The sequence below is a fragment of the Coenobita brevimanus genome, chromosome 72 (assembly GCF_032717465.1).
Source record: "Coenobita brevimanus isolate Jiangsu-jjx chromosome 72, ASM3271746v2, whole genome shotgun sequence".
NCBI classification, from domain to species: Eukaryota; Metazoa; Arthropoda; class Malacostraca; order Decapoda; family Coenobitidae; genus Coenobita; species Coenobita brevimanus.
Window position 1 is genome coordinate 3276146 of NC_137025.1, and position 72089 is coordinate 3348234.

The 72089-nt window shown below is 40.2% G+C and overlaps 2 protein-coding genes across 2 annotated transcripts; one reads left to right on the forward strand and one right to left on the reverse strand.

Annotated features, from left to right (window-relative positions):
- Positions 1–9150: 9150 nt before the first annotated feature.
- Polr1E (RNA polymerase I subunit E) lies at positions 9151–29423 on the forward strand. Its single transcript, XM_080278038.1, has 8 exons — positions 9151–9547; positions 10873–11073; positions 13281–13468; positions 16884–17021; positions 18802–18914; positions 23211–23429; positions 24547–24669; positions 28484–29423. Exons 1-8 carry the CDS (start codon positions 9433–9435, stop codon positions 28620–28622), a joined length of 1236 nt encoding a protein of 411 aa, XP_080134164.1. The 5' UTR covers positions 9151–9432; the 3' UTR covers positions 28623–29423.
- Positions 29424–31955: 2532 nt separating this feature from the next.
- Positions 31956–47070, reverse strand: LOC145407185 (induced myeloid leukemia cell differentiation protein Mcl-1-like). Its single transcript, XM_080278219.1, has 3 exons — positions 46489–47070; positions 38355–38527; positions 31956–36901 (listed from the first exon to the last, which is right to left on the reverse strand). The coding sequence occupies exons 1-3, from the start codon at positions 47027–47029 to the stop codon at positions 36779–36781; spliced, it is 837 nt and encodes a 278-aa protein (XP_080134345.1). The 5' UTR covers positions 47030–47070; the 3' UTR covers positions 31956–36778.
- Between the last annotated feature and the right edge of the window lie 25019 nt (positions 47071–72089).

The window sequence follows — 72089 nt, forward strand, 5'->3', positions numbered from 1 at the left end:
AAAGTTAGGTTTATATATCCCATTGGAGCCCGGTGTCCGGAATATTGGACAGAACTGGGATTTTTCAAGTCTTTATAAAGTAGGGAACCCCCAGGTAGGGACCTATGAGCTTCGCGACTATGAACCAATAGGCGGAGGGCGTAACGTTTAGTACCCACCCAGCGCCATGCCTCGCCCGGCACCCCTGGGATCCAATGGGATATACTGGTGTATCATTTCATTTTTGACACAGTAGGCTACACCAGTATAATTATAAAAAACCTAACTTTCTGAAATGTATATATATCCTCCCCCCTCCCACACAGAGCCTGATGCTTGCAAGAAAAAAGAAAGGTAAGGTCACTATAATGGATGAATTAAGCATGGCACTTGCTGAATACCGTTACATAATATGTTGCATAGTTGTCATCCTAGTATAGGTATTAGCTAAAACTGGGCTGGGTACAGGGAAAGAGGACTGAGATTTATTGGGCAGTTCTATGATCTTGACATTTTACTGGCATTGATTTTTATCATATGGGTATTAGCATTCTATTGGCATTTTTTTTTTATCTGGGTATTAATTAAACAATGGGTATTATTTTGACAGTAACTTTGGTAGGCATTGACGAGTACTTATATTTTACGGATAGGCTGAAGTTACAGAGCCTATGAGCTTTTATGTATTATTTAGGTAATTTGCACAATGTCATTTGCATGAAATGTTATGTAACTTAAGTATTATTTGTGTAAGGTATTCATAATTTAGTTTTAGGTCAAGGTTACAGAGGCTGCAACTTTTACATCATGAACATTATTTCTTGTCAATATGTAACATGTTGGAAAGAGTTTGTGTAATGCAAATGATAGCTTGCATTACAATATGTTCTGTGTCTGGGTATTGATGCTCACATGGTGCCCTAAGGCTGAGTCCTCTGGGTGGCATACACACATTGACACCCTCATGCAATATGTCAACCAGTTTTATACTTTCATGCAAGAGAGAATATCAAAGCACCCTGTTTTGTTGTATGGTAGCTATACCACAAAGAACAGAAAATATGAACAATACATTGCTCTTGGATCAGTAGATTTAAATTCAGTGATGATAGTTGTTCATTAGTAAACATCATATGGAAGAGTATCATGTGCTATTAAAATATTACTAAATGATTCACCTTGCAGTGAGACATAACCATCTCAGGATGGTAGTGACTATAGCATACATTTTGAAATCCATCATGCCCAGATATTTTGATACTGTTCACTGACTGTACATTATGAAGCAACTCAGTTTCTTCAATATTTTAATGCAAAAATTTGCAAGATATCAATATTCCATCCTTTTTTTACCAGCTGAATCTTTGCCTCGTAATGGAAAAATACACATGACTTCAGAACATTGACGGTCTTGCCTCATGAACGGGTTTGCTGGGTTTAGAGGAGCTGTGGATTTTTTTAATTATTTTATGGGCAGTTACTTAATATGATGTCAAATAAATAGTTCCACACTCATAGGCATTGATGTATTAGATTATACTGTATAAGTTAATAAATTTTGTACTTAGGGTATTAATTATTAATTATACTGAATAATGCATTCTTTAGGTTAGGAAAGGGAGAAAGTGCATGTGTCTGACTGTGTTAACGTGCATGTGTGTGCCTATTTAAAGCATCATTGCTTGTTATTTGTTCTTGAATCTGTGGTGTGGGAAATGCTGAACATGGACATGAGTGACAGCACTGATAGCACAAACACTTTTCATAGTGTTTGTATCCATTTTGTTGAATATATATATATATATATATATTTGGACAATGAATTATAAGTTCATAAAATGTGTGTATGTGTATGTACAGTATGTATGCAGCAGCAACACACACCAGCCTCAGTAACAACAGTGGTGGTGTGTCAGGCTCAGAGGCCACGCTGCCTTACAACACGGCCTCATTGACAAAACACCTGTTTTTATATCCTAGGTTAGAGGCTCTTTAGTTTAATTTTTTTGTTGACTTATTATCATTGTACACCCTAAATTACTAACATTGTAGCCAGGTTTCCAGAACCCAGTCTTTTTTTTTTTTTTTTTTTTTTTTTTTTTTTTTTTTTTTTTAAAGAAACTTCCTTGGTGGTAGGTGGGGACACTCACCATCCATTCACTTGATGTAGTGCTGCTCTTGGGTGTCTGCCCTTTCCCCTCTTCCTTCCATCCTCTTCTGTCTTTCTTTCCTTCAATTTTTCCTCTTCCTTCTGCATATGGATGACTTTACAGTCCCTCTTCTGTCTTCTCTCTTTCATTCTTTCCTCTTCCATCTTCCTATGGGCGACTCTACACTGAGCGACAAGCCAAATGGTTTCCTGTACACCAGGAAACCATTTACTAGCTGGGTGGTAACCATATAACCAAATTATGGTGCCTGGTGGTTTAGTTTGTAATTAAGCTCTCCAGTCGGATTGAACCTGTGTAGGTTTATATCCAAGGGGTGGTTGGGGTTTATTTCTCATGTAATGCCACTCAGGGATGAGTGAGGCTGGTCACTCTCATCTTAAATGTCAGGACCAAATTGCCTAGCCCTGGGCTCTTATGCTCCTCTTGGAACAACATAGGATTGGATGATGGATGGATACAAGAAACCTTATTAGTCCAGAACTGTTTATCCAGTCATATTATGATTGTAAAAGCCCATGCTGCATTGCTCAAGAAAAAAAGCAGGGGCTAAATTTATGCATATAAGACAGACAGTGGATTGCTGTTTGGAGGTCATCATGTACCTCCAGTCTACAGTGTGAGGGAAGGCTCATGCAGTTAAGATGTCTGTATTGTTGATCTTTGATTTAAAATTTATGCTTTTAACTTGTGTAGATTATCCGTGCATGGATTTATAAATAGCTAGTGGCAGCACAGACCATCGTGTGTGTGAGCCAGCTGATTTACTTTCTGTATGTGAGTTGTATTCCCGCAAAACTGTGTGTATGTAGGAATAAGTTTGAGCCAGCTGAGTTACTTTCTGTATGTGAGTTGTATTCCTGTAATACTGTGTGTATGTAGGAATAAGTTTTTTGTATACGTATAATTAGGGTATGTATTGCAGCATTAAGTTCATGTGACAGCTGGTACTTTACATGAAGACAGTGAATTAAGTTTTGTATTTTGTTTTAAGTACATGAAGTTGTAGTTGTGTCTTAAGACACTAACTTGGTCTGTTCTGTTGGTTTAATGTATGTTTATATTAATGGTACAATAATTGAATTTATGTGTTGATTTATGTTGATTCATGTTATGATCCTGATGTGTCAGTATTGTTTACAAAATGTTTTAAGTGGCTAAATAACTGACATCAGTATTATATTATTTTTTTTTCTTTAAATGTAGTAATTGTATGTATTCAGGTACATGACTGGAAAAAAAAAATGTTCATTTAGTGCAATGATTATGAATTGCTGTACCATGTAACATCACACTTGTGGCTCTAATTCCTCAGCCTCTGATCTGAAGTTGGCTACTTAGGAGCCAGCATGACTTAACCAAACACAGTTGTACAGGCATTTTTAACATGTAGTGTAGAAGACTATTTTGTTTTCTGATGAAAATGTAATGACTGTTGTAATTTGTTATGCATCACTGTGAATTGATCATGTGGTTAATTAACTGAGAAATTATTATTGATAACTCGCTATAGCCTGCTTAAAAACATCAACCTCACTAAGGAAAGTCTTGATTCTGCACTCTCTTACAGGTACACATTACGCTCATACTGTATAAAAGTACATTTGTAATATACTGTAATTATGCACATATATAGCCTGCATTGTGTATTTCACCACCTCATTGCAACCACAATAAGTATAACCACAAAAGACTACTGCTGACATCATGTTAATAACACCACCAAAAGTACCATTTAAACTGTACCATAAACATGATGCCAACTACAGCCACCACCATCATTATCACCACCACCATATTATAACCATAAGATTAACCATTGCCAATACAACCATCAAAACAACCGTGATATCAGCCACTGCCAAGCATCACCAGAACACTGAAGCCACAGTACAGTAAATCCTTTTTTTTTGCAACACTTTTTTTTTTCCTGCTAATACCTTAATATCATTATCATTATCATCATCATCCGGACCTCCTTTCCCACCCAAGGGCAGGGTGAGGATATACCTTAATATGTTTTTTAAAATATTGCCATTACCAGCTTTAAAGCTGAGTTGCCATGAACAGTGCATGGAAAGAGTTGTGTTACAAGTATTTTGGTGAGGAAACTGTCATTTTGTTGAAAATTTGGAACACCCATGACTTTTACTGTAGACTACCTATACTGTATATTAACCACTACATCACCGACACACTAAAACCACACTTCTACCATCACCACCACCATCACCACACCAGAGCCACACTTCCATCACTGCCACACTACACACACCACCACCACCAACACTATCACAACACAGCCATTCCTTCACTGCCACCACCACCAGTACTAAAATTCAATGACACCACTACTATTACACCTTACCTACACCACCACTACTACACTTCATCTACACAGCCACTACTACACTTCATCTACACTTGCATTACAGTCACTGCCACATTACACAGACTACCACCAGGAACACTATTATAGCCTGCACCTCACCTGTTGCCGTAGTACCTATATTAGTCACCACAACACTACAGTCACTTCCATCATTACCACATACCATAGCCTAGACTACTAGCATCGTCACCATTATACCCATAACCAAGACTGCTGCCATCATCACCACCATACCTTCATTACTTCCACACAACATGGACTACCACCAGTGTTACACCAAACTACAGCCATACCCCTGGCACTGATGAGGAGCCTACAGGTGATGGTGTTGTGCACCGTGGGTGGAGCAGCGGTGGCATTCACCCAGGAGCAAAACCTCTTCATATTTCCTTGCACCATGCCATGGGAAGGACCCAGGTCCAACCCTAGTGAGGTACTGTCGGCCACAAGGGGATGCTGGTTCTCTGCATGATGTTTGTACTGTATTGTACATTTAGAAGAGCCCCACAGACACAGTTGCTTATATGTAGTCAACATGTCTGCTTGGCCAAACAGACCAGAGTTAAGTAACAATAGCCACACCTGTGCCGCATCCACATTCCATAAACCACCACAGTCACCATCAATACACTTCAGTCATAGCCACACTTTAGAGATATCCACCATCACAGTCATACTTCTCTAACTGCCACATTTCACAGCCCATGACCATCATCACCACCACACTTTTCTCGCTGCCACATTTCATAGCCTACCACCACCATTACTACAAATAACCAACACCCCCATATGCTGCCAGAGTACAGTTCCATAGTGCCAAATGCCCAAGTACCATAAATGGTTGTGAAGTGTAGAGTATTGAATCCTTATCACATGATCATTTACTGTACTCTATATACATCATCATTTATATCTTTAATTATTATATATATTGTATAATGTTTTCAGCGAGTGAACAGAGCGGCTTATTTTTGTCATGTTTTAGTTTTGTTTTTTCAGTGGTTGCAAACATGTTTCACTTGTTAATGTTTTTGTCACCTGGTTCAGCTTTGGTCGCTGGTTGTGTCCGTCCTTAGTTGAAGTTGAGCTTGGTGTTACTGCAACCAGGCTGACCTTGTTTGTGTTTGCATTCGTTTATTCTTGACGGTGAAAGAATTATGTCCATGTGATTAAAACTGAGAGGACGAAGGTGTGGGCAAGCCTCTAGTATATGATGATCAGTTTTAAAGACGTGGGGGAAGGGCATGGTTAGAATGCATTCTGATTTACATAGCATGTTTAGCATGGAATTAGAGAGGCCATTTTTTTTTTAATCATTTGATTCAGTAACAATAAAAATAGTCATGGGTTTGCCTTCCCCTTTGTGTGCTCAGATTTAATAATATGACCATTAGTGTTGTTTTAGGCAGCCATACAGTGTTGTATTCCGGCACCCACATGTGATATTACACCAGTAGCACGGAATGAATACACTTGTTTAGTAACATCGCATTTTTGTATCCTTGCCATCAGTATCCTCCTTAGCACTATCCATGCAGTACTGTACATTCGATGATCAGTCTACAGTTGTAGTGAAAAGTTGCTTAATTATCATGTTGGTGTTGTGGTCCAAGGCTCATGTAGACTTGAATCCGGGGAATTGAAGGTTAAAATGCCCCTTCCCTTGCAGTTCACCATCCTCCTCTCAGGGTACAGAGAGGTAACTGAGGAATGTTTGTATGACTGGTGCCATTGTGTGCAGGCATCCTTCTTCATCATAATACTGTATATCCCAACCATAATAGCCACCAATGAGCTAGGATCCAAAAACATAGAGAAATCACAAAAGCGGGGGGACTACCAGACTGTATGCGTCATGAGATGGACCATACAGTCAATCACACATCATATAAGCCTTTGGAATCCTGACTTCGCCTCAAAGGTGGGCATATTTCAATTGCACTTCCTATTCACCTGTCGTGATCATTTCACTAACTATATACTAAGTTAATTGATAAAGGCTGCCACACTCTTGTCATGTACTTCTCCATCCATACAAGACCTCATCTATTCAAATAAGTCATTTGTTCCTTCTTCCTCGCCCAAAAAAAGTCATTTATCAAATCCTTAAGTGATAGTTTGGGGTGCCATAATTTGACACGGGTGCCACGTTGTTGACACTGGGGTACATATCGAACATTAAACTTAATACTATCGCTTACCATTAGCTGGAATAAAAAGTACTTTGAACAGTTGCCTCGGTCTTGAATGAGTTGATGTTAATGGTGTTAACACTCTCAGGCACTGATAACTCACTCAGCTGAATAATGTTATCAGGCAACAGCTAGAATAAACTACTAGAACTATCCTGGTCATGAGAGATTTAATGGATGACTAAAGCAATGGTATTATTTTACTTTCATCCCACCCGGTCGCTGGAAAATGTGACGTATCTCTATATGTCGGGTGTATTGAGTACATCATTTTCTTCTCAGTAAACATCCGTCGCAAATAAATACTTTCCGAGATATATGTTATTTTTCTTAATTATTTGAGATGAATGTTGCGCCATATTTGCTGGTGCGGGCACGTTCACTCGGTCTAAGTCGGCTGGACTCGAGTGTACTCGGCTGGTAATTTCGTATATGTGAGCTTTAAAAACAGCCAATCAGGCGTCGCAAAGGAAGAGGGACTTTTGAAACCAGCCAATCACAACAGTCGTAAGTAAAACCAGCCAATCAGCTTGAAGTATTTGTGGGTGACGCAAGTACGCCCGAGATTTGAAAGTCAGTCACAGTCATGGCCTCCGGTGCAGAAGAACGTGTTGTCGATTTCAAAGCTTGTATCGGGAATAAGACAGACTACTGGCAGATTAGCAAGGACTATCACAGTAATAACGACACATCTATTGAACTACTAAGAAAACACGGGGTTTTGCACAGTGCAGTGAAGTGTAAAGAGTGTGATTTGCCCTGCAAATATCGGGAAGACAGACATCAGTGGTACTGTGGCCGGTGGAAAAAAAAAAATAAGAGTAAGGGGAAGGTGCAGTGCAAATTCACCGTTTCTGATCTCTAGGTAAGCATTCCCCTAGGATAGGTTAGGTCAGGTTAATGTAATGGGGGGTCTGGGGGGCGAAGCCCCCCAGTTAGGAAACGGCCAGGGCTGGGGGGGTTCTGGGGGGGCAAAGCCCCCCAGTTAGGAAACACGAACTCAAGGAGCTGAAAATTATATTTTTCCGAAGGATTTTAGTGTTTTTCGTTTGATTTGGATACCAGTTCCAGTCGGAAATCACTCGATTTTCCGTGTTTCCCCCACCCAAAACCACGCTTTCCCACAGGTCCCCCATTATTCTTTCTCAGGAGTTTCAGAATGCAATGTTTTAGTGTTATGTGATTCTGGTGGTAATTTTCAGTGAAAATTACTCGTTTTCGTCGTATTCCCCCAATAACCTTGGTACAGTGGGGGGGGGGGTACGGAAAACGAGTGATTTGCGACAGAAATGACTATCCGATTCACATGAGAAACACTATAAAACATTGCATTCTGAAACTCTTGAGAAAATATGGCAGAGTGGGACTAAAGTAAAAATTTACCAAAGCAGTAAATTATTGACCTGCTTTGCTGATCAGTTGAAGTGCAACAGATACCGTACTGGCTTCATAACATCTGGGTCCACTACACAACCTAAATAAGTAACAACAGGTAACTTACCATGAATTATCGTAGCATTTTGACTGCTGTCATTAAAATTCCAATAATGATGCATCGAACTTAAACATCCTTCCATCATTTAGCTGCAGTAACAACTCTTCTGCCCTCGGTATAGGGTGCTCTGGTACAGTACCTCTTAAAACTTTTACTGTAACCTTGTACACTACTCCTCACATACCACACACAACAGCACCAACAGCTTTACATAGCCTACTGGGACTGTGGGAGCTCCCCAATCACTGTCGCTTCCAGTTTTACATGTAACATGGGTAAGAGAGTTTATCTGATAGATTACCACCACCACTCCATCTTGCTTTGTTCTGGGGCAGTTCACTAGTAATACTGTACAGTTAGGAATAAGGTCAACACAACAAAACTCAATCCCATGACTGTCTTGGTCTACCTCTGTTATTGGTCCAGAGCCTCAAACCTCCTGCATCCCACCTTTTTCAGTACCCCCATCCCTTCGCTAATCACTAACGTGCCGGCTGCAGCTTCACGTAAGAGACGAGTTTACCAGGTTAATTCACTAGGGGTCCACCCATTCTCGGAATCTTCCCGGGAGAATAATATACGTTTTGCCTACTTGCGAGATTGTAAATACGAATCTCATTTTCTTTATCATTGTTTAAAAAAATGTCAAATTCTCTATGACATTGTGCGAACTTTACAGCACATGAGAATATGGCGGGTCCTTGAAAATGACATCCATATTATGATACTTTTCATTCCCACGTCAAGCGAACACTTAATTATTTGTGAAGGCTTCAAATATCAAGTTGTAGTCCCACAGATTATACTGTAGCACTTCTTAGCCATTTATTTTGCATATTGTAGTTTCATAATCTTTTATATGCTCGGTATGTTTTAATACCAATGAAGTTTCTATCAGTAACAACAAATCACTAAGGAAGATGCTTTACGAAATACTGGTTGGAAGAGTAAAGTAGAAATTCAAAGAGCACGTAGTACCTTAAGTATATTTTTTTTAATACGGCACAAAAATCACAATAGCATTTTGGGCAAAAAAAAAAAAAAAAAGACGATCCATATTCAAAACATTTATAATAAAAATCCCTGTATCCCTGACCCACTGATTGGCCAAAAACACACTGTCTACTGGAACGTGATTGGCTTATTATCGTTCACCCCTCACGACCACGAGGTATGGTAGTGTAAGGAACAAAATTTTAATCCACAATGGTGCCTGATGTAGGTAGAGCGAGTGACGGAGCTAACAGAGTTTTAAAGAAGAGGAAATGCAATGTAGACGACGTTTTTCTCAAGCACAAAACCAGAAAGGAGCCAACACTGGGTGAGTTCTTACTTTCTCCACCTATCCTACTTCAGCGGACCTATATTTAAGTTCGCCTATTTGCGGAAAGGGGGCTTTAATTTTATTTTGTAATGCATTGTAGATTAGTGAATGACATCAATATAGCAAGAGCAACAGTAAGTGACCACAAAACTAGGAATAATTTAAGAATGAATTGCTAGTCAAACTTATGGAAGATTCATTGTTACTCCAAAAGTGCAGTTATTTATATTAATTCATATTTATTTACATGATTTTGTCTTACTGAAGGGCACCATTAAGGTACAGCAATGGGTAATTATTAATTATTTACCAAACAGACATTGTCATTCCATATTTTCCAGTGAAGTGAGTCTTTCATAGGTTACTTGTTATTATTCCTTGATTACCACAGTTACTGGCGATTTTTATAAATTTACCTGTGAAAGCCATAAATGAAAGTAAAGAATGCGCAAAGATTCTGCCGACGTCTGCCAGTAGCTGGCCATATGTAACGTTCCTGACGGGCTTTATAAAATCTGAAAGCTGGCCACAAACACAGATGAGGTTAGATAGGATTAGGTTTGGTTTGGTTAGGTTTTGTTAAACCATTTCACACTGGTCTGACACGGAATACACTAACGCATCCAGTCAGAGCGATGGTTGATAAAAACGCGGCTAAAGTTGACTGAATGTGGCCCATCCGAGAGATTGTCAGTACACATTGCCTGGCTGCTTCCTTGAATACCCCAAAATAGGTATATATATTTTGTCTTTTTCCAGTCACTTCTTGCACCCATAGTGAAACAGTTAATTACCGGTATCTATTTTGCTTTTATACCAGGATTACTTACCTTGAGATCGTGAGTTTGTTACAATACAGGTGGAATCGCCGCACCTGTTTGGTAAGTAATTATCAGGTAATTTTCAAGATAAGACCACTTTTTTTTTTTTTTTTTTTTTTTTTTTTTTTTTTTTTTAATGAAAGCCCTTCATGTGATTTTATGACTTTTATTCTGACTGTATTTCGAAGTTTGTATGTATTATTGTTTTTGCCATGGGTGGTGAATTGTGCTTAAAAAACAGTCTTTAGTCCTTTTGCCATAACTTGACTCAGATTTTTGTCTTTTTCACCTTATTTCATGCAGCACAATGGCAAAATAAGACAATACTGTCGTGCAACATCCTTTTCATGGCACATCTTCGTGACTACCACCATCTTGTGTTAATCTTTGGTTAATACCAGTAATTGTTTGGTTCAGTGCAGCATTCTAGATGAAGAGAAGGCAGTTTTAGGCCAAGTTAGAGTAAAAAAGGTACTATGTGTTTAATTTCTTTTATTACAGTTGACTTTGCCAATGGCCGGCCAATGGATACGCTTTGTGTAACTCTTCACCAGAACACATCAAATGACATACGCAGACAGCGGCGACGAGCACTGACTGCCACAGCTCAGAATCAACACTATGGAGGAACCAGCTTTGGGGGTGATGCTTTCCGTGGCAGCAGCACAAAAACATTCCTTGGTGTCCTGGACAAAGACACAGGTGAGACTGTATTTAAGTGTGCACGCATATATTGTACTGTACTTGGATGTTTGTGTGAATGTACTTTAAATTCTCTTTTTGTGTTGGTGGTTTGGTATAATATGTCCAAACCTTTTCCTTACAACTAGTATTGCAAATTGGGGGAACAGAAATTTGGCATTTATAGGTAACAGTGGAACCTTCATAGGCAATTTTCCTGTTTATCTGTAAGAGTTAATACCTTACAATAAGGACTTTCTGTATATGACTGTATGCTTGTAAAGTCAATCCATCCATTTATCTATAACCATGTCAAAATCCCGTAAGAGGTGGCCATTTGTCTTTGAGTTGTTTTACGGGGAGGGGCACTAACCCCCCACCAACCCACTTGTTGACACGTAGGGAACATGTATGGGTTGGTTATATGGTTACCAACCAGCATTGTAAATGGTTTCCTGGCTTACAGGAAACCATTAGGCTTGTCACTCAGTGTAAGAGTACTGTAATAAAAAGTGACAGTAAAGATGGGAGAAATAGGAAGAGAGGAGGGCAGACACAGAAAAAGAATGATGAAGGTGAAGGAAGAAGTAGGCAACACTACATCAAGTGAGTGGATGGTTGTTGCCACCACCTACTACAAGTGCTCATAAAATAAGTCCTCTTTATAAGCCAACTTTCTGACACTCTTTCATGTGATATAATCCATACTGAATACAGAGAATTTACCTGTCAATTCTTCCCTGCTACTTGTAAAGTTGATTGACCAGTTTCCCGAAATATCCAGTATCAATTGTGTGGGAAAAGATGTGATGTTTTGGAGCATCTTTTACTTACGGTGAGAATTGTCTGTAAAAACCTTCTTGTGCAACCTTGTACATGGGTATGGTGCATTGGAAGACTAGTTTTATAGTTATGTTCCGTGGTTGCCTTATGTACCGGTATTTATTTATTTATTTATTATTATTATTTTTAATGGTCGTTTCATGTCCAGTGTTTTTTGTGTCTTTACCGTATATAGAGGAAGCTATCACTTCTTTTACTCATTATTCTAGCCATGGCTTCTCAAAGCTGTTGACATAAGATTGATATAATGCCTATGATTGAAGTTTAATTTTGTGTATGTGCATATTTGATAGAGCCAGGATTCCAGGAGCTTGAATGATGAGTGAATGGAAGTGTGGCCCATTGAATTGGAGAAACTTAGGGAATCTGGACATGCTACTCCTCAACCTGCCCTAGGGTAGAAAAGGAGGTCCAGATGATGATGATGAATGATGATGTGTGCCGTGTTGCATTGTAATTTGATGTTAAATTGTGAGTCATAATAGCTACACCAGAAAGGATAGGTACAGGAACACTGGCTGATTACTTATGCTCTGCCGTCAGTGTCTCCTGGGTAACATTTTTTACCACTATAGTCTTACCTTTTCTTATTGTTTGGCCATATCACATAAGCATGCATTTTTCTAGCCTTTTATCTTTAGGCCTCCATACCCCATATCTTTGAAAATCTGTACTTGTTATCCTATCCAGTGTCTGCAAGCCGCATTCTCACTGCACTGACTACTGTTTACTTTTAGCCACATTCTTACTGCACTGACAACTGAATACTTTTAACCGCATTCTCACTGCACTGACTACTGTATACTTTTAGCATTCATGCCTTGCCAGGATTCATGCGCAAACATTAACCCTTTTGCCAGGGTAGGTGTACATTGGTACATTATTCAAGGTAATAGCAGATTCTGTTTAATTGACAATTTCTAGTAGTAAGAGGCTTTATTTTGTATCCCAGTAACTTGTTTCTCATGTTCCAAAACTTGAATTGTCTGACTTCTCAACACTTTGGCTGTTAGTATCATGTCAGTCTCTGTACTGTGATGTATCCCCTAACTCTGTGGTGTATCCAAATTTCTTTGACTGTAGCACCTTTAAAGAGGAATGGATCATCTTCTCTTTCTCTAAAATCTCCATTTTAGGAGATCTGGAAGTTTTCCACCACCTTTGCACATTCTCTTTGCATGTTTAAACTACCTAAGCATTCATATGCACTTCACTTTATTAACACTTCATATCCAAATATCCTGTTAAACCAGCACACATTCTCCCTCATTGTGATACACAACTGCCTCACCATTCACATTTCATTGTGCCCGATATTGCGAACATATTTTACTCTTCATGTTTTACAGCCATCCAGCATTGTAACAATAATATAATTTCCCCAGGTAAGATGAAGCTGTTTGAAATGTCAAATTATTGTTTGCGTCCATTACGCCAGTCCTCTCATCTCGAGGCTCTAAAGGGAGGGATAGAGACCCACAGCCGCAGCTACTTGGAGAAACAGGAGGCTATTGCTGAGGCATTTGGTAGCAAAAAAGCCAGACAGGCTGTTTCCAGGAGGAAGCAGTTCCAGGTGTGTCTCTTAGGCATTTACTGTATATAGTAAGGTCTATTTGTGATGGGCCTTACTTATTCCATCCTTGGCTCTTTCAGAGTTGTCTTAACAGGGTTGTGCCAAAGCTATGTATTTCCCTTTCTGAGAGGTAAGTGTTTTTCATGACCAAAATACTGTTTCCCCCCCCCCCCCCCTCTTTATATATATATATATATATATATACAGTATATATATATATATATATATATATATATATATATATATATATATATATATATATTTATATATATATATATATATATACAGTATATATATATATATATATATATATATATATATATATATATATATATATATATATAAAAAGAAGTTCAGAGTTGAAGTAAGATAAACGAAGTGGGTTATTGTAGATGGATCTGTGAGAATTTTTTATTATCTGCCCCAACCAAATGGGCAGATTCGCATGGCCATGTGGAGTGTGAGAGGAGTGAATGGGGAGAGCAAGCGGGGAGAAGTGGTGAATGTGTTCACGAGTGCAAGATATGCCATGATGGTATTGTGTGAGACAAAGATGAAAGGGTATGAAGTAAAGGAGTGGGAGGGTGTCAAGTTTGTAAGGTTGGGCATGAATGGGCGAGGAAAATGCAAGGAAGGAGTTGCTTTGTTGATGAATGAAGTATGGCAGAGAGGAATGAGAGATTACAAATGTGTCACCTTGAGATGTTTGTATGTCAGGTTCAAGTTTGAGAAGGTGAGAGTGGCAGTGATTGTAGCGTATGCACCGTGTGATGACAGGAGTGAGAGAGAGAAAGACAAGTTTGGGGATGAGCTGGATGAAGCAGTGGGAGAAATGCACAGGAGCTATAAAGTGATTGTAATGGGTGATATGAATGAAAGAGTAGGCACTGGTCCTGAGAATAACATAATGGGTTGTGATGGAGTACCAGGAGAAAATGAGTGGGAAGTGACTGAAGAATGTGTGTCAGGAAAGGAGGGGTGATGAGAGAAGTAAAAACATGAGTAATGGAGAGGGGGATGGCATTGGTAATGAATGGTGATGGATAGAATATCTCAGATTTGTTGTATGTTGATGATGCAGTACTACTTGCAAATACTAGACAAGAGCTTGGTAGACTGGTGTAAAGCTTTGCTGATGTCTGTGAGCGTCGTGCCTTAAGAGTAAACGTAGAAAAAGGTAAAGTGATGGTAATCAAGAGAGAAGCTAACTCCCAGTGTGATGTTACAGTGAATGGAGAGAGACTGGAATTGATGAGAGAGTTCAAATACCTGGGTTCAGTGATAGAAGAGAGAGGAAAATGTGCCAAAGAAGTGGAAAGTAGAGTGACACAAGGAAGGAATGTAGCTGGCTTACATGAAGGAGTGTTAGTGCCAACTTTACCCCCGACTCTGGGCGTAGGCTTCACAGCCTGCTATCAAGGCCCAGCAGTCCTCCTACATACCATACACCTCTACTGTACATGTCACCACTTCGGCGCTAACCCACCGTCCATATTGAATACATGCTAGGGCTGTCTCATACAGGACTGGTGTATTGGTATTAGCGGGGGTATTTTTACGACATGTCGGCGGGTCTTCTGGTAGATCAGTAAAGCCTGATTTAATGAAATTCAAATCCTTAAAGTGTTCCCTGCCCCAGCTGGGATTCGAACCTGGGTCCGTAAGGACTGCAGGCCACCTCTTTACCGATTGAGCCTATGATGTGGCATGAAAATGAAAGTCAAGAGTGAGAGCAGTGGAGATGGAACTGCTGAGGAGTCTATGTGGAATACAGAGAGTGGATAGGATACGAAATAATGTGATTCATGAAAGATGCGGAGTGAGGAAGTCTGTGGACACCAGAATCGAAGGGAGTGTACCAAGATTATATGGTCATGTAGAGAGAATGGATAACACTAGATTGGTGAAAAAGGTATATCTGAGCAAATTTGAAGGAGGGAGGAGGTGAGGTAGGCCAAGGAGAAGGTGGAGGGCTATGGTGGATTAGTGTGTGAGGAAGAGAGGTATGGAAGTCGGTGAAGCTACGGAACTGATAAGAGATTGAGCTGGCTGGATGAATGTTGTGAGAAGCACATGATCAGGGAATTGGCACCCCTTTTCAGCATAACAGCGTCTGGATTAACTTGTCAGATACGTTTATGTGAAGCTACAGAATGTGGTGAAAGTTTTTGGGGTATCAGTTTGAGCCAGGATTCCAGGGGCTTGAATGGCGAGTGAATGGAAACATGGCCCTTTATTTGTAACTTTAGGGCACTAAAATATACCTCTTATGATCCTAAAAATTAACATACATATTACAGTATTCAGTACTGCACTTTGAATTTTCTGTGAGCCAGTTTGACAAAAAATAAAAATCAATAAGGTTAATTAAACATTCATAAAAAATCATTGCCACAGGCACTTACATTTTTCCTAAGGCACAAACTATGGGTCAGTTAACCAAATTTAATGTATTACACTGACTACACACAACTTGGTCCAGGCTAATATGATGTTATGGGTTACTGAAGGTGTAGGGGTGGAATGCAATTTTTGCAGGGGATTGTACAGTCACAAAACTTGATATGGTAGTTTAATTGGCATTGCCATTTTATGTAGACTTCTCGGTCTCCCATTCACAGCACAGTTCCATATATTAATTTTACCAGGTTCTTAGGTGCTAGAGAGGGATACTTTTTTTTTTTGGTGGCACTGGTATAAGTGGGCAACTCAACTGCCTAGTTATACTGTACAAGCATCCTTCAGCTACAGTATTTCCCCATCCTCATCCTCTGAAAGGAGGATGGTGGGCCGCGGGAGAAGGGCAGCTTAATCATACAGTTCACTGGATTTTTATTTCAGATGAGCCAGGGGCCACAACAACAGGTTCTCATTTTGTGAAATTAAATTTTAAGAGCCTCTCCATCTACTGTATAGCAGTTTCATCTGATCACTATGGTTAAGCATACATTCAGGTGCTCTTTTATATACAGTACCACTAGTCCAGATGTTTACTGTGGACAATATTCTTTATTGTGTTTTGGAAAGATTTATGAAATATTTTTTCTTTTTGAAGGTTTGGGCAGAAGCTACTAAATATACATATCCTATACACAACTAAAATCTGTTCTTTGGGATAGGCTGAACTCAGCCTTAGATGATGGCTGGCCCAAGGGTAAAAAATTAATTCAAACCATAGACCCTAGGTAAGGTTTGGTTACAATAAGGACATACATATAGTGAGAAAAAAAAGTATTCCCTGTGTGATATAAGAGGTAACTAAAAAGGGATTTCAGTTAGGTTATCCCCCCCTCCCCTGGTAGTACATGCCTAATCATAAAACATGGCCACCCCATCTGGGTTTGTGGCATCTACCTGTAAATAGGTTGATGGATTTTCCATATTAATTGGAATTAATCACCTTTTTATTCCTCAGGTTGATACAGAGACTATGTCCGGTGCCGTCAGTCAAGCATTTTCAAAAACTGAGGTGGACCCAGAGGTTGTGGAGGCAGGATGGGGTGACGGGCGTGCTGAGGCACTGCAGTCCATCCTCCCTCCATGCGACAGAGAGGTGAGTCCATAAATATCCCATAGCTCAGTGGGTTACTGTAATGTTTAGTGGATTATTGATTTCTCCAGTGAATGAATGATTGGCTCATGCATCATTTGATTCGTTCATCCATCATCCAGTTCTTTTTTGCACTATTATAAAGGCACAGAGATTATCACATTGTCTTGTAAGGAGATTAATGATCATGTAATTGTAGTCCTTGTATGTGATTGAGTTTGTAGATGATGAAGAGGGGTAGATTGAGGGGGTTTGGACATTTGGAGAGGATGGGGGATGGCAGTTGGATGCAGAAAGTGAGAAGTGTTAATGTTAGGAGTAGGGTTGTGAGAGGTAGACCAAAAAAGATCTGTGATGAGGTCATTGAGCATGACCTTAGGGATAAGGGACTGAATAGGGAGGCTGCCAGAGATTGAGCAGCTTGGAGAGCCACCATTAGGTGACCAAGTCCGATGCATGCAAGCATGTTGGAGCCTTTAAAAACGAATGTGAAACATGGATGGGTATGGTAAATGTTTGTGGGAGGAAGCAAGTGATGGATGCTGACGAGGTTAAAGAACTGACAGAGTAAAGTCTTTTGGATGAATTATGCATGAAGTAGTGCTGGATAGTCATCAGGTGTATGCTCTGTCTGCTCAAACTTCAATTAAAAATTCCCTGTTCTTGTTCAGTGCTCATTATCCCACAACCTTCTCTCCCTCAGCATTTCATTTTCCTGTAATCCTTTTCCAGATTCCTTGTTTACTGGTGAATACAGTATGTGCATACACACAAAAAAATGTATGTCCAGCTTACCGGTACATATACTCTGCACATGCCTTGAATACTGTACAAATATTCACAATTTTTTTATTTTCTTCCTAGCCCACCTTTACAATACACATGCCTTGCATCAACACTAAATTTTTTTATACTCTTTTTCATTGTGAGAGCAGTCAGACAAATATTTATGTTCTTTACTTTACATTTTAAGCAAATGCTGTATTTGAAAAAGATATGTGACATGATTGACTCTGTAGGATACATTTATGTGAAGCTACAGAATGTGGTGGATCTTTTTGGCATATCAGATAGAGCCAGGATTCCAGGGGCTTGAATGATGAGTGAATGTTAACGTGGCCCATAGGATTGGGCAAACTTAGGCTGTCTGGATGTGCTACTCCTCACCCTGTCCAAGGGTGTGAAAGGAGGTCTGGATGATGATGATGTTGACATGCACCTTTGTGTGTGTGTGTGTGAGAGAGAGTGACATGGTGGTCCAGTGGTCAGAATCACCAGTTGGGGTGTAGATCAGGTATTCTGTACATCGGTTCATATCCATGAGAATCTGCTCTCTCTCTCTCTCCATAAGCATAAGACAGGTATCCTTAAAGCTTCATCATCATTCAAACCATAAATAAAAAAAAGAAAATGATGTAGGCTGCTCCTTAATGCTCTTATGATAATCTACCTTGAACGCTTACATATTGCAAAGAGTGATGTGGAATTATCTATTACCATTAACATTAGTTGATGATGAGTTGGGTATCCGTAATTTTGTAGTCTCATTACTCCAGGAAGGCCACTAGCACCTTTCCTTAACAAATTGCTTCACTAGTTACATCTCATTATTCTTTACTGTGGTATTTTATGTCCCTTTAATACTAACATAAATTACATAAATACCAACATAGAGAACACTAAATGTCTTATGAGCAGTAATATCCTGGTAAGCAAGGTGCTAGAAAACCTAGTAAGCTAAATAGAATAAAGGCTTACATTTATCTTCCTCTCAATTGGCCAGGCCGACTGTGTGGAGGATGTGTACAAGCTCGAGGACATTGCACCTGACTACTTCCTGGCTCACCTCCAAGAATCGGCTGAGGAGTTCCTTGAAACACGGTATCCTGACTCAAGGTGAGGGAAGTTTATAGTGCTCTGGATTAAAACTGTATGTTAGTTTGTATTGTCAATTCTGTTTGTGTGTGTGTATGTGTACACACTCACCCATATGGCTTTCTGCCATCTTTCAACCTTTTACAACGCCACCTCTTCATTGGCACTGGCTGGTGGCAAGCCAGGCATGGTTTTTACATAGGTGGTTTTGTGTCTTGACATAATGCCCCCAGACATGGCACTGGATTGCCGATACAGGTTTCAAAAGATCCAGTTTTACTGTTTATAAAAAGTTTAAAAGAAAAAGAAAGAAAATTCAAGAAATATGTAGGAGTGGTAAGGGGACTGTTACGTACTGTGTGTGGGCTGCTTAGATTAAACTGAAATGGAAACAATGATTTGTGGGAAATACAAAGAAAGTCAGTCAGTTAATGAAACTGAGAAAGTGTGGTAGGTCAGGTATATGAACGGTGGATATGATAAATAAATATGTAAGAAAGCAAATAAGTATGGAAATTAAGGAGGCTAAGACCGAAACAAGGGATGGATATATATGGAGATGCCTATAACAAGGGTTGCACCCCTTTTTTATTTAGTAGCAGATGAAATGACTGTTCCACAGATGATCGTGAGGCATATTTAAAAAGAAAGCAAATAAGTAATTGTAGTTGACTTTGTTTATAAGACAGAGCCAGGATTTTGAAGGCTTGGATTATATGTGAATGATTTTGTTGTCCATTTGACTGAGCATGCTGTGATAGTTCTCTTAGCTTTGGGCTGTGTCTTTCTTTGTTTCTGAATTCTACCACATTCCATCTCCTAGATGTGAAATTCACGATGATTACCCGGTATGAAAAAACATATGTGAAAATTTTTGTTTTTAGAGAGTGGGAGGATTTTGTATTGTCATCATCATTATTGTGAATTAGGTTGTGTCGAACCCCTGCAGCTAGAAACATAGCCCATAAACTAAATAGAATTAAAAGGATTTATTTATGGAGACGGGATTAACCAAAAGCACCTGAGAGAGTGGCATCTGGCAACCGTTCATTTGAATGTACTTGCTTTCATCACCAACACTTCATATCACCAACTGATATCACTCCACACAGTATATTATTCTAGGTGTGTGTATATATATTACCGGTATGTATAGGTGGGGATGCACACCATCCACTCACTCCATGTAGTGCGGCTCTCAGGTGACTGCCCTTTCCATTCTTCCTTCCTTCCTCTTCTGTCTTTCTTTCCTTCATTCTTTCCTCATCTTTCTGTTTATGGGTGACTCTACATTGAGTGACAAGCCACATGGTTTCCTGTACACCAGGAATCCATTTGCTATGCTGGGTGGTAACCATATAACCAAAATATGGCACCTGGTGATTTAGTAGGTAATTAAGGCACGCCAGTCGGATTGAGCTGGTGCAGGTTTATAGCCAAGGGGTGGTTGGGGCTGGTCTCTTTCTTCATAAATGTCAGGACCAGTTTGCCCAGCTTCAGGAACTTACACTCCTTATAGGGCAACACTGGCTTAGGTAAAGTATATATATATATATATATATATATATATATATATATATATATATATATATATATATATATATACTGTACTTTTATCAAACTAACCATCCATCTATCATCCAAACCTACATTGCCCCATGAGGAGTGTAGGAGCCTGGGGCTAGGCAGTTGGTCCCAACATTTAAGATGAGAGTTACAGTTTTACAATACAGCATGTTTTGATGGAGTTTGTAAATCATTGTTTACCAGTTATTATTTTAACCCCATCACCCCAAGTGATCTCTCCTAACTTTTAAAATCTGGCATTATTCAGAATCAAATAGGGTATTTTAAAATGATAGGGAGCGAGGACTTGTGTGCACCAACACAAGTTATTGATATGTGACATGATGCTTAAGGTGAGGGTGATGAAAAAGAGGGCCTATGCATCTAGGAGGAAAGTATAGAAGTTGAAAAAACAAGCAGTAAGGGGTGCCTTCTATAGCGAGATGAGGAGAGTGGTGGCTGAACAGAGAGACGTGTACGGAAGTGTTAATGAAGAGTACAGAGCCCTGAAGACCAACCTCTTGAGAGTTTCTGATTCAGTATGTGGATGGACAAGAGGCCCACCAAGACATAATGTGATTTGGTGGTGGGATGAGGGTGTAGAGCTGCAGTTAACGAGATAAGAAGGCTTTTCCGGGAGTGGAAGAAGGGTGGTAACAAAGAGGAATACTTGGCTACCAAGCATAGGGCTAGAAAAGAGGTTTACAGGGTGAAGTCGAGTCACAGAGACCTGTACTTGATAACCTAAATTGTGTGGAAGGGAGGAGTATGATTTTTAAGGTGGAAGATCAGATGAAGAGGGAGAGTAGGATTATCATAGGTGAGCAGTGTGTGAAGAATGATGAAGGAAGGGTTGTGGTGAACAGTGGGGATATTAAAGATGTATGGAGAGAGCATTACAGCTGGTTGTTGAATGAGAAGTTTGACTGGGACAGGGAAGGTTTGGAGCCAGCAGATCCAGTGTTTGGTCCTTGGCCTTTCATTGATTCTGCAACTGTGAGCGGAGCAAGAGGCAGGATGCAGGTGGGGAAAGCAGCAGGTGTGTGTGGGTTGACTGCTGAAATATTGAAAGCTTCAGAGAGAAATACAGTATGAGTGAGGTTAGTCACTGGCCTGATTAATACAGTTAAATGAGTGTGTTGTTCCAGATGATTGTCTGAAGAGTGTAATTGTAAATGTGTACAAGGGGAAGGGTGATGCCTTGGAAAGAGGAAATTATAGAGGCATAAAGCTTTTACCAGATGATGAAGATACTAGAGAGAGTTCTAGAAGATATGATTAGAGAAAAAGTGAATATTGATGAGATGCAGTTTAAGTTTATGCCAGGCAAAGGGACCACTGATGCCATATTCATTGTTCCACAGCTTCAGGAAAAATATATGGGAAAGAAAAGGGAACTGTACTTTGTTTTTGTTGATTTGGAGGTCTTTGACAGAGTCCCTAGAGAGCTGGTGAGGTGGGCAATGAGAAAGCTTGGTATCGAGGAGTGGTTGGTTAGGGTGGTTATGGCCATGTATGTGGGCGCTCACACCCAGGTAAGAGTGAATGGAGAATTGAGTGATGAGTTTTCCGTGAATGTTGGTGTGCATCAGGGGTCAGGCTTGAGCCCCTTGTTGTTTATCATGGTACATGAAGCCCTTTCATGTGACATTAGAAATGGACTTCCGTGGGAAATGTATGCTGGTGATTTGGTGTTGTTTGCAGAGAATGAAAGGGAGGTGGAGGAAAGATTTAGGAAGTGGAAAGATGATATGGAAAGAGTAAATGCAGATAAAACAGAAGTGATGGTATCTAGGGCTGGGGACAGTACTGTCAATGAAGAGGAAGACTGGCCATGTGCGATATGTCATAAGGGCATGGGAAGTAATTCCATCTTGTGCAGTGTTTGTGATAAGTGGGTGCATAAGAGATGTAATGGTATTAGAGGTAGACTGTGAGATAATGCTCATTTCATGTGTGTGGTGTGTCAGTGAGAGCATGTGGATATTGCCGGGCGTGAAAGGATTGAATTTGCTGGTGAGTCTCTTGAGTGTATGGAAGAGTTTTGTTATTTGAGTGACATGTTATGTGCTGGAAGTGGGGCACTCTGTGGCTAGAGTTAGGAGTGGTTGGGAGAAGTTCAGGGAGCTGTTGCCTCTCCTGACATTGAGAGGGCTCTCCCTCTGTGCTAAGGGATCATTGTATGCAGCATGTGTTAGGAGTGTAATGCTGTATGGTTGTGAGACCTGGGCAGTAAAGGAAGAGGATATTCACAGGCTCAAACATACAGAAATGGCAAAGATGAGGTGGATGTGCAGTGTATCCTTGAGTGCAAGGCGTGCGGGAGCTAGGTTTATGATGGAAGAGTTGAGAGATAGGATGGGACTGGAGTGTATTGGTGTTGTGATGAGGAGAGGTAGATTGAGATGGTTTGGGCATGTGGAGAGGATGGGAGATGATAATTGGGTGCAGAAATTCAGAAGTATTAATGTTGAGGGAAGGGTAGTGAGAGGTAGATTGAAAATGACTTGGGACGAGGTAATTGAGTTTGACCTCAGGGTTAAGGGACTAAATAGGGAAGCCGCCAGAGATTGAGCAGCATGGAGACCCGCCATTACGTGACTAGACTGATCCATGCAAGCATGTTGGAGCCTTCAAAAATGAAAACGAACGTCCTAATGCTGGTTGTCTTTGAGGACCCCCCTCCCCAGTCCCCATCCAGTTTACACAGATTTATTGTGCTTTATATTGATGAATGTTTTCTCTCCACAGTTTCTCCCTCCTTGTCATCGAACTACTGTCCGTCGCCAAGGAAGAACAGGATGAAACAAAGCGTTTGAGGTTGTGTTGCCTGAGTCTGTATATCCAACACCTACTGTTCTTCTTGCGGCTCAAGGGGCATGAACTGAATGATAACAAGGTCATGAAAGATTGCCCATACATGATTAGAAAGCATATTTTCCGAAACTACACTGAAGGAAAGCATAGAAGGTGAGAAACTTGAACATGCTGAGTGCAGGTTCCCCCCCCCCCCCCCTATTTTTTTTTTTTTTTTTTTTTTTTTTTTTTTTTTTTTTTTTAAGCCTACAATCACTTGCTTTCTAGCTTGCTATTTTCACTTCTGTCTCCTTTCCAGACACCCCAGGAGGAGGAGGGAATATATTTTTATATTTTCTTCCTAGCATTAGGGGTGATTATTCAAGACTGTTGCTTCTTTCTGTGACTTCAATTTAATTGATGTTGTTGCCTGCATCTGCAGATGTTGCCCAGTATTTGAGTCCAAGTAGATTCATGCATCTGTAGATGATACCTGGCCAGAATGGGTTGATGAAGGCTACATCTAGCTCATCCTGTTTAAAAGTCTCTCTGGAGCTGAATAAAATTATCTTGAGATGACAGGAACAGATGTGATAAGATGGCATGGTACTGAAGAGATTATACTGAGTTTTTATTTCAACAGACTGAGGACCAGTGAGACTAAAGATAAAGGAGAGAATATAGAACTGTAAAAATGATTTATCAAACTGAAAGGGTTAACAGTCTAAGGCTCCTGTGACTCAGTTTGAACTGAATTAGTTAAGGTGTTCGCTGGAATAAAATATGAGAGAATGGATGATTGTGGCTTAGGATCAGAATTAACACACTCATGCTCCAGGGATTTTCTCCCAGCTGAATGAAATTGGCTGGCATTTGCTGAAGTAACATATGACAGTAGGTCTGTTTCTCACATAATGCCACTCAGGGATGAGTGAGGCTGGTCACTTATTTTAAATGTCAGGACCAACTTGCCTAGCCACACGCTCCTATGCTTCTCATGGGGTAATGCCGGATTAGATGAATGAAAAAGATGCAGCTATGCGTGGGGTAATGGTACCAGCATTAAAACGCTTAGGCTCCATTAACTGACTTTCAGCTAAATAAAATTGTGTGGCATTGACTGAAATAGGATATGAGAGAAGATGCAACCATGATGGGGTAATGGTATTGGTATTACTGAACACAGGCTCCTATGACTCTCTCTCAGCTGATTTAAATTGTCTGGACTGAGCTGGATAGAGTAGGAGAGAAGATATAGGCATGAGAGTGTTACTGTATTTCATTTCACCAGAGTACGGAGTAAGAAGGCTGAGGACCAAGTGATGTGCTTGTTGCTGGTTCTGGCCTTTATTGTCAACAAGTACCAGCTGTCTCTCAAGGTGCTTCTCCAATCAGTGCCACTTAACAGGGACAGGTGAGTGTGTAGTCGCAGTTTAACCTAATATATTCTGTGTACTGCTGTATAGCCCGACATACACTAATCTCTCCTAATTTAACCCATAAACCGTGGAATTTGGTTTTCCTTCCCCTCGTGTGGATTGCAATATATATATTAGTTCATCAGCCTTGTCTGAAGTTAGTTTTACTCTGTTGGTATGTAGGAAAATATGCTGAGATAATATAAGTATGCCTAATATGAAGGCTGTACTTCATAATTTAGTCATAATGGAATCATGTTCCAGGTTTCCTTTTTTCACAAAAGTTTTTAGGAAGATGAGATAAAAGAGTACGCCTCTATTTATACCTACACTAGTAGAGTGAGAGAGAGAGTGTGTGGGGTGGTTGCATGAGCACACACACCTATTTATGTTTTAACGTGACGGAGCCAAGCTCGTAATGTCTTGTATTCTTTCCTTAGTTTGTCATAGCTACATTTCTTTTGCACACAACCTCATCTGATACACAGTTCCATGTGTCAATACATCTTACTGGAAAACTATGCTTCCTTACATATCTATCTCTTATCTTCTGTAATTTTCTCTTGTGACTTCTTGATCTTCTAGTTTCAGGTATTACATGGTTTTCTTGACAGTGACTTCCATATTAGTGAAAAATTTTTAGGCCAAAGCCTACCACTGTTAAGGTCATGGTGAATAGCCTATGGGTATTTGAAAATGTTGAATTCAAATTTCAGGACTAGGAAAAAATGTAAACATTCTTCATTTACCTTCACAGATAAATTATACCACTGTTATGTGAAATTGTGTATGTTAAAGTACAGGTAGTGTATACCAAATGCTAATAAAATAGTTTGTTTAGCCATGGTGATTTTTAGAAGATGAGAGTAATTGGCATAGCAGCATACAGTGAGTGAACTGAGTAGAGTGAAACAGGAAGGGTAGATGATGGAAAGATCTTCAAATCATATCATTCTCAAAGTCAGCAGCCTCTGAATAAGTTGGCAGTGCCAGTTGGCAGCGATGAGTGAGCAATGAACATTAGTCTTGTAGCAGCAGATGGACAGTGAGCACTAGTACTGTAACAACAAGTGGACAGTGAGTGTTAGTATTGTTGCAGCAGGCTGGCAATAAGCACTAGTACTGTAGTTGCCCGTGGGCCATGAGTGCTAGTACAGTACCATACAGTAGCAGTAGGTGGGCTATGAGTGCTAGTACAGTACTGTATAGTAGAAGCAGGTGGACTGTGAGTGCTAGAACAGTATTGTACAATAGCGGCAGGCAGGCAGTGAGTGCTAGTACAGTACTGTAGCAGCAAGTGGACTACGAATGCTGGTAGCGGCAGCCACCAGGGAGAAGAAGCTTAATGTACTGATTGGAAATCTGTCACACTGCGATGAAGTTAAGTGGGGCCACAACGGACATGCTGTATCTCATAAACTCGGCTCCACTGGGCCAAACATGGCTGTTGATTGGAAAGGAAACACATGAACTGGAGATGTGTTCGATTGGCATGAAGGAGTTGTCACCAGAACAGGGCAGAGCTTTTACTGTTGCACAGGGAGCACAGTTATAGGAATAATCTGCATATAACTGCAGTGGCAATATCTTGACTCCTCCACAAGTTGCAGGACAGGAATGTTGGAATTGTCTTGGATAGGTACAGGGCAGGAACACCATCAAATTATGACTGAAAACAGTGAAGACCAGCAGCAGAGCTCAAGTGGCAGTGCAAATAAAATCTTCAGGCTGCTTGCATAAAACTCTGGAATGTTGAGCCTCACTTGCTAATAATTCTAAGACAAGGATACAACAATGCACTGCCGCCATTTTAATCTTTGATTAGGGGATGGTGATGTTGAATCCAAACATGTGGGCTCCTGGCCGTTGGTTCCTTCTTCCTTGCATTAAAAAAAAAATTAAATATTGTTTATTGGGGAACTGATAGAATGTGATGTATGTGTTGCCTCCTAGCTTCGCCCTCTCAGATTGACTGTAACAACCTACAGCCCAGCTCTTGAGAAGCTGCCTTATTGCACATGCTGCGAGATTGCTGCTTGGTGCACATGTGTATGAGCAAATTCAACCTAAAGTGCATTCAGTCTCATATACTCCTAATATGTATGAATTGGTATAAACAGAACATGTTCACTCTCATCTTAAATGTCGGGACCAACTGCCTAGCCCCGGGCTCCTACGCTCCTCATGGGGCAATGCAGGATTGGATGAGGGAGGGATGGATGGTTGCATTCCTCTGTAATTCCCTGGTTATTTCCCTGTCAGTAAACTTCCTATCATATATCTTTGTTATTGCAGTAAAAAACAAATACTTTTATCATTTCCGTACACTGCTCCTTCCCGAATTTCCTTTGTAAAGGGCAACTACATTTCTAGGCTTTCAGTCCTTTGAAACTTTACTTTCTTCCCAGCCCCCTTTAAACATTTCACTGCACACTCCCTCAGTGCCTGGACTTTTACCATTTTGACTTTCTTCAATGCCTAAAACACTTCCATCCTAAAGGTCTCGTTCTCCCTTCACACTTTCCTTCTCCCAGCCATTCCCCAATAACTGATACTGCACAACTTTGTTCTCTATTCAGGAACTCCTTAAAATGCTCTCTCTCCATCAAATCACTATTTTTCTTCATCAACATTGTCATATTTATCTTTCAGCCATCTACCACTTCCCATATCACCCTGTTGTACTTTCTTGACCTCCTCTAGAAAACATTTTCTTATATTCCCACCATTTTACACTTTTTTTTTTTTTTTTTTTTTTTTTTTTTTTTTTTAACATATAACTCTCTTTTCCATCTCTCTACATCCTATATTCCTCAACTTCTTATCAAGTCATTATATGCCTCCTCTTCTTCCACAGCTCATGTAACTTCATTCCACTGTACTGTTCCTTTCATCCCATTTTGTCATTTCTCTTCACCCCTTACATTACATGCATGCTACACAGATTTCATTTCTGAATCCCTTACACTAACATTCCACCACCTCCTCAATATCTATCCAATTCCCCCCCCCCCCCCCCCCCCTCCAGCAACTGCCTCCTCCTGTCTCATTTTACTAATCACTTTTGAACCTGTCATTGGCATGCCCCCAGCCTCAAATACATGCTTTTGTCAAGTACAAATCCTCTATCATCTCTACACAAATACTCATCAGGGTACTACCATTTCCATCCACTTTGGTGGGTACATCCCATCATCCAGGCACCCCATCTGTTCTAGCGTTTTGTGCTTTCCCATTCACATCTTAAAAAACACTCACTGCTCTCAGACATTTGCAAGCATGCCTCTACATTTGGCTAAAACTCAGTCTAGCTGCTTGGCCTGCTGTCTTGATGTAACTTATTATCCTGAAGAATTATGCTTTTAACATCCTGCATGGACAGTCTTGTTAATACTGTACTGATGTTTAACAAATCTCATTCAGCTTGTTACAATACAAATTACTATGTTGGTTTTAAGGATAATCTTTTTTAAGCAAGTATTTATCCATAAAATAGCCAGTGAAGTGGTCCTAAACTTCTTTGGTCCAAGAGATCTCAGTTGAATAAAATCCACCTTATGGTTACTGGATAGAATAAATACTGTCAGAGTGAAAGAATTATTCCATGTGGCCCAAGAATTTTATTTTAGTAACATTTCTTTTCCAGATGATGTTACTAACCTAAAGAGAGGCATATTGTACTGACAGGGTTATGCAAACTAAATTTCTAGCTATCTGCTGAACATAATACTGTATATATCATCTTGTCATAAGCTAAGTATGGAAGATGAATTCATAAGCAAACTTAAGTGAATTGTATTGTGCCCTTAGACTGCAGCTCATGATGAAGTTGATTGGTGCAACATTCCGAACATCCAGCCAAGACTTCATACTTAAGCTGCCCCTCACCCAGGTGTCCCAACACTTGCCTGTGATTGGCCGTCGCACCAAAACGAAAGGGAGGAGATGAGAGTACTGCTGATATGAAGTGGAGAGTTAGAGTTCAGCATTACATTCACAGTATGCCTCATTTGAAATTAATGTGGCATTGGTATATAGCAGACATTTGGCAGTTTGTATACCCACCCATCATTTACTTCACAGTTTGGGCATATCCAACACTTGCCTTCCTGATACTTCATATTGAAGAGAATTATCTATGGACAGAGCAGCATACCAGGTGTCTCTCAGCTGAAGAATAATAGCTACCAGAGGGAGGTGAGTAGTAGAAAAGGTGAAATATTAGATAAACTTCTCTTCCTGGTAGTATACCGGAGAGCTGTGGCATATTCTTATGTTTGTTGGTGACATTAACATGAATGACTGTAGTTGCAATTACTTTACAATATGCTATTTGCTGAAATAGCCAAGTAAATATGATACATGTCAGAAACTAGCTAGATCTCTGCTGCACCCTGATGCTGTCTCAGGTTCAGATGTGGCATACTGGCACTGCTTCTCATTATCAGCAAATTTATGCAACTTTGGGTGTTGCTTAGAACTTGGTTTGGTGACTCCCTTGGAACACCATATGCCATTGACATCATCTCATTGCTGCTAGGATATCATGGGCCATTTACTAATCTTGCATCACACTTTCAGCCTGTATTTCGGCAAACAGTCCTTACCCCCAACCCATCATCTCTGTCAGTGCGTAATCATGTGTTTTAGTACAGTCACTGTCACACTAAAAGAAGAGAAATGAAGAACTTGAGCTCTTTCTTGTGTTTTTCTTCCCACCCATTTCATCCACATTTCACACTAAAGCCTTTATAACATTCAAATATTTGCTGAAAACATACCTTGTCATGTGAAAAATAGGGTTATTAATGTGCTTATATTATGATAGCAGCACAGAAGCTTTACATTTCTGAAATTTCTTTGTATTGTGATATCTGAAAACAAAATCATACATATTTTGCTGACACTGCACCATTGGATGTCAGTCGTTCTTAGTATTGCTGGTTGTTTTTAGAATGGAGTGTATGTTCTTGAGTACTTGTCACCTTCCTTCAACATACAGTATAAGGTTTCTATCCCTTCCTGATCCCCCCCTTCCTTCTGTATTTGTATCTATCTCTAGCTCACTTTTTCCTAGCAAGATGGATGCAAAAGGATGCAGGTAATGATGGAAGTTGAGGTAGTCTTAGAAGTGAACAGTTTATAGGATGTAACAGACCCAGATATTCTTTGACCAGTTGCCCTTCAGCAGCTCTAAAAACTTTTTAAAACAATGTGCATAGTATACGGCAGCAGAACTGTCTGCCAATATCAGACATGTGCAGGTTGTCAGTACAATAGATATTGTAAGTTTTCACAGATGGAGCATTCACACTGAACTCACCAGTGGGGGTGGAGGGGGAATGCCATTCTGCTAGGAGAGGGGTGACACACACACACGGCTTTAAATAGGCAGGTTGGGGGGTTGACCCTTTAAGTCCCTAAATCTGGTGGTGTATTTTTTAATTTTTACCATGCCCTTGCAATCACCTGGCAGCTTCACTCAGCTCAGCAGAGACCTTCAAACTGGAGAAGTTATATATAGCCTTCAGTAACTCCTGCCCTACTAGAAGTCTCCCTTTAGCAAAAGAAAATTGTCCAGGGAATAAGAAGAATAAAATACAAAGACATCACCGGACTGAAGGAGTTAAATCAATCTACCTGTATTACCCACAGAAATAAGTTGTTCAAGAGAATCTATGATGAATCCTGAGACCACCACCAGGCAGCAGTTCTGCCTCTCTTCCCTGAAAATGCACAGCCTTACATGGGCTGGTGCAAGGTCAAATTTTACACTGATTTTTCCTCAACCTATAATAGGCTAGGTTTTACAAAAAGTCAGAATGATGATGCTGAATGATGGTAACTGGCTCTTGCATGCCATGGTAACTAAGCACACATGCAAAGGAGGGATACATACAAATCCAACCTTACCCAAAATTCACACAAGCTGGCCATTATAAAACTGATCTCTGATCTCAGCGTATTGGTGATACTCATTATTTCTTCCAACCAATCCAAACCTGCCAACCTCAAAGAGCTCACTTCCAGATTCCTCTTCCCATCCTTTCATCACATCACTTAGGCACTCTCTGCTTGCCAGCCTTCCACTGTTTTCTGTATCCTCTATGCCACTCATACACATTACATCATTTCCCTTTGTTCAGTCTCAGAAGTCAGTACATTCTCTTTTACCAAATCCTATTATAACCTCACTTTAAACATGTACAATAGTTGAACTGTACCCACAGATCTACAGCCAGGTAAATTTTGATACAAATTTTGACAGCATCTTTGTCCAACACCCAGATTTTAAAAAATACTCTACACCATTCTGCTGTCACAAGAGAAATAAGTACAACATAACTAACAACAGATGAAGGATAACTAAACTTTGCACTGAAGCCTTGTAATAAAAAATGATTTTTTAATGCACACACTGGTGTGTGTATATATAAAGGTGCTGTGAAGACCTTGATAAGAAAGAGGCTTGAGTGTTGCAGCTGCATGAGGCTTACATGAAGGAGTGTTAGTGCCAACTTTAACATTTGGATGCAAGACTAAGGTGTGGCATGAAAATGAAAAGTCAAGAGTAAGAACATTGGAGATGGGACTGCTGAGGAATGTGTGGAGTACAGAGTGTGGATAGGATACAAAATATTGCAATTCGTGGAAGATGTGGAGTGAGGAAGTCTGTGGACACCAGAATCAAAGAAAGCATGCTGAGATGGTATGGTCACATGGAAAGAATGGATGACAATAGAGTGAAGATGGTGTATCTGAGTGATTTTGAAGGTGAGGTAGACCAAGGAGAAGGTGGAAGGATATGGTGGATGAGTGCGTAGGAAGAGAGGTATGGAAGTCGATGATGCTATGGGATTGACGAGATCGAGCTGGCTGGATGAATGTTGTGATAAGTGCATGATCAGGGATTTGGAACACCTTTTTAAGGTGACAGTGTCTGGATTGACTCTATTGGATATATTTATGTGAAGCTACATAATGTTGTGAATGTTTTTGGCATATCAGATAGAGCCAGGAGTCCAGGGGTTTAAATGATGAGTGAATGGAAGTGTGGCCAATTGGACTGGGCAAACTTAGGCTGTCTGGACGTTGCTACTCCTCACCCTGCCCAAGGGTGGGAAAGGAGGTCCAGATGATGATGATGATGATGACACACACACGCATGCACGCAGGCATACACATAAACAGTTCCTCCATATTTTCTAATAATAATATACCTGTACTCCCTGCATATCTACCCTGACTTTTCATGTACAGGCTAAAGGTAGGTAAACAAATATGTGTTGTGTTGTTTATATAAAACATCTACAAAAAATGACACTAATAACTTTGAATGCTATAATATATCCAAATGAACAAATATTAAGAGTAAGCACTAGCATAGAGAAGAGTGTCTCACGTGGGCATATTTCACTGCATGAAACAGTACCAGTTCGAGCCAAGATCCTGTACTGTACTATGTTAGGATTGTCATGCCACTATTGGCTGTCTGCCAGAGCATCCTCCTGGTCACCAACATAGTTCTCAGCTCAAACAAAATTATTTTCAGCTGCAATTTATGGATAACGCACAGAAACTCCAGAAAATCTTGCAATGCTCTATGCTGGGATGCTAATACTCAGCAACAATATTTGACATGTATATGAAGCTGAGTACCTTCATGTGGTGAGAGCTATGCCTGCATAGGTTGTCACCGACCAAATGCCATTACTGTTCACCCCATAAAACATTGTGCTTTCATATGATTTCACAAGCAGAAACCAAACTTTGTACAGAAGTATATATGTACAGAGAGGTTCACATATTAAGCATTCCAAATCTTGTGTTTTTTGTGAACGGTACACTCAGCCCTAACCGTTCTAACCTGCATCATTTTATACTTTCCATAACCTTTTTCTTTCATTATACTATCTAATTTTTAAGTCCACTAATTGCATGGTTGATTACAGATTTCACAAAGGAGCCAAAATAATTTATCTGCTCCTTGCACAACCATACAGCTGTCCCTGCAACATGAGATCTGAGATGCATTATATATGGACCACCCTGTGAAACTCAGACTTATAAACTGGACTGTCAGACTCCTTAATGTTTCTTCAAAACTGAAAAATACATAAATAAAATAATACACTAGCCAGAATCACAGCTGGGAAAGTTTGCATTATAATATGAAACACAGGAGCACAATCAATATTTGAAAGACTTTCAATAGACATAACATACCAGACATAGCCAGCATTACCAGGACTAAGCCACATTACACTGTCCTAGTAGGCTTGATTATAGTGAAATTAATTACTCTCACATACTGAAATGCGTTAACTAATTCTCCCTGGCGCCTGCGATACTCCCTCATCAGGCCTGTTCATTGTACAATTTACATCTCCATGTAAATATTAACACAGGCAAAAATAAAGGTGGGTGAATCAATGGTAAATACACAGCTGACATACTCTACTGGCACAGTGGAACAAGCCTGACAAGGTGATCACAAGAGGACATGAAAGACTGCCAGATCAAAGCTTTATATAGGTCATATCACTGGACAACTGTTATTAAAGAAATCTACCGACTAGATCATTAGTGCTATGCTGTAGGAAGTGAGAAACCTAACTATTCTATAGTATATATACACAAGAAATTATATACCTTTCTATAGCATCATAAACTTGTATAATGGAACTATTGTATTTTTTTTTCCTTACTACCATAAGACTCCCTCGCAGTTACAAGTGACTCTTTCTATACATTAGGAATCAGGTACACTCTTCCCCATACGACACTCTGACCCCTTGTGACATCTGGACATTCTCAACTCACACAGTATACATTCATCCAACTCATAAGAAGCACAGAATATCATCTGGAAAATTTATACCCACATAAAGAAGTGCTGTATACTTTACTGAGAAGATACAAGTTCTGACCCAACTTGAACCCATTAAAGGGGGTCAAAGGCGGACCAGGACTGTTAACTTCCCAACATACAACACTTCCATAAGTGGATATATTCTGCCTTTTGAAAAGTTCATGATGTTATGATATCAAGACACACTGCATATCATTACTTTCCCTATCTACATCATTACTGTGGTTTTCTGAAACAAAAATGAATGTATCCATCTCACAATAGTAACAATCAAAATCTTGCATTAACACATACATAATTATTTGTTAAGAAGAAATAAAAATATTTCACCTAAATTAAATTCAGGCAACCACCACAGGCATCACTTCATACAGCAACAACAATAACAATACTGGAACTCGATCATACTGTAATGGACATGATGGGATCCACAAACATCATGCAACAATGGCAATACAGGTTAGACAGAGCACTCAATTTTCGTCCCACTACCTCTCCCATGTCACCAATGACAGCCAGTCCTTTACTACCCCTACTGGGAGTGTATGGTGGCCCCAGGCAGGGCTTACGCAGTCCAGATAATCTGAACCACAGGAAAGCACCCTATACCAATGGTAGCTTATAAAGAGGTGGATAAACCTTCAGAAACCTCTTGAATTTCAAGTACAGTACTGTGTTAGCACACACACTGCTTGAACCCATGGCCTCTACCAACTACACCTCTGAGTCACTTCATCCACTGGTTACAAAGTCCAAGCTGGTGTGACAGCCCTGAATAGGTCTGAATCCCCAAATGTGTACAGAAGATTTTTTGATCATGTATATAATTACCATCAAGAGAAGCAAGCTGTCAACTACCTTTATATACACTGGATTACATTAGCCTGGGCCCCTACACCTTCACGGAGGTAATACAGAACTGACTTGCTGTTTACTTTTGCCCCACTACACTACCATCTACAGTCAAGAGATTCTGTTTGGTCCACTTTGGTTCAAAACACAGCAAGTACTGTACTGCATATTCTATGAAATGTTGAAAAAAGTAATGGAATGTGATGTAGCAGCCAAAATTACAAATAACACTAACCCCTTCAATCCAGTGACTGAAATTTTAGTTAATTCTTGCAACCTCCAAATTATTTTTACAAAGATTTACAGACCTGTATTATATGATTAAGAGGTTAATTTAGGCTATACCTAGCCCTCTGGTATGAAAAGTCTCTTCAAAACTACTTGGTATGTGTAATAATCCAAGGGTAGTAAGAGTAAAATAAAACATCACAGGAGTGAGGTGGTTAGTTAATGAAGATGTTTACTGCCATCTGCTGATGCTTTTCTTGGATCCCAATTGTGGGTGCACACAAACAATCTGCTGATTCTGTTGTTTCCCCTGCCAGCCACACACAACTTAGCACACTGCATAATAAATCTGGGAGCTGCTCCAGACTATGCATCAACCACATTAAAATTATCAATGATATATTTTGATTACAATGTTTCCCAGGATATAACACCACTATTACACCGGGGCCTAGATTCACACACAAATTTACTATCAATTTCCTACTGTATTTTTTTTTTTTTTCCCTCCCCCAAGCAGGGTTTTGGAGTCAGTGATAATACTTCCCAACTCTGACTCCAGAAATTGTACAAGTATAGTACGACTCCGACTCCATTTAAGTACTGTATACAGTATACTGTACGAAATATGGCACATGGACATGATGCAGGTAAATGAATAATATTGAATTTTGACAAATGCAATTCTTATAACTATTTTAAATTCTCTACTTACAGTGCTTGCATAAAAACGAACCACTGTACATGGTTGTAAAATAAACTGAATACAGTATTGAAAAGATATGATTGATATCATTTCAGAACCAAAAAGCTTAGAGTTGGGGTCGTGGGAATTTTACCGACTCCGACCAAAAACAGATGACTCCACAACCCTGCCTCCAAGGACAAATCAGTGCTGAATCTTGCCTTATCCCTTGTTCCTACTAGAACAAATCTTCGTTTCAAAAGAAAAATTATCACAAATTACTGTTTTCCACAAAGGACACAGAAAGAATCTTCCCATGATTCCTGTTCTTCCAAGATATAAGCATCAATCCTTGTTATTACACTCAACACTATGTGTGAAAAATATCACTTTTTTCATACAACCAGCACTGTAAATTAGGGACACTCCAGCACTGTAAATTAGGGACACTGGTAAATCAGCTTTATAGATGGCAACAGAACTTTAATAAGAAATTTCTCTACTTTACTGTAGACTTCACGGGAAAAACAAATCATGGAGTAAAGGGGGGGGGGATCACAAGGATGGCTTTTTGTGACTCCTTGTGATGATTGTAAGTTTGTTTGTGAATCTGGCCCCTGCCTCACACACAGTAGTTAGCAGCTCAGAAGGGAGGAAGCACTGTGGTTGGGGTATTTACGACCAATGATGTGGCTCTTGCATTGTTAGTTAACCCTCCTGGGCTCATGTCCAGTGAGTTGGTTCCAGTGACAGGTGATCCTTAACCCACTGAATCCAAGTGATGTCCTTTGATATTCTTGCTGCTACCTGATGATATTCTGTGTAGAACAGCTCAGGAATGTATCTTTCATATTATTCTTGCAATTCTTGATGATTTTACTAAACCTAGAGAGGTCAGATATAACCCTAATAAACCCTTTCAATATCAAGCCTTTTCCATGCTGAATGAAAGAAGTCTGGTAGTAGCAAGAATAAACAAAAAGGGACATCATTTGGATTCACAGGTGCCAGGGTTGTGAAGGGACCAGCCTGTGAGTTGAGAATGATGGGAGGGGGATGAGTGGAGGTCAGTGTGTGGGGAAGACAGGGAGTTGCAGGAATTACATGATAAAAGAGGGAGGTAGAGGGTGTGATGTGCGAGGTGCCATGAGAAATACAGATTAGGTAAATTAAAGGAGAATGGGTCTTAGGAACAACTAAAAGAAGCATACAATATTAGGGAGGATGGGAGGGGACAGGCCACCTAACAAAAGAAAATGCTCATAATGGGAGCAAATGTGAGGACAAGACGCCTCACAGGAAGAGAAAACGTTGGAAAATGGAATCAACTGAGAAGACAAGTGCCAGTATTAGGAAAGTAACTGAAAAAGAATGCTTGACAGAAAAAAGAAAATACAAATGAATAGGAACAAACAAGAGGGTCAGTAGGAATGCAGTAATAGTATAGGAGGAAGAATGACATGAGGGATCAATGAGAGGTGAAGAATGATGCAGTGGCAGCCAGACCCAGCCCTATTGCCGTCCAAGTGAGGAACTTCCACGCTTTGTTCTCTAGGTCATCCTCTGCAGGGAACTCCTTACTCAGACCAGCCTGCAACATGAGGCGTAAATTAATATGACATATCTATCACCATCATCACCGTCCCACCTCTTTTTTCATCTACAGGTGAGATGAGGTAGGGTCCAGAAAGCTGGGAGAGAAAAAAGATATGATAGTGGGAGAACTAATTAACAACATGCCAAATGAAAGGGGCCACTTCTTCATTTATTCTTCATTCAAGTCCTGGGGATTCTGGCACCACCTCACAGGCACACCTACCACACACAACTTCACAATTACCAATCCAAGTCGGTCTGACAATTATCCTGTTTTATCCACTCTAGGCCCTAGATGTCAAATATGCTAATTGCAGCACTGGTCTTTATGTGGATGCAAGGTTCAAATCTCCCACAAGTGACTGGAGGCTTTTCAATTATGCTATACTACCAGCAGCAAGTCAGTCTCCTACCGTTATTATATTGTGGCCTCAGTGGTATATCACTATCTCTATCTATCTATCTATTGCCAGACGCCTCAAACCCGTTTGGGGTGGCCACAAACAAATCGCCTCCACGTCGTCCTTTCCCCCACCATTTCACTGCCCTGCTCCCAACTCACACCCCCCTCTCTCATATACCTCTCCACTCCATCCCATCCTCAGCCTCCCCCTCCCTCTTCCCCCCTCCATCTCACTCACATACATTCTCTTTGTCAGTCTTTCACCCTCCATCCTCTCCACATGGCCAAACCACCTCAGTGTGTTCCTCATAACACTTCCTATCACATCCACATCCACACCACAATGTTCCTTTATATCTGGTCCTCATTCGTCAGCCTGTCTCTCCATATGACTCCACAGGCTCCTCTTAAATAACTCATTTCCACTGCTCTCATTCTTGACTTGTGTCCTTCCAACAACGTCCAAGCTTCACTTCCATACGTTAGAGTTGGTATCACAATAGTGTCATGTAGTAACTGTTTCACTTCCATGCTCACTTCCCTGTTTCTTATCACTGCTTTCAAAGAACCAGCAACCTTTCTTCCCTGCTGTACCCTTTCAAGTACTTCACCCTCCAAACCTCCATCCTTACTCATCACACTACCCAAGTACTTAAACGTCCTCACATTTTCCAATTCTTCACCATCCAACCTTGCTGTACATTCACTGATTTCACCTCTCTCAAAGACCATCACTTTACTCTTCCCTACATTCACCTTTAGATTCTGTTTCTTGCACACTCTCCCAAACTCATCCATCAAGCCTTGCAGCTCCCCTTCGTCTTCACTCAACAACACAGTATCATCTGCAAACAACAGTACAGGGAGTTTCCAAACACTGCCCTCTCTCATTAGGGCCACTCCAACATCCACTCTCCTACCTTTTAAATACCACAAACTTTTAAATACCACACTGTATCTCTGCATTATACCTACACACATCAAGAATGTTCTATCTTCTAATGAAAGCATTAGCAAACAGGATGCACATTTGTAAAATTCTTACCCAACCACCTGACTTGACCACGAAGGGAGTGATCACCTCCGCTGCATACTGCCCCAAGAAGTCTGCGATAGTGCCAACAAAGTCCTGCATGTCCTTCTCATGGCAGTACATCGCTATCTGCCCACCAAAAGCATACAGGGCTACTATTCTGCCCCACGTTATTACCACTTTACCTGAAAAATAAGTACATTCATATAAGAAGGTATTGCACATAGATCATGGAATACATGTTTTCGGTTCATTTCTACACAAATATTACATAAAACACCAGGGATTCAGTTACCGCAAGTTAGAGGCATTACGTAGGCATTCAATTCAAACTAAAAGCAGATTAAAATATTCAGTTGTGTGAGGCCCCTGCTCAACAATGTCATATTTTTACTTTATTACTACTTCTGGAAAATTACTGGTATTTTGTTATACATCAAAGAGGATCCCTTATGAAGAGTAACCCCTTCAGTAGTGTATGGCCAATTTATTCTTGTTACTGACAATTTTATTCAGCTTCAGAAAAATGGTCAACGAGGTCAACTTCACAATGAATCAGACGGTGCTGAATGTGGAGAAACTACAGATATGACGACAGACGTAATCTACAGACATAATGAACTATATGATTATGTCGCTAAAATGCAATTGAAGATATAGAAGTGACATAAAAATAAACTTTTACTTAAACCCTTAAGAGGGCAGGTACACACTCAAGCACTGTAGCTATTTTACTCTACCACCTTGTGATTTTGTCCACCTGAGGGAAGGGTTAAGGGAGTTAATGTGGCTGAAGCAAAGTACAGTATGTGGTGTGATAGGAAAGAACTATGTGGAATATGAGTAAGACAAAAGGCACAAAAATATAACCTACGTAAGGAGTGGTTGGTGGAACCCATATTCCCAAAAACTCAGCTCACTGGACCCTTTTACCTTAGCTTAGAATATTGTCCTTTTGCAGCTTATTTCATACAGCTCAGAGGCAGCATAAGATAATGCTTTGGCTCTAAATACTTTCCAAAACACTTTTTTTATGACTAATGCCATTGTCTAGTGTTAATCTACTGTTACAACTCAATATTCAAGATGGAGAGATGGCAATTATGGGCCAGGTTAGAGTAAAATGGGCATAGCTATGGTATCTTCTTTCTAATTTATTCCAGCATAGGCCAGTGGTCCCTTAATAATTTTTTGTATGCTATTTGGTCAAACTATGGCCTTATTAAAGTGACATCTTGTAAGAGAATGCAAAAGCCTGAGGTTCAGTTTGGGACATACGGTAGGCTGCCTACTTAACCATTAGAGTGTACTTCTACTTTTCACTGGACTGTCTGCCAGCTATATTTCTTAAGCTGAGAGGGATTTGATATACCTCTGCTCATATACAGTACTGTATAATCCTCTTTGATAAACTGATGAAGCTGTTAAACCCTAAAACCCAGTCATATTCAAGACTTCTAGATGATCTTAGGTTAGTTTCACTGCGTTGTTGAAGGGGTACTGTAGAAACTAAAAACATAATCAAAACTAGTTTCTTTTGTTTACAAACTGACACCAAGAACATCTGTACTATACAGCTTTAGTAATCCTGCTCTGGCGATGAACTGAAGTATAACTTTTGGCCATTTTGCAGGGGGGGGGGGAATTTATGAAAACATTCAGCTCAGCTACTCATAGACTGCCATTTGGAGGGGGGGGGGCTATCAACTCTTCCTGGCATTTTTCTGAAGATCCCATATACCGGTACTGTACTGGTATTGTACTAAATACAGTTATATTTTGTCAGCAGGATTCTGGAAGCTTATTGCTTTGACTCTTAACCCTTCCAATAAGATGACAACTTACTTTATTCTTCCTACAACCAGACAATTCTGTTCAACATGACAAAAACCTCTGATAGCCTAAGGGCCTACATGTGCTCTACTGAAAAGACTGATGATGCCACTGGTTAATCTGGACCATTTTTGGCCCAAATTAATGTACCAATAATTTTTAAAAATCCTAGCCATTAGCTACCAATTTTTCTTACATGAACTTCAACCTCAACTCCTTTAACCTGAGACGTCCCGTCGACGTATGGGTACGTTGCAACATTTTGCATTTGCCAGTCCCGTCAACGTACTGGTACGTTTTGCAATTGCAAGGTCCCTAATTTGCACAATTTTCAATTTTCGCCCGTGATTTTTCGTACGTATACATGGGACACCTTCCTCTATTCCTCTACAAGATGCCAAGCAGGGACAATGCCTTACACCACATTACCTCCCCCCCCCCCGCACGCCATAGTCTCGGCAATTCACCTGTTACCAGTGACCTGGCCAATAAAGACATTCAGGGCCAGAGTGATTCCCCAATCGATGACAATGTGGAGAACAAAGTTTACATAGCATTAGAGGAAGAAACAGTCAGAAATGATGATCAGGTAATGTGGCAAAAGAAGGTCAGGAATGGTGATGAGTTAGTGAGTGAAACAATGCTTATAATGCCTGTATTACTGTTTGAAAACCAATATACTCTCATACTACATATAAATTCGTACCAAATAAATAAATAAATACCGTTTGGGAGTAGTGTGGAATAGTTATCCTCCCATAGAACTCGTTTTCTTTGCAGCCAGCCTGATAGAAAACCCTGTAAGGTAAGGAGGTACTCCTACCTGTATCGAGTATTTTAAACCTCAGGTGAGCCATTTCTCTATGAATTTTTGATGTTTCTCACCAAAAGCGGAGGTTTTAGCCAAAAAAAAAAAAATTCCAAAAATGGTCGGGACTGGGGGGTGTCGGAGGTGCAAAAGTGGTCGGGACGTGATGGGTTAAAGCAACACACACTAACACAACTGTATGAATGCTTGATTAAGTCAGTCATCAGAAATTAAACTCAGTTCCCTTTAAAATGACTCATTACATAATGAGATGGACAATTCATGCTAAACTGCTGACGAACACCATTAGCTAAACTGTATTAGCCCTTATCATACTTGTACAATGAGCTGCAAAAAGTAGTACAGTGCATTAAACATATAATGAGTACGTCAGTCTTTTCTACAGTATCAGTACTTTTAATTGTTCACTGGTTTGGGGTAAGATTCATACAATGGGGTGAGATTCATACAATGTATTACACCAGAAGCAATCAAGAAACTAGTGGCTACGTTTTTCTGATCTCAACCCCCAGTACAATAACTTTTCAAGCTACACTGTCAAATGTCATTTCTCACCTAATAATTCTTTGAATGTGGTTACAGTGCCTGTACTAGCATGCCATACACATATACCGTACTGTATGCATTAGTGAGATAAGTCAATCTATCTACAGCCAGACACCTTAATCAAGGGGGGGTTAGCCAAGAACAAATTGCCTCCATGTCACCATGTCCTCCGCCATTAAGCTGCCTCCTTCCGATTTATACCACTCATTCACATACCCCTCCACTTCATCCCTTCATTTCATCCTTAGTCTTCCCTTCCACTTCCCACTTATTCACATACCATACACTCTCCTAGTTAAAGTCTTCATTCTCTTCACCTGGCCAAACCACCACAGGGTACTTCTGACACTTTTAATTAATATCCACATCAACACCACAAGTCCACAACATTCTCCAAATTCTTCACTTGTCTGTCTCTCTCTCTATGTAACACCACACACTCCTATGATATTTTACTTCCACTCCTCTCACTCCTGACTTGAGTCCTTTAAATAACGTCCAAGCTGAACTTGCACACATTTAAAGTGGAGATCACAATAATGCCATGCAGTAACTTCTTTACTTCCAATGTTATTGTTGTTTTCCATGTCACTGCTCTCAACTACAGAAGTCCATTCAGTTCTTCCACTCTCATTGCTGGAGTCATACTGTAGATCTATCTATCTATCTATTGCCAGACGCCTCAATCCCGTTTGGGGTGGCCACAAACAAATCGCCTCCAAGTCGCCCTGTCCCCCGCCATTTCACTCCCCTGCTCCCAACTCACACCCCCCTCTCTCATATACCTCTCCACCCCATCTCTCCATCTCATCCTCGGCCTCCCCCTCCCTCTTTCCCCCTCCACCTCACTCACATACACTCTCTTCGTCAGTCTTTCACCCTCCATCCTCTCCACATGGCCAAACCACCTCAGTGTGTTCCTCATAACGCTTCCTATCACATCCACATCCACACCACAACACTCCTTTATATCCTCATTCGTCAGCCTGTCTCTCCATGTGACTCCACAGGCTCCTCTTAAATAACTCATTTCCACGGCTCTCACTCTTGACTTGTGTCCTTCCAACAACGTCCAAGCTTCACTTCCGTACGTTAGAGTTGGTATCACAATACTGTCATGTAGTAACTTTTTCACTTCCATGCTCACTTCCCTGTTTCTTATCACTGCTTTCAAAGAACCAGCAACCTTTCTTCCCTGCTGTACCCTTTCAAGCACTTCACCCTCCAAACCTCCATCCTTACTCATCACACTACCCAAGTACTTAAACGTACTCACATTTTCCAATTCCTCACCATCCAACCTCGCTGTACATTCACTGACTTCACCTCTCTCAAAGACCATCACTTTACTCTTCCCTACATTCACCTTTAGATTCCGTTTCTTACACACTCTCTCAAACTCATCCATCAAGCCTTGCAGCTCCCCTTCGTCTTCACTCAACAACACGGTATCATATGCAAACAACAGTACAGGGAGTTTCCAAACACTATCCTCTCTCACCAGGGCCACTCCAACATCCACTACCCTACCTTGTACCTCTTTTGTTACCCCATCCATGTACAGATTGAACAACCATGGAGACATGACACATCCCTGTTTCAACCCAACTTTCAAAGAGAAAAATTCACTTAGTTCACCATCCACATGCACTGCAGCCTTCGCACCATCGTACATACTCTTCACAGCATTCAACAACTTCCCATCTATTCCATATATTCTTAACACTTTCCACAATCCTAATCTATCCACCCTGTCATATGCTTTCTCCAAATCCATGAAAGCCGCATACAACTTCTTTCCCTTCTCTAGAAACTTTTCCACTAAAGATCTGAGAATGAATATCTGATCTACACAACCTCTTCCCTTCCTAAAGCCTCCCTGTTCTTCTCCAACTAATTTCTCTGTTCTTTCTCTAACTCTGTCAATAAGTATCCTACCATACACTTTTCCTATTATACTAAGAAGACAAATGCCCCTATGATTACCACACACTTCTTTTTCCCCTTTTCCTTTGTACAAGGGAATAATTATACCTGACTTCCAATCCTCCGGGACTCTACCTTCTTCCCAGGCCAATCTGCACATCTTCCACATCCATTCTACTACTATCTCTCCCCCATGCTTCAGCATTTCACCACACACTCCATCAATTCCTGGGGCTTTCCCTGATTTAACTTTCTTCATTGCTTCCACAACTTCTATCCTACTGTAGATGCTTGCATGAAATGTAGAGGTTGAAGATACAGTACTAGTACTGTATTTTTTTTTTTTTTTTTTTTAATAACAGAACGGATGATTGTATGGGCCTCAATCCACTACATCACATTCAAGCATCTATGAATCCTGCTGAAAGAGGCAAATGGATTTTTGTACCTGACTGTTACTGCAACCTTAATTCCTTTCTATTCCCATTCTTGTACTTTACTAAACTCCCATCCTTCCCTACCACACAATTTAAAAATCTGACATTATTTTACGTGAAAGAATAACTGGTGAGCTTCGTTGTATTCTGAAGTGGAGGATGGTTAAGGTGGCAATTCAGAGAACCCTATATGAAAGTGTCATACTGCTGACAAAGGAGTGAAACCTGGAGAGTGAGTCAAAGGGAACCTTCTAGGTTGTACTGTACATTGTAGAAGTGACCTTTCTAAGAAGAGGTGCAGATATAAGTAAGATCAATGGTGTACCAGCAAGTAACAAAAAATTAAGAGAAATGGTATTATGGAATGAAAGAATGGGCAATATATGTACAGTACGGTAAGTGAAAAGTAAAATTACTAAGTGCATACACAGAAATACTATACATTGAGGTAGTATGGACCTATACAGTACATACTGTAGATAGGATGCCAAAGGAAGTTTGTGAAAGTAAGATCAAAGACATAAAATGATTAAGACAAACCTTTAGTGGTATGGGAGAGTTAATAGTATGCCGGTGAGAGAAAGAAGGGTGTTTGAGAGTGAGAGCAGTAAGACAGGATACAGGAGTCTACAGGTCATTCTGTTACAGCCATTCCATGTCCAGGGGTACCCCAAGACAGAGTAAGGCAAAGATAATGATGACTCATGTTTGCCATTTCCTGCCCATTCACTGTTAAATGACACGCTGTAATAAGCAGTGATGCTGTTACTGGTACTTTGGCAAGGATAATGTGACCAGAGTACTGTAGCTACTGGATTTGTTCATTTATCAAGTTCTCATACTTCTGCAGCCCCCTTAAACTTATTTTTGGATCCTTATTACACATCCTAACTAATCTTTAACTTGTACTGCACTAAGCAAGGGGTTCCCCTTCTTTACATCCCAGTAGGTGTAGGCATTTTCATGTGCACAGGCCACACTGGATGAGCCAGATACAATGGTTTAGGACTTTTCTTTAGATATTTCCCTACTTGATTTTCATGGAATATCTGTTGATGGGGGCTCAAACCTTTAAAAGAGACTACAGGTAATACTGGAAGAGGAAAACAGTACCAGGTGGACAAAACAGTACATTATTCAGAATGCACAGAATGGGGAGTGGCTATAATACCCAGAAGCATGTAAGAACAAGGCTGCCTGGAGGCAGTTCTGTCAAGGCCATCCTATGCTGCAGTGTTCCCAGGGGGGGGGGGGAAGGGTGTCATATGATGACAATAATGACGTTTTATGTTTTATATCACTGACCAAATTTATCATAAATACCGGCAGATGTTATTCCCAACTTGTTAACTGTAAGCATACCACTACCAATTTTTTTCTTATTATTTTCTAATGTGTCTGACTCTGATCAAAGGCTTCAGGGCCTATACCAAGGCCCAGTAGTCCTCCTACACACCTCCACATGTCATTCCTTCAGCACTAATGCCCGCCGTCCATATTGAATACATGCTAGGGCTGTCTCATACATGACTGGTATACTGGTATTAGTGGGGGTATTTTTATGACACATTGGCTGGTCTTCAGGTAAATCAGTAAAGTCTGCTTTTATGAAATTCAAATCCTTAAACCGTAACCTGCCCCAGCCGGGATTTGATCCCTGGGTCCATTAGGACTGAAGGCCTCCTTTCTACCGATTCAGCGTGAAAAGTAATAATACAACCATGAGTGATTTTTTTGTGATCAATCATGCTTCTTACTTTTAGACATTTATCATGTCTCCTGCGACACCAAACAATAAAGAGCTGCTCATGGTTTTTGTAACATCAGAGTTCTTTGGCCATAATGGTCCTGCATGTTTTCATTAGCAATCATGAGAACTGATGACTCAAATATGCACATCAAAAACCAAATTTTGGTGATACTACAGAGTATCTGAAGCTCTGATATTCTTAAAAGTCTGAGATAAACTGTGGAAAAAATAAATCTAAGCAGCATCCTCTAATGACCAATGTCCAATTACAAAAAAAAAAAAAAAAAAAAGATAGCTCATTACAGCAAGTTCTCTTTACTTTTTTTTTTTTCTTTGGAGTCAAACAGTAGCTTTTAGTAATAATTGTTTAATAAGGTTTCACTGCTATCCATAAAACCAGTCTGCATTTCCTACAAATTACAGGATCAATGAGGGAAAATTGATATCTGGAATATATCCTTCACTTACAATGATAACTGCCTGTTCATCAAAGTACTAGGGCAGTGGGTTACTGAAGGATCCACCAACTACAAAGAACACACGTATAAGGAACTATAAATGTCTGGAGAAGCACAGGAAAGAATGGCCTTTCATTAAATAAAACATGCCATTACCAGAATAAAAAGAACAGGTTGAAAAACTCAAATAGTAACAGCATAACATTCACTATTTTAGCATGTTTAAGTAGTCCTGTATTACGGTATGTAAACCCAACCACTATAAGCACAACTGTTGAGGTGATTAATTCAGCAAAGGTTATCATCATAGGCAACGGTTCGAGACTTAATCCCTGGGAGCGGAAGTGAAAGTTTCGTGGAAATTTACCTTCACCATCAATTTCGAAGAGTTCATTAACAACCCCCACGAAGGAGAGGTACCCAGTCTCCCGTGTGATACCCAGCCGCTTCATCTGCCCCTTGAATAATATCTCGTGCTTCTCCATCATGGACCTGACACAACGTAGTAAAGTGGCCTCTGTTACATCCTTAGTTTCGCCACTCCGCTGGCCCGTCAGGGTGGACACTATGAAGGTGGCCAGAGAACGGGCTTTTTCCGCAGCCTCTTCCTTCTCTTTATCTTTCTTACTTTCCGTCTCTGTCTCTTTTTTACTGGGTGGTGTGGCCTCTGGATTTGATTTATCACTGTTCTCTGCGGGTTTGGTGGATTCCTGAGAGGTGGAGTCTTTGTTGTGGTGGTTAGGGATGTTGTTGTTGGTGACAGTATTGGTGTGGCCTCCAGCTGCCACCCTTTCACCATTTTCCTCTACCTCGCCACACCGGCTGATGGAGGGACAGTGAAAACCTTCGTCCACCTCGTCCCTGGACCCCGTCTCCTCCTTATTCGCTACGGGAGACATTTTGACCATGGGGAACGAGTAAACCTGGCCAACACTCTCTGATCACACGATTCGGGCCACTACTGTCATGGCCGCCCGTCTCTTCGCTCAGCCAGGCCAGAGTTCCGTGACGTCATGGTAGCCACACGCTGGTTGGCCAAAATTTTCGTTTCCTGTAATATGATTGGGCAAGGAATGACGTCATATAAGAGCTGGGCTACGATTGGCTGATGTGGCCGATGTCTAGTAGTTCATTGGTTCTCACTACGGACCCATTCATCCTGTGATTATTGTGAGGACAGACGTACTTTAAACTCGCCGAATATTTCTACTTTTCCTTGGAATGTGTGATAATATACGCCTAATATTTGCCAAAGTGATGCATTTTAGGTACAGCGTAATTAAATAAGTCATAACCGCATGAATCAGATTTTAAGAGCGAATTTAAAAACGATATAACAGAGGAAAATACATAAAAGAATAAAAATGAACTTCAGATATCTACGCTCACGTTACGTTCAGACTCCAGAGAGGGAGAGGGAGAGGAGGGATGGGTGGAGGAGGGAGAGGAGGGGAGGGAAAGACGGAGGAAGTTAGAGAGTGAGAAAGAGAGAGAGGCACGGGGAAGGTGGTAGAAAATCTGAGAGAGGGAGGGATGCTGAGAGGAAGTAAGGGACGAATGGATGGAGAAAGAGAAAGATGGGCGAAGAGTTGGTTGCAGAATGAAAGAGGACGAAGGAAAGGAGAAAGGCAGACAGAGAGGGCGGAGGAGAGGAGGGATGAAGGAAGGTAGAGTGAGAGAGGCACGGTGAGGGTGGGAGAAAATTTGAGAGTAGAGCTGGCGTATTAGTGCAGTTTATGATTGCTGGGGTGAAACGCATTTACAGCTGGAACAATGTTACACAAGGCCTTAAGCGATTCTGTAAATATATCTAAATCTGTCTTATTTTCCCAGCTAGCTCCGAGATATATATAATTACGCATATCTTATAGAGCTTGCGTATCCTTTATATATGTAGCCTGCCGTTTTGTCTAACACTGCACAAAGGTACTATTGAACTGTGAGCTATTTCCTTGTTGATTTTCCTTACAATAGGAGTTATGTAACCTATTAAAGTCATGTTTCAAAGGAGAAATTTAAGTTGGCTCTATCGACCCTATGATGTAATTTCTATTTGATTCTTGTTATCCCCAGACGATTAAATTTGGCTTAGGACTTTTGAACCATTGTTACCGCCTAAGTTATTTACTGAATAAAATGATTTTATAATAACGTGAATCAACTATAAAATGTCAACATATTGAGGGGGTAAATGAATGATGCATCAAATGTGCCATAAAGCAAGACGAAAAAAGGGTTTAATAATGACAGGTTTTAATACCTTCAATATAATGACTTTAATTAGGGTATTCGGCCTGCTGCCAGACATCCGAAGCTGAATAATATACCGTAGTGATATAACTGACGCAAACTGTCACACGGGTTAAACAGTGCCACTGAATAAAATCGTCTGAAAGTAGTGTAAGTAGTAGCCCCAGGTTCCTCTGAATGTGAACCTGGTGGACTGCAGTCTTAAGTTTCCCTTCTCCCTCAGTCCACCATCATCCTTCCGGGGGATAGGGAAATAGCTGAGGGATGTTTGTATAGCCAGGCAGTTGAACCCCCGAGTTACATCGGTGCCACCACAAGAAGGCGTCCCTCTCCAGCACCGTCTGAAGGCAGTGATAAAAGAAAATAAAACCATCGAACTGAAAGGGTTACAAAAGGAGTGTGGCATGGCAACTCGGAAAGGAAAGAGTAGATTTGTTGCAGAGGAAGTGAGCTAAACGGGATATGACGGACTGACTTGTGATAATGACACAAAAGTAGCATGAACTAGAACGCGTGTGGACGCAAAATGAATGACTGAAAGGCTAGCTTTGGTCTCGGGGATAATTTGAAAGGAAATGAGTTTTTACGGCACTTCCCGTTGGTGAAAAGCTTCATAGCATTTGTTTAGTGGCGATCTATTTTGCAGAATCACTTTAACACTGTCTTATGTATGTTATTTAGAACTTTTATATCGACGTAGTTTTGTTGTGGTGGCACCGATACCACTGCCCTGTTGCACACACATCTCCCTTCCTCTGCCCCAGAAGGAGGATGGTGGGCTGCAGATGTGTAACTTCAGCCTGCAGTCCACTGGGTTTACTTAGTCTAGAGCCACAACAGCAACAACGAACCAAATTTTCGTTGACAGATTTCGCAGTATATACCTGTTAGTCATTTGCTGTACATATTATCACCTCAATAATTTTTTGTATGTTATCTCTCTCTCTCTCTCTCTCTCTCTCTCTCTCTCTCTCTCTCTCTCTCTCTCTTCCGGTATAATTGATGCTTACAGTGAACCTTATTCTTGGTAACTTGGAAGACGTCGTAGAGCATCTTGCACTGTGACGTATTATTGAGCTCAGTGCGTATTTTCCAAGCCACCCTAATATAAGTCCTGTGTGTTTAATATAGAAATAGTGTGCATAAATAATACACAGCCATGGAATGTAAATTATATAGAGATATGCACCGGTAAATATATATAAATGTACCAGTAAAGTAAGGTGCTATCCAGTCGCATTAATGGACTAGAAAACAATCCAGTGACGCATAGATGTGATGGTAAGATAAGTCCTTCAGCCACAAAGCATCTTTCACGAACCTCCTTTGCACCTCTCACAAACCATCCTACCCACAGAGACATGAGTGCACCTTGCTAGACTGCAGCCATCACCCTTCCCTGCTGCAACACTAATACGAAAGTTAAACAGAACAGTCCAACACAAAATGAAACTCATAAAGCAATCCAACACACATGATAACTCACAAAACAATCCAAGACAAGCTATTACTCACGGAACACCCCTCTTTATCCTCAGTGCAGTGTAGCCCATTATCACAACACACTCACCTCCCACATCATAGCACACTCACCACCCATATAATACACTCACCACCCACATCACGGCATTCGAGTTTTTTAAAGCGAATTATTTGGACTTACTTTTTAATATAGTGTTTGGTATTTATCTTTTCTTATGAACGATGTAATTTGCATGCATTGACCCTTTTACTACGATGGCGTATTTATTTTTTTCTATTTCAATATGACTTTATTTACCTTGCGATAGATTTTCTTTAACTGGGAAAAGCTGATATCATGCCATTAGCCCCTTCAGTGCGAGACCATTCCTCAGGTGAATAAATTCGTCTGCAAGTAGCAAGAAGAAAAAAAGACGAAATCGGGGTCAGTAAATTTGAAAGGAAATGCACTGACGGGCATGGGAGGCTCCGTAACGCTTTTTTCTTAGCGATTTATACTGACAAAGGAAAGAGGCATGGCGTGGGGCGTCTGGGATAGCGAAAGGGGCGGAAGCTAGGTCTTCCTAGGTCATTGTACTCTTAGGGTACGAGAGAGAGAGAGAGAGAGAGAGAGAGAGAGAGAGAGAGAGAGAGAGAGAGAGAGAGAGAAAGAGAGTTACACGGAGTTCCACAGATACACAGACCGCACAGACCTTACGCTTCTTACGAGGCGGTCCGGCCTTAATACTAATACAGTGCTATAGTTATAGGACCAGGAGAAAAGGATAGCACAGCAGAAGGCTCTCTCCCCCACCCTCCAGATCCTCCGGCATTTGCCGAACAGAAAAACCTGAAGGAATTTTATAGGATCGGCAGAAAGTAGAATAATATGGAAATGGAGAATTTAGGCATACAGCCACATACTTACTCTATGCATGCACTTTAATAAATAGATGAATGTAGACGCGAATATGCAATAATTGCTCCATCCTAACTAAACGATACCAATCGCGTCGAGATACATGTCCAGTCTCTTTTGAAATATATTTATGATACTATTCTCAATCACATTCACACGGGGTTTATTCCATTCACTCACAACAGAGTAAGTGAAGAAGTTTTTGGTTGTATCAAGATTAGCCCTCCTTGCTTGCAACTTCATACCATTTCCTCGAGTTCCAGTCTCGGCAATTACTGTGAACAGCTTGCCTGAATCAGTATTACTAAAGCCTTTCAGAATCTTAAAACATTCAATCAGCTGTCCCCTAAGTCTCCATTTTCTAAGAGAGAATAAGTTTAATTCCCTGAGCCTCTCGAGATATGGTTTATTCCTCAGGGACGGAATTAACTTGGTAGCCGTGTGTGTGTGTATGGTGTGTGTGTGTGTGTGTGTGTGTGTGTGTGTGTGTGTGTGTGTGTGTGAGAGAGAGAGAGAGAGAGAGAGAGAGAGAGAGAGAGAGAGAGAGTGGATCATTGTGTGTGGGTGTTTATCCAAAAAAGTATGTGAATGGGTATGTGCATGTATTAAGTAAAACTGTGTCCATGTATGTGTGCATGTACGTACATGTGTGTAAGAAAATGCGTGTATGGAATATGCGTGTGTAAGAACAAGGCGTGTGTGTGCATATATGTAAACCAGTCTGTCTGTCTGCCTGTCTATCTGTGTGTCTGTCTGTAATGTATGGATGTGTATGAATAAGAAACAAGGTGTATGTACTGTGTATGCGTATATCAGAAACGATGTGCATATGTGTATTAGTAAGAAATAGAGTAACTGCGTGTAGATACTATATATATCAGTAAAAATTATGTGTATGTGTAAGATCCAGTGGACTATCTCTTTATGTTTGTACTTAAATATATAATTCATTTCTAGCAACAATCTTAGCGTCGAAATTTCTAGCCATCTTTCTAAGTCTTAACATACCGTATTCTTTCTAATTTATATAACTGCCGAATCAGCGTCTAGGGGATGTGCCTAGCCGAATGTCTTTGTTCCCGCCTCTCTTAGTTGCTGATTGTACAAACTCTTATTTTTGTGTTATGGTTTTCTAGAGAGAGAGAGAGAGAGAGAGTTCATCTAAAGCTCTTCTCAACAGGTGCATTCAGAGGCTTTTCAGCATTCTCTCTCTCTCTCTCTCTCTCACCCACTGTGTGTGTGTGTGTGTGTGTGTGTGTGTGTGTGTGGAGTCAGGGCGTGAGAAAGTTCATTTAAGTCTTGTGGGAAAGGTAGGGGAGGGAGGAGGAAGGAGGGAGGGGGGGCAGAGAGGGAGGGAGGGGGTAAGGAGACGAGAGAGAGGAAGAAGAAGAGGAGGAGGAGGAGAGAGAGAGAGAGAGAGAGAGAGAGAGAGATGAGGGAACTATAAGGAAGAGACCGAGAAGAAATGAAGGAGGATGTTCAGAATAAGTGGGGAGAGAGAGAGAGAGAGAGAGAGAGAGAGAGAGAGAGAGAGAGAGAGAGATGAGGGAGGGCGAAGATGAAAGGGAGGGAGGCTGAGGAAAGGTATGGCATGTTATGAAGGTATGTGGGCATCTTGAGAGTGTACCATCGCCATAATAGGCCTTGTTCCAATATTTACACCTACGCAGCGAACTTCACCCTCGAAGATCAAAATTACGTCATTAGTCCCGCCCAGGAAGCTATGTAGATCAAAAAATGAAATAGAAAAGAGAGAAATAAAGGCATTAAATAAGATTCGAACACTCACGGCCGTTGGGAAGGAATGCGGGAGGATTTTTCACAGGCTTTCGTGGCCCTTCCAGCTCCCTTCGTCCATCCACCCGACGTGTCTCAGCCTGACGTTCCCGGTTTCATATTACTTCGCCCTGGTTTTATCTTTCAAGGTTTATCATGGCGGGTTTCTGCGTTGTTATGCGACAATGCAGGAAACTCGACAAACGGCCGAATTCGTGTGGGCTTCAGAGATTTCGCAACTCCCCATCCTCACATACATCTAGCATATTACGCTTCGGTATATTCTTCTACGTGATTGCTGTAGAGAGTTTCTGTAATATAGAGATGTAGGCAGCATTCAAGACAATATTAAGATGATGTATACAAAATTAATCACAAAGATATAGGTGTAACGAGGTCTGTGTCGACAAAAAATACACAAAGACACGACCCTCCTACGCGAAAACATTGGCTAGTCTCGGGTCACGGTCTAACAAAGAGCTTTCGGAATTTCTTTGTGCCTACCTTCACAGAGTTAGAAAAAAAATGTGTATATGGTAGTCAATACACACATACAGACAGACAGACAGAGACACGCACACACAGACCTCGCCATTCACCCCCACGGATTGATTATAGCGAAAAAGGGAGCCCCAAAAACTCAGATTGCAAAATTAGCCCCTAGCAAAGAAAATCTCACGAAAGAGAGGTCATATTAAGATCAGAATTTCGAAATCCTGGACACATTCCCACTGAAATGCTGGAGGTCGTAGGAAGGAGAATCGGTAGACAGAGGACATAGATGATAAACCGATGCCACAGGTAACCCCAGCACTGGATGACCTTGAGGCTGTGTGGGTATGCGTTGTGGAGGGTGACTCATAAGTTGATTAGCTGGCGGACACACCTGAGTTATATTTCGCTTTACCTCTTTAATCCAGTGATGTATTTCTTATTTTATTGCCTCTGCCAACGAAGGAAGAGGAAATTATATATGCATCTGTGCCTGTCTGTTTGTCTCTCACTGTGAACAAGATATCTCAAAAAGTTGCAGTATGATTTCGATAAAATCTGGTGGATAGGTAGGCAGCGGATCAAGGAAGAATTGCATAGATTTTGAGATGAATCAGGATTTGGATGCAGGAATAAATGATAAATTTCATTAGCATCGGCGGAGGCATGCAATCTCTGAGAATCAGTAACAGGGCAGGGTAGACCGTAGAACTTCGAACTGGAGGATTTATATATAGCGTTCATTAACTCTTTCAGTGCGAGAGGTCTTTCCTGAACTGAGTAAAATCGTCTGGAGGCAGCAAGAATAAACAAAACTATCACATCACCAGACTATAGGGGTTAACCTGACATCCAACGCAAATTACTTCAACCCAGGTAACATATACGAGACCCAGGCGCCCGAAAGGTGATGTGGCCAAGACGTAGATCACAGGTTTCTAGTAGTATAGTTGAGGCAGTGTCGGTTTTCATAGTAAAAAAAAAAAAATGAATACAGGAAATGAAGGGTAGAATAGGCTAAGGAAGTAACTCATTTTGTTTATTTATTTATGGTGGAAGGTGTAGTAATAAAGAATTTAAATGCGTACAAAAACTGGAAGGTAGAGCGGCCCAAGGTAATAAAATGACTGATGCTGTAAAGGATTTGATACTGAAAAGAATTATGATGGTAGTTTTTGATGTTTGTTGATGCGGATGTGGATGTGAACTGAAACACCCACGGATGTTGATGGGTATGCGGACGTGGCTGTGAACTGAAACCCCCGCGAATGTTGATGCGGATACGGATGTGGATGTGAATTTAAACATCCGCGGATGTTGATGCGGAGGCGGATGTTTCTTTGGACGAAGTTCTGTAGTATAATCCCACTGGGCGCGGGGAGGGGGCAGCCTGCATGCGTAGAAAAGGGAAAGCAATCGATCAGGGAGAATAGCTAGGCACATAACACAATAAACATAGGTCGCATGATTATTTAAAAAAAAAAAAATGGAAAAAATATGAATACGGAAAACAAAAAATTACAAAGATACTGTAAGCTTCACTTTTGTTTGACTCCAGCGCTGTGCAACACTCCATAGCAACAAGAACAACAACAACAATTGCTACTACTACTGCTACTACCACTACTTCTACTACTACTACTATAGCTCACCCACCGTCACTGTCCAATTGTCTATAGTGAATATTAATGCAGCTTACACTGGAAAGCTTATAACCTGATTAAAGTAATTTGACGTATAGGAAAGATGTCGTTGGGGTGAAGGGTTAACGGTGGCAGAGAATGATGTAACTTTATGGAATGGTGCAACTGATAGGGAGACGAGAGGAGGGGAAAAGGATTATATTGTATTCTCTCTCTCTCTCTCTCTCTCACACACACACACACACACACACACACACTACCCCCCAGGCCAGAGTCAACATTGTGTAGAGGAGTCGCATACATAAACTTTCTTAGGCTTAATTTGTGTATAAACTGTTCGTAAATATGCTTGCCTTCACTCTAACAGCTATTATAAACTCCACAGTCAAAGAAGAGAGGAGATTAAAGTGAAAAAAATACGAAAAATAAGTATCAGTAGTAGTAGTAGTAGTAGTAGTGGTAGTAGTCGTTGTTGTAGCCCCAGGTTCATCTAAATGTGAACTCAGTGGACTGCAGGCTCTTCCCCTCTCCTGCAGCCCGCCATCCTCCTTTTGGGGGATAGGGAGGAAGTTGTGGGACATTTGTATAGCCAGGCAGCTCCACCACATAGTTATATCAGTGCCATCACACGAAGGAGGCTGTATTCGCGAATGTTCTCTAGCTTCAGTTGGATTTCAGATTGTTTATTTATATATTTATCTTAACCCGTATACCTCCCCAAAATTTCACACCCAACCTATAGGTCATTCACTTTAACATGACAGATTTTCGTTCTCTTGTAGCTTCGCTCTCTCTCTCTCTCTCTCTCTTTTTCTCCTGCTCCTATGCACTATATTAGGATTAAGGCCGGACCACCTCGTAGGGACCGTAAGGTCTGTGTGGTCTGTGTATCTATGTAACTCTATGTAACTCTCTCTCTCTCTCTCAACTCAATTACAGAATAAGACAATGCTAAGGGTCCTTATCCTTTCCAAAGCACTTCATCGTGATCACCACGAAATTCCAATGTTATCTCTCGTTGTAACTCAGTATGCGGGATGGAGAGAAGCCAATTTTACTCCAATTTAAAGTGAACAGAGTATAGATCTGATATAAATGTGAAAAATATAACAAAACGAGACTATTCACGATATTACTTGACTATTATGAAGACAAGTGTATCGAAGAAATTGCCTAAGATGATTTTTAAATATAGCCAAATGAAGACTTGTTTTTAGTAGAAATTAGGTAAGATTCTTTATAAATGTCAGCCCAGTTTACACCTCACCTACTATTTATTTAATATTATTATTATGTTATTTATTTATTTATTTTTTTGCTGTGTATTCTCACGAGCTTTGAAAATTTTTCTTAACGCCTTTTCCATACCGGTTTATTTTAGCATGTTATTGTTGTTGTTGTGGTTGTTAGCTAAGGTTTATTTGTATTGTAAACCCGGTGGACTACAGGCTGAAGTTGCTCCTCTCCTGCAGTCCACCATCCTTCTTTCGGGGGGATAGTGAGGGAGTTGAGGGACGTTTGTACATCCGGGCAGTGGAGTGCCCTGTTATATCGGTGCCACCACTTGAAGGCCCCCTCTCCAGCACTATTTATGCACGTGTCAGGCTAATGCAAAGGCTGTATGGTGGATGAATGAATGAACGACTCCTTTCACGGGTTAGTCTGTTCATAGCCCTTCTTGTTTTGTGCTACTATTTCATTTTTTCTATTCTTCCCATCCCATATCTAGAACTGGGGTGTTGGTAGATGATGATGATGATGATAATGAGGAGGAGGAGGAGGAGGAGGAAGATAATGATGATGATGATGATGATGGAGATGATGATGATGATGATGAGGAGGAGGAGGAAGATAATGATGATGATGATGATGATGATGAGGAGGAGGAGGAGGATAATGTTGATGACGATAATGGTGGTGATGATAATGGAGAAGGAGAGCAGGAAAATGATGATGATGATGATGATGATGATGATGATGATGATGGCGGCATGTTAGTATTTTCTTATGTGTTGTTTCATCAATTAATTCAATATCAAAATAAAGAAATAGAGATCATATACGTGTACTTTAAAAACCAATTCTTTCCCCACTAAAACTGTGTATATATATATATCAGAATTATCCGACACACAAGTAGCATTAATTTTGGCATGTGATTATATTCCTTTGTGTTTGTTATGTGCTCATGACTCACTCGCAGCTGACTCTGTGTTTGTACGTTGTCAGCTGATGTGGAGAGGCAGAGCTGTTCCGAGCGTGTGAGGGTCAGTAGCACCAATATCAACACTCCCAGGCTCCTATGACTCCCTCTCAGCTGCATAAAATCGTCTGGCGTTAGTTAAAGGAAAATACGAGAGGGTTATCATTATCTTTTATGCTGATTATTCAAAGTCTTTATACTCTGCTCACTTTCGGCGTAAAATTGCAGTCTCGCCTTAAATGCTGAGCAATGGCAAGAGGTTAACGCTAAAAAATGGTGCTAGTCAAGACGAAGTGCTTGGAAATCCTGCATGGGAGTAGTATCGTATTGTTTTTATTACTTAGTCACTGAGCTGCGAGAAATAGGCGGCAAAAGGACGAAAACCACTGTCTAGTTAAGATGAATGATGTGTACTGAGGGTATTTTTGGAGACGAAAAAGAAGTAAAAAAAAGGAGAATGAGTTCTAAGGATGATGATGAGGAGGAGAGGAAAAAGAAAAGAAGAAAAGGGAAACGAAAGAAGAAGAGACTGTGTAGGAGGAGGAAGAGGACGAGAAGGAGAAGAGGGAGGAGGAAGAGGAGGAGAAGGAGGGGGAGAAGAAAAAGAAGAAGGAGGAGGAGGAGGAGAAAGAAGAAGAAATGTAGCATATAAGAAGGGAGTGGAGCAGTAGGCTAGTGAGAGAAGTCGATATGTGAGGAGAAAGTAGCCTGGAGGAGATTGTGTCATGTCAGGGGGGTTCCCAGGATGGTGCAAGGCGTTGGAGATGATGACGGTGATGATGATGAGGAGGAGGAGGATGACGGTGGTGGTAATGATGCTGATAATGATGATAACAAGGGGTGCTGTTGAAGATGACGATGATGATGATGATAATGATGACGGTTGTGATGATGATGATGATGATAATGATGATAAGAAGGCGTGGAAGATGATTATGATGATGACGATGATAATGTTGATGGTACAGTTATTGTCTGGGCACGTAAGCCAAGGATACAGCTTTTATTTATTAATTTATTTATTTCTTGTATCTAAGCCTTTTCAGTGAATTTATAGTCAAAGATCAAGCTATACAAACCCACAAATTTATAACGGCACTGCGTTCTTGTATGTTTATTATTTATCATGTCAGCTAAAACAGAAGTATATTATTGGCCTGTAGGTGAGTGGAGACCATCTTCCATTCCATTAGGTATACTGAAAGCCTTTAATTTAGGTGTGCTATGGCACACCTAATGTCTGACTTGGCTCGTATCGCTGACTGGGGTAAAAATAATATGGTTGTCTTTAATGCATCTAAGACTCAGTTCTTACACCTATCAACCCGACAAAATCTTCCACAGGTATACCCATTAATGTTTAATAATATTCAGCTTAATCCTGCATCATCCTTGAACATGCTTGGGGTTTCATTTACTCGGGACTTATCTTGGAAAGATCATATTACATCTCTTGTAAAATCTGCTTCTAAGAGATTGGGTGTGCTAAGCCGACTCCGCTCTTTCTTTACCCCTGCACAATTGTTGACTCTATACAGAGGTTTTATCCGCCCCTGTGTGAGTACAACTCTCTATGTGGGGAGGCTCCCCCACATACAGCTCTTTCTCAATAGGGTGGAGTCAAAGGCTTTTCGTCTCATTAACTATCCTCCTCTTACTGACTCCCTTCAACCTCTGTCTCTTCGCCGCACTGTTGCATCTTTATCTCTTTTCTATCGCTACTTTAATGGTCACTGCTCCTCTGAACTGTCTGCTTGCATTCCTCCACCTCTACGACGGGCGCGTAGCACCCGTCTGGCAACAAACTCTCATCCCTTTTCTGTCCAACTCTCTAATGCAAGAGTTAACCGTTACTCCCAGTCTTTCATTTATGCAACAGGTCAACTCTGGAACTGTCTCCCTCTATCTGTATTTCCTGCTGCCTATGATCTCCAGTCTTTCAAACGCAGTGTGTCCAGGCATCTCAAAATGATCGGATCTTGAATTTGGCTCTCTATTGTATTTTGTTTTTCTCTTGGAGGGAACTGTTACTGCGGGCCATGGCCTTTGGTTCCTTCTTCCTCGCATAAAAAAAAAAAAAAAAAAAAAAAAAAATCTTCGCACGGTCATATTAAGTTTGGGGGAGGCTTTTGAACTAGAGGGGAGGAGGGGTGTTAGATACATCAGAAGAGGAAGAAGAAGAAGAGGCGGAGGAGGAGGAGGAGGAGAAAGAAGAAGAAGAAGGAGAATAAGGACATAAGAACATAAGAACAACAACAAAAGAAGAAGAAGAACAACAACAACATAATAATAATAATAATAAGAAGAAGATGTAGAACATAATCCGCTACAAGGACACTCTCCCCAGCTTTATAAAAATCGTCTGGGAGCAGCAAGAATAAACCGCTGAAAGGCTGTACTGAAGGGGTTAAGGGTGGGGTGAGATGGAGACTCAGAATGCGGCCTTGGAAGCAGCTAAGGAGTTCCGAAGAAGTATTTCCGCATCACCTCTGAGGAATCCGCGCTTTTTTTTTTTCTTTTTTTTTTATGCACCTCACTGCTAAGCTAGAGAGAGAGAGAGGGAGGGGGAGAGGAAAGAAGAGAAGAGAGCAAGGATGGGATGAAGAAAAAGAGAGAGGAAAAGGAATTAAGAGAGAAGAGGGAAGAAGGAAAAAGGAAAGGTAGAGAGAGAGAGAGAGAGAGAGAGAGAGATTCTAGGCCAGGTTAGAGTAAAAACTTCACAGAAAACCATCATTAAATAGCTGAAGAAAATAGTCTATGTATACAGGAAGATCCGTAAAAGCTCAGTCTGCTGGTGTGGGCGCGACTGTGGCAGAGGGAGCAGGAGATGAATAAATGACGCAGGGTAGGATACTGATAAACACCCACCGAGCCGTCCCCAGAAAACACGAGAGAAATCGCCTTACGGAGTGCAAATGGGGGACTATATACGTACTCCCTCCCCGTGCAAAAAATAAAATAAAATAAATAAATAAATAAATAACGTGTCATCGGGCTGAAGGGGTTGTTCCGGTGAGTCATTCGTTCACAAAATTTTCACACACACACACACACACACACACACACACACACACACACACTAAAAAGGATGGCAGTGAATGTGAAAGCAGGTTTTGCGTGTGACGTCACTGATGAGTCACCGCCTACATTGGTCTGTTTTTTGGCACTCTCCTTCGCCTTGGTTTCCGTAACACATGACCCTTAGCGATTTATGCGGCGCACCACACCTTAATTTTGTTTTGTGTCTGTTAGATATTTTTAATCGACATGCTTTGTGTTAATACTTCTTTCTCTTTCTCCGTCTCCTCTTCATCATCATCATCATCATCATCTTCTTCTTCTTCTTTTTCTTCTTCTTGTGCATTTGAGGGGCACGGCCAAAAGCAAAATAAGTCGCATAGGAAGAGATGCTGCGAACAGAGGCCATTGTGTCCCCTGTCATCGTTGACCTCCGATATTTCAAAACACCTCCTCAGCAACAACAACAACAACAACAACACAACTAAAACAAGAACAAGACAGACAATAACAACACAAACAACAAACAACAAACCCAAACAACAACACAAATAAATAACTAGAAAATCTTGTATATTTCCGGTTTCCTTCACGACTTCAAGTATACACGTAGACTCTCGTGTTGTCGCGTGTGTGTTTACGTGTTTTGTTTTGGGTGATATTACGTGTTTTGTTATGGGTAATAGTACGTGTTTTGTTATGGGTAATTTTACGTGTTTTGTTATGGGTAATAGTACGTGTTTTGTTATGGGTTGCATTACGTGATTTTATGGAGATGAAAGAAATGGTATGCAGTGTCCTCTCTCTCTCTCTCTCTCTCTCTCTCTCTCTCTCTCTCTCTCTCTCCTGTGCTGGACGGAAACAGACAGACAACTTGTACTCATCGCCCTTGCCAATCCCCCCCCTCCCTCCTCTCTCTCTAACATCCTTCTCGTTACTAAGGGCAAAAACGTTTTACAATATCACAGTTTAAAAAAATCATGTTTCCGTACTCTTTGTGACCTCAATAAAGCATAATTCTTTTGTTGCTACGGCTAAATACATCTGTGTGTGTGTGTGTGTGTGTGTGTGTGTGTGTGTGTGTGTGTGTGTGTGTGTGTGTGTGTGTGTGTGTAGTTGTGTCTGTCTTTCTGTCTGTAAACTTGAAGCTTAAAGATTTAATCCAATTTCAATTGACTGGGTGGAAGGACTAGAGATCAGCCAAGAGGGAGGCTGTTAAGTTTCTAAACAGTAGGTCAAAAGCCAAGGTCACAGGGTAGGGCATGAGACAATTCTGATCCGATTTAGACCAAACTTGGTGGAAGTGTTGAGGATCAGGCAAGAAGGAAGGCAGTGGAGTTTGAGAACACTAGTCCGAATGTAAATATTAATAATAAAAAATAATAATAATAATATTACTACTACTACTACTACTACTATTATTATTATTAGAGGTGGTGGTGGTTATGGTAGTATCACGATCATCACCATCACCATTATTAGTACTATTATTATTAATATTACTACTACTACTACTACTGCTACAGCTACTACTGTTACAATTACTAATTACTCTTCCAGCCCAAGTATCTCATTAGTACTTCATTTGTCTCATCTCCAGACGATTTTCCTCAGCGTAGGGGTAATGAAAGTGTTTACTGAATTCTATATCTGATCCCCGGGTTGAAAAATCAATCCTAAAATAGATAAAATCGTCTGAAGCGAGTGAAAACAAATTACAATAAATAAATGAATAAATAAATAAATAAATACATAAAGGGATTAAAATAGCTATCTAAACGTATGATAATGACGGAAATTGATTTATCTTTGTTATCTAGCTTCGTGTTCTGCTTTCACTCGGTAATTTTATGTCTATTTAACAATGATAAATATATGACAACGTGTTATCATCATTATTATTATTATTATTATTATTATTATTATTATTATCATCATTATTATTATCATTATCATATTTAGGTGGGAAAAGGGTCGGGCTGGTTATGCTGGTAGTGGTGTCATTATGATATGACGAGAACCACCACCACCACCACCACCATGATAATAATGATGATGATGATAATGCTGTTTCTGTTTATTTTCCAGCGATCTATTTTGCACTTAACACCTTAACATTATTTTCTATGCTGTTTATTTTGTATGCTGTTAATACTGTTTTACCTTCGACGTGGTTTATGTTAATACACAAGAGGATACTGAGTTAAATGTGTAAAATAAGTCGCTCAGGAATGGGTGTGACGAATCTCCAGAAGTCCTATGCATACGCCCCTGAGCTGCGAGGGAAGCCAGTGTCATATGGAGATTATTTTTTTTGTAAAGGATATGTGGGGCAAGTTAAGTTACATCCTACGTAATTTATTAAGCAATTTATTAAGAGCTTAATATGATTTTCTTTGTTTACTATTGTTATTATTATTATTATTATTATTATCATCATTATTATTTTCATTAATATCACTAAAGTTACTACTACTACTACTATTATTACTACTACTACTACTGCTACTACTACCACCACCACGACTACGACTACTACTACCACTACTACTGCTATTACTATTGTTATTATTTATTTTTATTATTTACTTATAGCAACAGGAGACAAGCTTGAGCTACGGAGCAAGTCACATCAGGTAGTAAGGTGTTGGTGGGGTTACTTGGCGTTAAATATCGTCCATTTCTCAATTTCTTACGTTCAATATTATTCAGGCGAGACGGAAGTGTTTAGAAATGTCAGATATATACGAACAACACACACTTAAACATCTGGGAATTCCATGGTGGCTGAAAATAAAAATATACCGCTGAAACTGCAAATGTAACTGCAAATATACCACTGAAACTGCAAATGTAACTGCAAATATACCACTGAAACTGAAAATATACCACTGAAGCTACAAATATAACTGCAAAAATACCACTGAAACTACAAATATATCACTGAAACTACAAATATACCGCTGAAAACTGCAAATATGACCGCAAATATATCATTGAAACTGCAAATATATCACTGAAACTACAAATATACCACTGAAACTGCATATATAACCGCAAATATACCACTGAAACTGCATATATTCAGCTGAAACTGCAAATATACCACTAAAGCTGCAAATATACCACTGAAACTGCAAAAGTAACCGCAAATATACTACTGAAACTACAAATATACCACTGAAACTGCAAATGCACCGCTGAAACTGCAAATATGCCGCTGCAACTCCTCGTGTACACCAAGCAGCCGAGTTAAGTGCAGGTGTACCCAGCCCAACATGACCGCAGGCTGGGTGAACGTCTCTGCAGATTGCGTCACTGCCTTAGCGCTGGTGACATGACGACTGTGGAATTTTTAGCCTGGGTTGTTCTCGTCCAGTTCTTGTTCTTGTTCTTCTATCTTCACTGTCTTTTTTCTTCCTCTATCTTCAATTTCTTCTTCTATCTTCGTCTTCTTCTTGTTCTATCTTCATTTTCTTTTCTTTTTTTCTTCTTCTTTATAAGTTAATTGATTTTTTAACTGCTATTTTGTGTTTTTATTGAAAGCGTCCTGTTAAAATAAAAGGATATAATAAGGTGCAGAACATGATTCTGACTACTGTTACCTATAATAGTCTGTATGAGAATCGCCTTGTCATGAAATGGGTAAGTAGAATAGTATAATCTGCAAGTTCCTTCTGTCCGATTATATATTTTTCTTTTCCGTCGGGCGATTATATGCATCCTAGAAAAGACTTGTGGTAATGGACGGGTAAATGAAGGCTGAATCTAATCCCTAATTTCTAATATTCCCTTTAAAGATGAAAAAAAAAAATCGTTTGGATATAGCAAGAAAATAACTAAGCAACTGAGGCGCTCTCTGCAGAAGTGAGGCAAGTGACACCAACATAAAACCGAGAAAACAGCGGTTGAACTTTTGGGTATCTCGGAGTCTGGGTCAACCCTTGCCTCACTACAACATCAAGTGGCTCAAGACTCTGGGATACTCTCTGCTGTCAACCACTGTTTTCTCGGCTGTCACTTGCTTTGGTAATAATGCTACATCTTATTGAATTTTTTGTCTTTTTTCAGTTTTCAGGAATATAGCCCTTAAAGACGTTTCTGGTTCCATTTCCAGGCAAGTTTTTACACAGAGAGGCTTTTATACACCAACTCCAGACCGGTGCCAGTGATAACTGTTTCGACCTCCGGGTCACTTACCTCACTTCTTCAGGGAGCGCCTCAATTACATAGTTCTAGACGGATGCGGGATCATTGGCGCCGTGATATGGGGTGTCACTAAAGACTACGGGAGTGAAGCACCCTGTGTACGAAAATCTATAGGGAGTGACTGACTGACTAGGCCCCTCCAAAACGTTTCCACATCTATAAATAAATAAGTAAATAATAAATAAAACGTCATCAGAGTGAAGGGATTGAAACAGATAGTCGTTCCAGTGGGATTTGTCGAGATGATTAGGACATTTAGGATATGGGAATAGATGCAGGATGGCGATATACTGTAATCACCACGGTTATAATGCAGAAATGGACATGGAGAAGCCACATGAGAGAGAGAGAGAGAGAGAGAGAGAGAGAGAGAGAGAGAGAGAGAGAGAGAGAGAGAATTCTTAAACTTGTTGGAACTGGATGGCAATAAAGCAACAGCAAATATGTGTGAGATGAGAAAGATGGGAGAAAGAAGCTGCTGCTGCTTCTGGTGATGATGATGATGATGACTGTTGGTTAATGGAACGATGGCGATGACGGTTATTTTCTGCAAGTATACCAGTTTAAAGGGCAATTTGGAGAAGAAATTCACACTTACGATGTATTCCCCTTTATGCATTATTTATTCATTTATTTATTTGCAGGAGACATTACAGGATTCTGCATCTCCATCCTTATCTTTCCTGTACTAACAAGTCACACTTAGGAGAGGGAGTTTATTGTATGTTTGTGAATAATAAATAAATAAATTTCGACATTTTTCTCAGTTGGTTAGATTCTGGTAAATGTGTCGTAATGCAGTGGCTTTGGAGATTTGTAACACCTCTTCCTATTTTTTTTTTTCTTGTAAATATTACATATTACACCTTAGTATCTCCTTGTATGCTGTTGATGTAAGCTGAGCCGTCTCTTTATATATATATATATATATATATATATATATATATATATATATATATATATATATAAGAATGTTGAGATGCGTAATGCAATTTAATTCTTTAACCCATTAATGCCCAGGGTTCCATGGTTCGGGCTTTTGCTGTAAAGGTACTTGGCGTACCGCCTTACGCGTATCAACTCAATGTTGCGATGTTCATAGGTCCGTACCCTGGGGTTCCTTTCTTTATTAACTTTTGGCAATCCCCAATTCCACCCTTTTAAAAGGACCCAAGGCATCAGAGGGTTCAGGAAAAGGTGCCACGAAGCCTCCTCTTACACCTTCATTATTGACCCTGGTCCCGTAAGTTTCAACATCTTTCGCAGTTCAGGTTCTGGGGTATATGTGTGGTTTTCCCTCCACCACTTCCTCGTGTATCCGGTGGTAGGACGTGCTGGCGGATGTATGGAGGGGTTACGTCATGGTTGGGTGAGTCACTGGCTCTAGGAACACCCTCCCTCACCCTCCTCACCTCAACACATGATCGCCTCCTGACACCCACCTCACGTCACCCCGTCTGGACATGATTTTGCGGCGCATATGATTTACGTGGCATTTGTTCTTTATTATTTATTCATTTATTTAGTTGTAATGTTTTGACACGTTTTAATTCTCTCTCTCTCTCTCTCTCATCTCTCTCTCTTTACACGTGACGTAATGTTTACAAATAACCAAAGAAAACGTATCCTAGCGAAACTGGACTGATGGGGTATCTTAACCAGATTTTATAAAACTGTATTTGTACTACAGAATCGTGTAACAAAATAAGAAATACATAATATGACTTCTCTGAGGCTTATGAATATTGTGAAGGATTTCAGCATATAATCAGGGTGTTGTTAGCTTCTTTGAATAATTAGCGTCACCTATCCAGCGGTTCTGTTGAAGTTTTCCTTCCGCTTTTCCTCATCGCTTGACAGAGAATGTTTGTTCGTAAGTGGAACTTCACAAAATTTGTAACAGTAACACTACAAGATGATACATGTATAACTTACAAATAGGTACTTCAAAGAAAATGCATACAAAGTAGCAGAATATAGTGTACCAGACATACAGTGTGTAAGTTGCAAAACGCGTAACATTATTCAGATTATACTGAATCTGATAATGAAGAAAAAGTGTGACTCACTGAGTAGCCTGTAGAATGTTGTTTGGCAATGCCTGATAGAGAAAATTAATCTAAAGTTGTTTGATAAAATATAACACCACAAAGTAAACACAGCCTACGCTCAACCCAACGACATGACTGTCAATAAGAATTAGGTTTCCTTACATTACCGTGGATTTACGGCCTTATGTAGTCTTTCCTTGTGTGGGCTGCGACGTTGCCAAGTGCACAGTTTCAGTGCGGGCACATTTACAGTTTAATATTCACATAATCTACAAGAGCTCTGAAAGAAAATTGTAACTGACGATATGGAGAGTTGCCATTCTGAACATGTACTCTCCAGTTGACCAATTTCTCTGTAGCAAACTTATGATAGATTTTAAAATTTGGCACTCAAGGGTAAGCACTCTAATTTGGCGACTCCGTAATGAATGTGCTCCTTGGTTTTGTATCATTGTACTTTGCTACTGGACATACACATAAGTAGCATCTGTTATGAACTCATTCCGCAAGGCTGAACTCCTTAAGGCCGAGACAGAGTTTACAAATGTACTGCTTGCTTGGAGAAAATGGTGAAGGAAGTGTGGGCAAGGCAGCATTGAAGTTTCCTCTTGGAGACATCTACGTCTGTATTGAACTTCGCCCATAAAAAGCTCGACGGGAGATGATACAAACTCAGAGTAACGTTTAGCATATTAACAACTCCAATGAGCAATGTAGGAACGAGAGGAGAGGTAAATATAACACCAGAAACATAGAAAATGTGCAAAGGCAGCTAAAAGGAGGTGAGTGGATGAGAAAATACACCACAGTACTGCAGATTTATTATCTAAGTTACGCCAGGAAGCCTAAATTTTCACCAAACCTATTAATTTAGAATGATACACAGCAATCAAGACCGCAAAAGGACAAATTAATCGACGAGAAAGGGGAAGGAGGGGCAAGAAGGTGGTTTGAGCGAAAGCAGATGATCTCTCAGCAAAGCAAGTTTTTATCTACACCTGGAAGCCTAATGACACAACCAGTGGATAAATACGCTAGGAAATTGTGGCAGAGGAAGACTGTCAACCTGAGAGAAGTGAATGGGTAAGGAATGAAATAAAACACAGGCAACGGAAACGCGAGCCTCAGTGTTTGGTGAACATGTGAAGGGGAAGGGTGTGTCAGCGCTGGCCCGCATCCCCTATACCGGCTTGTATTAAATGAAATTCTTTGTGTCACGCTTAGTAAACACGAAAAACTAGTATATCGACAAACTGTAACACCAAAAATGAAGGTGACGTGTGATGGTAAGTGAGAAAACTTCATGGTATCAGTTTACTAGATTTTATTGTCAAAATTTGCATATCCTTGGCTGCCATGGCAACCTTAACGCACCGTAAAATGGAACTCACCATGTATACGAGTGGTAAAGTAGTGATGATTACCAAAATAAACTATGGCACCAAGATACGAGTGGTGGTAAACGAGAACATTAAAATATCAAATGACTAGATTTCATTGCCAAAATTGCAGATCTCAGACTCCTCAGGCTAGGATACCAGAATGAAAAATGAAACGACTAAATGTGATCGGTAAAGTAGTGAAGACAATGGAAGGCGGAGTGGAGTTCGAATGGTGCGTGTGTGGTTTTCGACTGTTAAAATCGTTCTGCCGCGGGATATGCAAATGAGGGCCTGGTATGCATGAATGGACAGCTGAAACACGTACATTTTTTTTTCTTTAATGCAAGTAAGAAGGAACCAAAGGCCAGAAGCCCGTAAAATTGTTCCCTCCAAGAAAAGAAATAAGCACCAAATAAGAGCATGTAGGCTATACTGTACTAGGGAAGAGAAAGGTTTAAATAACAAGTGTGTTTTGAGGATTATTTTGCCTATCGCCGGATTCTCTGAGTCCTTTAAGGAGATATACCATTCTTGACGACGGAAATATTCACTTTTGTTTATCTGTCTGTCTGTCCATCTGTCTATATATATGTCTCTATCTGTCCGTCTATGTATGTCTACATCCATCCATCCATCTATCTGTCTACAGCTATCCATCCATCCATCTATCTATCTGTTTATCTGTCTATGGCGGTAAGAAACATATACACTGTTGCAAATAATAAAATGTATGTGCCAGTGATTCAGAAACCCTATATCTTCATGCAAAATATTAAATTACATAAAAATAATAAGGTTTAAATAAGAATAATCAACCTTTACAGATGTGGACGCAGTTCATGTATTCAAATTAAGCCAGACCATTTTATGCAGGTGAGGATTTATTTTTATTCATTTATTTACTCATTTAATTTTTTTGGGGGAGGGGGTTTTGCAATATCTATCTGTGAATATGGAAATAGATATCGTAAGTGAAGATAATTACTCTAAAACATTAAGGCGTAAGTAAGCAATTTTATATATATATATATATATATATATATATATATATATATATATATATATATCTGCGAGTATTTCATATTAAATTTCTTCATGGTAAAATATCTGAGTAGCCTAATTACGGTACTGTTATTATTATTATTATTATTATTATTATTATTATTATTATATTACTACTACTACTACTACTGCTGCTGCTAAACCCTTCAGTACGATGGCCTCAGTATGTTCCTGCTACCTTCGTGTGATGTTATTCAAATTTGGAAAAGATCTCGTGCTGAAGGGGTTAATGAAGGAATATATTACCCTTCCAATTCCAAAATCATCTCCTGATTGAACAAAATAGAACAGAGAAAGCAAGAAAAAATAAAAAATCATAATGCATCATCGTAGAGCTGGAGCGCCCGTTTCACCAGCCCTCAAGACCTGTTCCTGACCATCCCCCTTTGTTGAACCCTTTTTAATGTTTTCATTGACACAGAGTAGGCCAGCATACCCCCATAAACCTCTGCCTCTACATGAACATTAGGTATCACATTTTCTGTTTCCATCTCCCCTCGTTTTTATGAATGGAGGACCCCTGTAGTGTATGGATTTTTTTTTTTATTTGATTTGTTTTTCCTTCCTCTGCTCATCGTCTTGAAGAAGAAAGAAATTACTCTTATCATCGTCATTCTTCTTCTTCTTCTATTCATCATCATCATATTATTATTATTTTGTGGTAGGTGGGGGCGCTCACCGTCCACTCACGCAGTGTAGTGCTGCTCTCGGGTGTCTGCCCTTTCCTTTCCTCCATCCTTCTTTCCTTCAATCCTCTTCTGTCTTTCCTTCATTCTTTCCTCGTCCTTCTGCCTACGGGTGACTTTACACTCCCTCTTTTGTCTTTCTTTCCTTCAGTCTTTCCTCTTCCTTCTGCCTGTGGGTGATTCTACATTGAGTGACAAGCCAAATGGTTTCCTGTACACCAGGAAACCATTTACTAGAACATAAGAACATATAAGAACATAAGAAGAGAGGATAACTGCAGTAGGCCAGTTGTCCCATGCTAGGCAGCTCCTAGAAGAGTAACTGAACTACTAGAATGAGATAAGGATAATAAAGAAGAAGGCTGAGTGGTAACCCTATAACCAAATTTTTGGCGCATGGTGGTTTAGTAATTACGGCGCTCCAATCGGATTGAGCCGGTGAAGGTTTATATCCAAGGGATGGTTGGGGTATATTGCTCACGTAATGCCACTCAGGGATGAATGAGGCTGGTCACTCATCTCAAATGTCAGGACCAACTTGCCTAGCCCCGGGCTCCTACGCTCCTCATGGGGCGATGTAGGGTTGGATGATGATGAGGATGATGATCATTATTATCTTCTCCTCCTCCTGCTCCTCATCATCGTTAATGTACCCTTCTTCCCACTATTGTTAATGGCGTGAATAGGGTCCGGAAACAGGAAGACCGGAGACCACAGAGGCAGGACCATCATTAGAGCGGCCTGTGAAAACGGGCCACACATTCATCCACTCCTCATTCAAGCCCCTGGAGTACTGCCATTTATTCCATCGAAAATAAACATATGGTGGATGCTTTAAAAAATATACTAAGCCATTTTTTTTAGGTGTTGTCAGTGTAATCATTTTTTTTTTTTTTTTAGTGTATTTGCGAACGTTCATTGTATATTCGGAGTTATCAGCTTATCAGCAGTCCAGGTTTTCATTGTGTGTGTGTGTGTGTGTGTGTGTGTGTGTGTGTTAAAGTGGGAGATATTGTAACACTTAAAGGCTTAAAAAATTATCTCGTAACTTGTTTCTACTCTTAAGGGTTTTATTTAAGGTCATGCAGAGGTTTATCTTCAACTAATAAAACCCAGCATTTAATGGGTTATGGACATTCAGATCCCCCACACTTTCATGCCTTCGCAAAGATGGATCCGTTAACCTTACGATCAGCGGTTCATTTCACCGTTGTAGCCAAGTGTTCTGAAAACTCTGTGCTTAACCTAGATGGATGTGTGGTGAGGGAGGCAGAATATCAGGGTGAGTCGTAACCAATTTTTACGATAAACGAATCTACATAGCAATTAATTATCATCAGAAATCACATGTTTGTATACGAGTGTATATACTGGTGTGTGTATATATATATATATATATATATATATATATATATATATATATATATATATATATATATATATATATACACACACACACACACGAGTATATACACTATATATATATATATATATATATATATATATATATATATATATATATATATATATATATATATATATATATATATATACACACACGAGTATATACACCTTATATATAATATATATACATATATAATGTATATTATTTATATATGTAAATACTGGAAGTAGCTTCATTAGCCTGTAATAAAAAATACGTCATTGGGTTGAAGTGGTTAAGAAAGTTTGTGAATAGGTAGTAAAACACTTGAGCCAGTCTAGAGTAACCTGAACCTCTCCTAACCAGCCACACTGACACTTAAACGAATGAACCCAATTTAAACACCCCTTTTCTTAACCAAGCTACCCTAGTTTTTGAACTGTTCTTTAGTGCAGCTTTTATCGTTATCGAGCACTATTTTCTTTCTATAGCCTACTCCTGTAGTCTAAGAATGCTAAGTTAGTTTTGAACATTACTATTTTACATCACTACCGGTACTTTATAAAACAACTTTTAAAACATTTGGTATAGTACGTACTGGGCACCTTTTACCTTAATGGTATCTTTTTATTGTATTTTCTGAATGGATACTTTTTTTTTTTTTCACCTTGTTTGTTTGTTTGTTTTTGTTTTTGTTTTACCTCCACTTAATCGACCACTACTTTTATTTTGTTTTTACAATTTTGCAACATATATCTCCTGTTCCTTTCATATGTGCTCCATAGATACTTCAGTGGTACCGTAGGCCTTTATAACTTACTTCAACAGTTCTTACTCTTTTGCCTTTCAATATCGTCCACGCCTCACAACTGTACGTTAGTGTTGGAGCCACTACTTCATGCAGTGTTTGTTTCCCCTCTTATAATACATTCTTTATTTTTCCTATTTTCCAACTGTCAATGCCCCCAGCAATTTCTTTTTCCATACTTTACTCCATCCATCACCTTTACTGTCTTTTGTTTAGTCACATCAACACCATGCCAACGCTATTCTCACTCCTTACCCTTTGCACACACTCTGTTTTTCATTTTGCTCTTGCTTTCACACGATTTTATTAAGTTTTGGGGAGGCTTTTCGAAATTATATAACCTTCATTAATCCCTTTACAACTAGGGTCCTCTCTCAGTATGGATGAAACCGTCTGGCAGCAGCAAAAGTAATTGATTTGGAAACATTTACGAATGTACCGGTAATTGTGGAGTGAGCAGACTGAAATCTAAGAGAGAGAGAGAGAGAGTATTAACGAGGTAGCCGGCAAAATGCATGCGAAATTTGTTCTCAAGAAAATGGTCGACCACTGTAGCATCTTCAGTCTGAGAGATGTTTCTTAGGGGAGAGAGAGAGAGAGAGAGAGAGAATATGAGTAGGTGGT

Excerpts from the sequence above, each read along its gene's own strand:
- Polr1E (XM_080278038.1), top strand. The coding sequence starts at position 9,433 with ATGGTGCCTGATGTAGGTAGAGCGAGTGACGGAGCTAACAGAGTTTTA. Across the intron at positions 17,022-18,801 it reads TCCCTCCATGCGACAGAGAG|GCCGACTGTGTGGAGGATGT; the intron begins GTGAGTCCATAA and ends TCAATTGGCCAG. Across the intron at positions 23,430-24,546 it reads ACTGAAGGAAAGCATAGAAG|AGTACGGAGTAAGAAGGCTG; the intron begins GTGAGAAACTTG and ends TCATTTCACCAG.
- LOC145407185 (XM_080278219.1), bottom strand. The coding sequence starts at position 47,029 with ATGGTCAAAATGTCTCCCGTAGCGAATAAGGAGGAGACGGGGTCCAGG. Across the intron at positions 38,528-46,488 it reads CTTCGAAATTGATGGTGAAG|GTAAAGTGGTAATAACGTGG; the intron begins GTAAATTTCCAC and ends CTTATTTTTCAG. Across the intron at positions 36,902-38,354 it reads TGGTCAAGTCAGGTGGTTGG|GCTGGTCTGAGTAAGGAGTT; the intron begins GTAAGAATTTTA and ends CTCATGTTGCAG.